The 60,948-nt window shown below is 41.5% G+C and overlaps 1 protein-coding gene across 1 annotated transcript; it reads left to right on the top strand.

The window, feature by feature from the left end:
* Window positions 1-279: 279 nt before the first annotated feature.
* On the top strand, window positions 280-42,162 carry LOC148163282 (uncharacterized). The gene is given in 5 exon segments (XM_088027021.1): window positions 280-414; window positions 4,845-4,971; window positions 5,465-5,560; window positions 17,383-20,097; window positions 42,098-42,162. Coding segments are annotated over 5 exon segments (3,138 nt in total).
* The last annotated feature ends 18,786 nt before the right edge of the window (window positions 42,163-60,948 follow it).

Here is a 60,948-nt window from a genome sequence, read left to right as displayed (position 1 = left end):
ATTGTTTTCTCTTGTGAAACTGTCTTACATCATTTTAATTGTTAGACTGGCCGAAGAATTGAGAATGGAGTGAGGAAAACATGGGTTCCTCTCCTAACATTCATTCTGTTGTATAAACTGACCTCCCTACTTCAGATCCAGAATTGAACGTGAAGACACAGTTGGGGATAAAGAGGAACAATAGTTTTATTGCTTTGTCACCAAAGGAGGCTGCAGCAGGTCAGGGTCTTCGGAAACTGCAAGCCCACCCAGAGGAAGGGGCTGGGGTTTTGTAGGGAAATGCAGGATCTAGCCGGTTTCCACAGGAACTGTGTCGCTGCCAGCCCTGTTCATCACGTTGTCAGGGTGGAACCAGGTTCCCGAAACAAAGAGCTGAGAAGTGAGGAGAAGAGGTTTGTGGAGGAGAAGAGAAAGGTTACTTATTTTGAAACGGGGTCTTGCTGAAGCATTAACCTAGCCGCTTTTTTCTTTGTTAAACTTGGTGCTTTTAAGTGGTTTTCATTTCAGTCATCAGGACAACTGTTGTAAGAAGACATCATATTTTACGGGGAGAAACCACTCAATGTTTTCTAGAATGGGTGAAATAAAGAGAAAGGGTGATACCAAATTTTCCTGAGAATATTGAGAATTAGAATTCTCATATATCGCTGATGGGAAGGTAAAAAGTACATTCACTTTGGAAAACTGTGTGGCAGTTACTTATGAAGATAAACATTTACATACTGAAAGGGAGCATTGTGTCACCCTAAAATATGTTTCTTTGACCTAAGCATTATCTTAGGCTAGTTATTTTATTTTTTATTTTTTTAAAGATATTATTTATTTATTTGACAGAGACACAGTGAGAGAGGGAACACAAGCAGGGGGAGTGGGAGAGGGAGAAGCAGGCTTCCCGCGGAGCGGGGAGCCCGATGCGGGGCTCGATCCCAGGACCCTGGGATCATGACCTGAGCCGAAGGCAGACGCTTAACAACTGAGCCACCCAGGAGCCCCTAGGCTGGTTTATTTTAAATAAAAGGCAGATAAAGGAAAAGCTCTGAAATCCTGTGTTTACTTTTTGAAGGGGACATTTGCATTTATAAGGGAAAGCTCCATTTGTAAGGTGTCTCCCTCTGTGTAGCAGAAAGAGGGAGAATGTGTTAATCTCCAGAAACTCTGATCAGTGGAGAAGGCATGGATCTAAATCTGGTCACAACCACAGCCTTGGTTACCGTGCTTTGCATGGTCACCTCCCCAGTTACTTCCCAGTAGGATCATGTGTGGAGTTTCAGAAAGGATCATATCTGGTGGCTTACCCCCTAAGATTCTGTCCATTGATTTGGGTGGAAACAACAGTGTTGTGTTAATTAAGGGCTCCGGGTGATTTTCAGTGAAGCCAGGGGTAAGCACGAAGGCTTCAGGTTATTTTATGAGAGTTGAGAGCAGGCTTTGGCTCAAGGAGAGGTCACAGGGTCTCTGCTACGTGAGTCTGGGAGGCACAGGCCCATGCAGCACGGGTTTCCTAGGCTGTAGCTGAATTTGTGGGTGGCTGTGGGAGGAGATTCTCCCTCCCCACCCCGCCCCCGGAAAGCCGTTAAGGAAAATCAGGGATTGGTCTCGAAGTAGGAGCTCAGATTTTCTGAATAGCTCCTGATGCAAAGAACTAGGAAATTGGGCCTTTTCTGCATTTCAAAGTCTTGCCTGCAGGTTAGCAGTTTCAGATGAGGAAGCTCTGTTGGTGATTTTAAGGGGATTTTTCTCCTAATGCGGCTGTGATTTCTCCACGGACATCTTGTGAGAAAGAAAACTAGAGGTCGAGGTGAAAGAAGAAATGACCAGTTCTCAGGTAAGCCTGGCGTCCCAGGAGAGGCTGTGTCATCTTTTTCTCCTTAGATTCCTTGCATTTAAAATCGCAATTGTTGGTTTCTCTAGTTTGATGTTTCTCCCTTATGTTTTCACCTATTTTTAAGATCTTTTCAGAAGTGATACTCAAGGTTAGGTCTTTAGAATACTCTATATCCCAGAGCCTTCTCTCCTGTGTCTCCAACCTGGCTTCCAGGAGGGCATCAACAGTTGTCACCTTGGATTAAAGTCCTGCGAGTATTGAAAATATTCCCTTGGTGGCAGACCCAGAGGGGACGGCTTTGAGTCCAAGATTCCCGTTGTTGATGAGGTCTGGTCCTGGGCTATCAGGGAGGGAAAACGTTTCTCATTTAGGTCCCGTCTGGATGCTTGATCAGCTCTCTGTAGCCCAGCAATAAGAAAATGCACCAATATACCATACCAGATGGGTATGAGGTCCAGAATAACTTGGAAAGTTCTCATTCTAAAAAAGGGGGTGGGAGAGTCTTGGTCTTGAGAATGTGAAAAAGGTATTCTGTTCAAATGCACTAGAGGTTCCCCCGCTGTCTCAGTTGGCTAAGCTTGGACTGTTGATTTCAGCTCAGGTCGGGATCGCAGGGTCCTAGAACGGTATCCCGCTTCTGGCGCTGTGCTCAGAGGGGAGTCCGCTTGAGATTCTTTCTCCCTCTCCTGCCCCTCCCCATCTCCTCTAAAATAGAAAGAAAGTCTTGGGCCCCAGGGTGGCTCGATCGCTTAAGAGTCCGCCTTCTGCCTTGAGCTCAGGTCATGATCCCAGGATTCTGGGATCGAGCCCCACATCGGCTCCCCGATGGGTGGGGAGCCTGCTTCTCCCTCTCCTTCCGCCTGCCGCTCTGCCTCCTTGTGTTTTCTCTCTCTTTCACATAAAAAAAAAAATACAATCTTTTTTTTTTAATTTCTTTGTCAGAAAAAGAGTGAGAGCGAGCACCAGCAGGGGGAACTGCAGGCAGAGGGAGAAGCAGGCTTCCCGCTGAGCAAGGATTTCCCCATGCAGGATGTGATCCCAGGACATTGGGGTTATGGCCTGAGCCAAAGGCTGATGCCCAACTAACTGAGTCACCCAGGCGTTCCAATTAATACAATCTTTAAAAAGAATAAAATATAAATAAATCTTTAAAAATTAAAATAAAAAAATGAAATAAACTAGCTATTACAGCACATGGACTCTGTGGTGTCTCAATGTGGTGTCTCAGTCAGTCAGATGGGAGCCCCAAACGTGGGTCAATGGGTGGAAGCCAGTCAGGTGGGCACTGAAAAAAATTCACCTGAGGCCGAACAAAGGATATAGAAGTTTATTGAATACACTGCAAAAGAGCACCAGGCAGGAGAGCAGAGGATAGGCTGTCTGCAAGGAGCAGTGGGTGGGGGGTTTTCTTAAAGGGGGAAGGTGAGGAGTTATGGCGACATTTGGAACTTTCCCTTTTTTGGTCTATGTCCCCAGTTGTCTGAAGCCCATTGGTTAGTTAGGGCCTGTGGCTGTTGTGAGGTGGGTCCCCTGTTGGGCCCGTCTGGACTCAGCCAAGGGGTCGCTGTGGGCCCTTTCTCCATTCCTTTGCTCAAGCCCGCTTGCCTAAAAGCAGCCTGTACAGAAACTATAGGTGATTGGATTGTGTGTGTGTGTATATATATATCTCCATTATATTTTCATAATTAGATTGATATTCTGAATTACTGTTTTCAGACCACAGGAAAATACCAGTGATGGTGTGTCCTTGATGTGCCTTAGGGACCGATACCAATTTCTTTCCATGCAGCTGCTGTTAACTTCTTTTACTGGCTTGGTGGTCTCTGCCAGATTCCTCCCCTGTAATGTTCATAATTTCCCTCTTGTCATTTGTAAGGAGCATAATATACTGAGCAATATGCAGAAACTATCACATTTCAGATGTAAACTTCTTTCTTCTGAGTTTCTCGCTAGAAAACATTTTCATATTTGAGAGAGCGAGAGAGCACATGGATGAGGAAAGGGGGAAGAGGGAGAAGCAGATTCCGCACTGAGTGGGGAGCCGAACTCAGGGCTCAATCCCAGGAGCCTGGGATCATGACCCGAGCTGAAGAGAGACCCTTAGTCAGCTGAGCCGTCCAGGTGCCCCTTCCTTGTAGTTTCTGATGAGGAGAACAAAGTCAAAAGAAGTGTGGACAAAATTAAATTTCCTTCAACTTCCAATCCGTTGATAAATACCAGAGATAGGCAGAGGATGACATTTCTCAGGAATTCACAACTGCCTCGATGTTAATGTTTTGTTGGAAGCAAAAAACAGCCTTAGCTTGACAATAGCCAGACCTCCAGGATCCTGTCATTTCTCTTTAACATAGGAAAATCCCTTTGGAAATGTCCTCCATCTTTACCACCAAATAGATGTTGGCCATCATCCTTCAAGCATATGGCCCACTGAAAAGTATCTGAAGGGTCTCATGACTAAAGTGTTACTAGACAGTAGGTGACCTCCTCATAACACCAGCTAGGCCCTCATGGTCCTGGAGACTTGCTTCCAAATTCCTGAGAGCCTTGGGCTATCCCTCACCCCCTCTGCACTTGAAAGCATATAATCAGTCACTGCTCACAACTTCAGTTCAGCTCTTTCTACCCACAGGTTCTCTCCCCGAACTTTAAGACTACGTTTTTTGCACCACAGCTATCTCAACAATTCTTTCTTCATCATTCATTCCTGAACCCCAACATTTCCATCAGAAACATCTCAAGAATTCTTTCTTCACCTTTGGCTCCGTTCCCACATCCCAACAGTTTGCACTGACGAGGAGGGCGCTCACCTCTGTGTAGTTGATACAGTTGACTTCTGGGAGCGAAACTTTCCAATCAGTCAGCCCTCCATCCCACAGGTTTTTCTTTTACTCCGCACTCACGTCACAGAGCAGGAAAGGTCAGGTCTGGTTCTAGGTGGTGACACTAACTCCCTCTTTCATCTTAGGGACCATTGTGAACCCTACCAATGGGCACTCGGTCACTGTGGTATTTATTGCAGGCACTGCTGACATTCAGGGATGTGGCCATAGAGTTCTCCCAGGAGGAGTGGAGATGCCTGAACCACACTCAGCGGCAACTGTACAGGGATGTGATGTTAGAGAACTACGGACACCTCCTCTTCCTGGGTGAGGATGACTCCTTCCAGATTTCCCAAACCACACTCAGGGTTTTGTTCCTTCCTTTGAAGACTGTCTCTTGGATGATTCCTCTTTGAATGACTGGAATTCAGATCGAGGCAGAAAGGGAAATAAGTAGGGGTTTATAGATGTAGAGAAACACCTTCACGATGTGTCCTTTTCAGTCTTAGCTTCCCCTTCCTCAAGGTAACATCATCACTTCTGTAGATGAGTGGCAGTTCTAAACACTTAGTGGCATAGAATGATACTGCTCACATCTTAAACTGACATTTCCAGTTATTATGATGTCTGCTACTTGGAAATGGAGGTCAGGATGTGAACATTGGAAATGCCTCCTGTGTGTTCTAAAGGGCCTGTTGGGCAACAGCTTTTGGGAAACCATTTTCTAGAATTCTACAGCGTCCTCTCTTCTGTACTGAACACAGTCTGATGGAAAGTTAGAATCTACAGCAATACTCACTTTCCTTTTTCATATAAACAGGTCTCATTCTGTCAAAGCCAGACCTGATCATGTTTTTGGAGCAAGAGAAGCAGCTCTGGGACGTGAGGAGAAAGGAGACAGTAGCCTTTCATCCAGGTAGGTGGGAATGAATGAGGCCGATGACAAGGGGGAGGTCCAAGTCCGAAGGAGGAAGGTAGACCTTAAGCTATGGTTCGAGTAGCTGTCCTTGAATGAAAATCAATTGGAGACGCCCAGTTTTATTTCTCTCTCTCTCACAAAGAGATATCTGCTAGCCAACATTCTCAAGCTCTTACATTCTCTAGGGATTCTCCTTCCGCTCCAGTGATGGTCCGTCACATCCGCAGGGAGGGCCAGGGGACTCTCCTAGGAGTGGGAGGGCCTCCATAGTCTGCGAGCTTCTCCACAGCTGTGAGGGCCCTGGGAAAATCATCCTATTTCTGAGAACTCTATGCTAAGCCCTTGGTAAACTCTATTTTTCCTCATGGGAGGAGTAAGCCAGGGTAGTTGTATGCACATTGGGGTTTGGTGGAGAAATTCCTGGAACACTGGAGACAGATTTCTAATGTTTTCTGGTTTATGCTTTCCAAGGTTACGGAGGCTTTATTTATTTTTTTTAAAGATTTTATTTATTTATTTGAGAGAGAGAGAATGAGAAGTAGAGAGCACGAGAGGGAAGAGCGTCAGAGGGAGAAGCAGACTCCCCGCGGAGCAGGGAGCCCGATGTGGGACTCGATCCTGGGACTCCAGGATCATGACGTGAGCCACCCAGGCGCCCCGTTACGGAGGCTTTAATCTTAATCTTGTAAAATTGAGACCCAGTAACTTCATCAGATAACAAAGCACCTCCCTAAATTGAGAAAATGTACTCTTCTACTTTCCTTCAAAAGTTCATTCTTGGGGCGCCTGGGTGGCTCAGTCGTTAAGCGTCTGCCTTCGGCTCAGGTCATGGTCCCAGGGTCCTGGGATCGAGCCCCGCATCGGGCTCCCTGCTCGGCGGGAAGCCTGCTTATCCCTTTCCCACTCCCCCTGCTTGTGTTCCCTCTCTCGCTGTCTCTCTCTCTCTCTGTCAAATAAATAAGTAAAATTAAAAAAAAAATTCATCCTTTTTCTTTTTTTTTTAAAGATTTTATTTATTTATTTGAGAGAGAGAGTGAGAGAGAGAGCGAGCACATGAGAGAGGGGAGGGTCAAAGGGAGAAGCGGAGCCCGATGTGGGACTCGATCTCGAGACTCCAAGATTATGACCTGAGCCGAAGGCAGTTGCTTAACCAACTGAGCCACCCAGGCGCCCAAAATTCATTCTTTTTCATATTAACTAATACAGAAGTTTCCACTCTATGAGTTCCATTCCTCAATGGTGAAATACTGTAATGTCTCTATTTGTTTCCTAGAATTCCTACATAAATAATGCTATTGGGGAACTAGCACATTTAGACCTCAGAACTTGTAGCCTTTAATAAAGTTTCAATGATTACCTTATTTTTTAATAATCACATCATTTTATAATTCTTATATGAAGTTCTGGTGACTTTGTCGTGTGTGTTTTCACTTTCTAATTAGTTAATATGAGATTTTAAAGATTTTATTTCTGTGAGACAGAGAGAGAGAGAGAAAGAGAGAGAATGAGCAGGGGAAGGGCAAAAGGAGAGGGAGAAGCAGACTCCCTGCGGAGCAGGGAGCCCGATGTGCAGCTGGATCCCAGGACCCTGAGTTCCTGACCTGAGCTGAAGGCAGACGCTTATCTGACTGAGCCACCCAGGCACCCCAAGCCCCCGTATTTCAAAAATCCTTTTGTTCAGTAATGTAATTTTACTTCACAGGAAATTAATGATTAGGTTTTTCTTCTACTTTCCTCAGAATGTATCAGAATTTAATCCCAAGTATTAATTTCATATATAGTGTCAGCGTATCTTACAACTTTCATCATGTTTGTTTATTTGGAAATGAAGATGCTGTTTGTGTCCTCTGTCTTAGAGTGGATTATAGCCTTACGTTCTGTGTAGGAGGAGGAATATATTAATAACGAAATACATTTCTTTCAAGTTTTTTAAGTGTTCATAAAATTTTCATTTATACCTTTTTATGATTGATTTTAATGAATATTCTTTACAATTTTATGGTCAGTGAAGACATGCCAGTCAAATGCTTGTTTTTCATGGGTATATGAACACAGTTTAAAATTATAGTTATATAGAAGTTTTCCTTTTATGTAATACATCAATTTTTTATTTAGAATTTCTTGGGTTAAATTTTATCTTTTCTGGTTCAGTAATTCCATAATAATGTGCTGCTTTTGTCTGGGACTTTTGACAACATTAGTTAGGTGTGGATTGGGTTACCCATCTGTTTTCTTTTCTTCCTCCCTGAGCATCTTTATGATGGTAATTTGAATTCTTTGTCGGAGAAAAAATATATATATTTTTGGCAATGTATGTTTCTTTATTAACTTGGGGCAGTTTTGGAGATTGATTTTGTTCCTCTGATTGGAACATATTTTCCTGTTTCTTTGTATGCCTTCTAGTCTTTGGGAATTTAAAAAACAGCCTGTGGGCCCAGGATTATGGACTTGTATTCTTTAGGAGTACACAAATAATAGTAATTCTGGGTTGTGTCACCCGTGTTCTGGGCATTTGTCATGTCTGCATTTGTGTAATTTCCCAGGTTAAAGTGGAGTTACTACCTTAGAACGCGTGATACCTTCCTCTCTCTTTGCCTTCAGCTCTGTAGTCTCTTCATTGCTGAGCAAGTGCTTAACCTTTTGTCTGAGCAGCCAGCACACTGCATCCAGAGGGTGCTCTCATTCCCTCTGTTTTCCATGTCAGGCAGGTGAAAAGGACCTGGCTAGGTCACTGAAGCTACAGGTCACTCATTTGTTTCTCTCCTGAGGAGAGGTAGGACTTTTCTCCGTGTTGCTGTGGAGTGTCAGAGAGGGTGAACAGGGTTGTGGACAAGTGTCACAAACTTTCCTTGTCTCTTCGATGTCTCTTGTTCATTTGTACTTACCTGGGGGTCCTGTGTTCTCCTAACTGGCTTCTGGAGCCAACTAAAAGGTAATTTGGTCCATTTTTGTCTCCATGGGGGTGCAAAGTACTGGGGGTTCTTCTCCATTCTATTGCTGTCCCAGGATGGATATAAATTTGGTATGTGTGTGAGTATAGAAAGTGGGATGCCTTATTTTACATCTTTTAGTTTCTTTTTTTTTTTAAGATTTTATTTATTTGACAGAGAGAGAGAGACAGCGAGAGAGGGAACAAAGCCGGGAGAGTGGGAGAGGGAGAAGCAGGCTTCCTGCCCAGCAGGAAGCCCGATGTGGGGCTTGAACCCAGGACCCCGGGATCATGACCTGAGCCGAAGGCAGCCACTCAACCAAATGAGCCACCCAGGCGCCCCTAGGTTTTTGTTTTTAAAGTAAAGTCACATGTGCATATCAGAAGTGAACAACCGAATGGAATTTCACAAAGTGTTCACATCTCTCGAAGCCAATGAGATCACAAAACAGTATCGCCCTCTAAGTTTCCCTTTGAGTTCCTCAGTAACTTTCCCCAAACTCAGCACTCTTTTAACTTGTAAGACAAGAGGTTGCTGTGCTCACTTTTGTACTTTACATACATGTAGTCAGGCAATGGGGACTCTTGTATTTGGCTTTTTTCCTTTCTATTTGTGAATAGATCTGTATTCCGTCATGTTACTGTGCATCATTCATTAGAATGGATCAATCCATGGCTGCCTGCGTGGCTCAATCAGTTAAGTGTCTGCCTTCAGCTCAGGTTGTGATCCCAGGGTCCTGGGATGGAGTCTTGGTTGGACTCCTTGCTCAGCGGGGAGCCTGCTTCTCCTTCTGCCTACTCTGCCTGCCCTACCCCTAACTGTGTGCACCCTCTCTCTGACAAATTAACAGATAAAATCCTAAAACACAAACAAAAAGAATCCATTGACCCGATTCCATTGTGTGGATACCAAGCGATTGCATCATTCTACTGTTAGTGGGAGGGGGGATAGTTCTCAGTGCGAGACTGGCATATAAAATCTATAATTTGTCTTTTAGTGGAACATGCCCACACATCTGCCGGCTATTTACATGGGACCGAATTGTTGGCTAATATGGTTAGATATGTTCAGCTTTAATAGATACTACCAAATTCTTCCCCAAACACTTGTGCCCATTTTCACATCCAACAGCAGTGCATGGGATTTGGGGCTTATCCACAGACTTTCCAAATTTTGGTAGCTTACGTGATTTTGATGTTGGACTCCTGGTTCGTACATGATATTACCGAGTCCTGGTTTTATTTGCTTTATTGCTGGTGTTGTTTCTCTCTGTCACTATGGAATTGGGCACTAACCGTTGGATTTTCTCTTTCTCAGAGTGTCTAGTGAGTTCTTGTGCCCCTTTTTTCTGTTGTGATACCTCTTCAATCTTGGTAGTTTTGTATATATTATGAGAATGAGTCCTTTGTCTCCTCTCTCACTACCTCGATCTCTATCTCTTGAGCTTGTGATACAGAGTTCTTTATTTTACTGTAATCTAATTCTTCATTTCACCCTTCATGGTTAGTTTTTTTTTTCCCCTTGGTCTTATAAATATTTTCTTATAGCATACCACAGAGATAGAATCCTTTGTTTTTCTCTAAACACATCATTACCTTTAAAATTTCAGTCAGAAATGTATTATAAATATATTTGTGACTCTGTAGTTTTTGTAGTGACAGACGTTTTCTATTTTTTTCCCCAACGTGCCTAACAAAATGAAATGTATTCTGAAAATGTTGTATTATGCTTTCTTTTCATTTGCTTACACGAATCATTTTTTTTTTTAAGATTTTATTTATTTATTTGAGAGACAGAGCAAGCGAGCAAGAGAGAAGAGAGAGAGAGAATGAACACAAGCTCAGGGGAAGGCCAGAGGTAGAGTGACAAGCAGACTCCCTGCTAAGCAGGGAACCGCAGACAGGGCTCTATCCCAGGACCCTGGATCAGGACCCAGGTCATAGGCAGAAGCTTAACTGACTGAGCCACCCAGACATCCCTACACAAGTCATTTCTTGATATGGATTCACATCACCAAGATCTTGGAGTGGACTTCTCCTTTGATTTATCTCTATGTTTTCCTGCCTCTAGTGACGTTTAGTAATCTCCCAGGAACACGGACTCAATGTCAGTTTTGATGTCATAAACCTTCCATGGGCCTCTGTGCTCAGGTGAATGCTTATTCCTCTATTCCCATAACAGGCTTGCCTCCAGGGGCTTGGCAATAGCAATAATCTTTGTGTTACAGGCTTTACCTGGAATTGTGGCAACCTGGTAGATATTTTACCATTGTCTCTCTTTTATCGCTGGAGGCAGATTGAGTTCTACAGATTTTATTGCCAAACACAGGAGTATAAGCAACTCATTAGACATTGTCTCTAAAGGAGTCCCACCCACACTGACAGCTTTTAGGGAATGATTTCTTTTTCTTTTTTTTTTAATATTTTTTTATTTGACAGAGACACAGAGAGAGAGGGAACACAAGCAGGGGGAGTGGGAGACGGAGAGGCAGGCTTCCCGTGAAGCAGGGAGCCTGATGCGAAACTCAATCCCAGGGCCCTGGGATCACTACCTGAGCCGAAGGCAGATGCCTAATGACTGAGCCACCCAGGAGCTGCTGGGTGAAAGATTTCTGCCATGATTTTGGATGCACACTTCTTTGTTAGGTTTACAGAGTGGCCAGGGATGTTTCTGTGGTGGTACAATGTGCATCTTGGGTGTCTTCCAGACCTTTACAACTGGCTCTGTGGCCAATGGTTGGAAGGATCTTAAAGTCAAACCTTCCAGGTACATTGAGTTTTCATTTACACTGCATGTAACTGCATATCACTGCCGAATGAGTAGCAAAAGATCATGAAGGGAAATGTGTTGGTTACTGTTGTGGATATCTAAACCAAATCATAAATGTGCTTTATACAGTATTATTATTCCTTGAAATCATGCGGTGACCTCATGATCTGCACTAGCATTTCCTTGACTGACATTTTACTTATAATTGTCATTCCACTCATGTTTATGTATAAAAACGCTTGGGAATATAGTGATAGCATCTTGCTCTTGGGTAGAGGACAGATGTGTTTATTGTACAGGAAAACAGATGTCTCTTTCCATGGTAAAGGTTTGGGCAGATATGCTAGATACTCCTTGAAGATACTGGGGTTTCCTATGCTCAGAGTCTCACAGATATGACACAAACCCACTGCATGTGCAGCATTTACCTGTATCAGTTGGGTGTGGGCAGTTGGCAAGTGAAATTAGTGTGATGAAGGAATTTCTGATGTTTGCTGTGTCAGGAGTCATAAGATGCTTGGACTTTGACCTGGGAACCTCCTATCTACTGCCAGGATTGGAAAAATGTTACAGGACAACAGATCACATTGTAGAATTGTGTAATGTTGGAATTTTTATTGTTCTTGAGATTATCGATGGACTTTATGCAAAACAAAATAGATATTCATGGGTCTCTTCTCTTGTTTGTTCATTTACTTTGTTGTTTTGACTATACACATAAGTGAATATGTATGGTATTTGTCTTTCTCTGTCTGACTTATTTCACATAGCATAATACCTTCTGGGTCAAACCACGTTGTCACAAATGACAAGACACAATGAAAAAAGCAGAAACAGACCTATAAATACAATGAATAATCTGATTGTTACCAGTGTGGAATGGAGAAGGATGATGGGCAAGAAGAGGAAGTGGGAATGGGCAGTGCAGGCTTCCAGTGGTGGAATAGTAAGTCATGGGGATGAAAGAATATAGGGAACATGTTTAATGGTATTATGATAATATTTTATGGTGCCAGATGGTAGCTACTTGTGGTGAGCACAGTAGAACCTATAGAGTTATGAAATCCCCATGTTGTACACCTGAACTAATGTAACATTGTCTGTCAAGTATACTTTAATAGAAAAGAAAGAAAGATAGGTACCGATAAGCATATCTCTATGTACGTTAAAACTAGTTTCTTTTTTTTTTTTTAATATTTTATTTTATTTCTTCATGAGAGAGAGAGAGAGAAGCAGAGGGAGAAGCAGGCTCCCAAGGAGCAGGGAGCCCGATGCGGAACTCGATCCCAGGACCCTGGGATCATGACCTGAGCCAAAGGCAGATGCTTAATGACTGAGCCACCCAGGCGCCCCTATGAGTGGCTTCTTCTGGGAATACCACAAAGTGCAACCAAGTGTTATATCTGTGCTCATTTTAGGCAAAGTCAGTTTTGGGGAGGAAGCCTAAGTTGAAACACAAGCGATCCTGTAGCCTGAAGCCATGGGAATTAGTAAAAATGTAGGGAAAACTTAATATTTATAAAGGCCACGGAATCAGTGGGGTCCAAGCTAAGAAATCCAGCCTTGCAACCAGAGACAGATTGCACCTGCATTACTTGTCAAAGAGGGAGCTCTTTCCATGAATATGTTGGCATGGTGATTTGAAGAAAGATAAATAAAAGGAGGTCCAGAGAAGAGTGACTGGTCAAGTTTGTTATGCAGGGGTGGAGTTGGCTTGAAAGAAGGGTGAAGGGAGGGAAGTCCTCGAGGCTCACCTCTATCTTCTTCCCCCTGAGTAGGAACCTTGTGAAACCCTTCATCTGTGATTCAGGCCTGGAATTCTGTTTGGAGCATACAGTGTTAACGTTTGACATCAATTGCACACGTGTGAAATGTGGAAACTCAGACCCCACCCAAATATCCACGTCAGAATATGAATTTTACCAAGATCTTCAGTTCGTTGTCATACACATTAACATTGACGTACACCTGTAGCTCACCTACACTTTTCCATTATTCTACTCCTGTCTTCATGTGTATAGAACATTATTTTGATAACTGTGCCTTGTTGTATGCCTTAAATCAGGAAATGTGCTCTTCATTTCCCAGATTATTTTGGGTATGGTTTATCCCATGACATCCATGTAAAATTAGGGTGGATTTTGATCTTTCTTCAAAAATGGCATTGGAATTTTGGTAGAGATTTCATTATTCTGTAGATCTCGGCAAGTTTATTGTGTTTCAGGTATTCCAGTGAAAGAACTTGGATGTGTTTCCAACTTATTCCTTCTTTGGATTCCTGCACAATATTTTATACTTTTCATCATTTCAGGTTTGACTTCTACCATTATGTTTAATCGGAAGCATTTTTTTGGGGGGGGGTGATGTTGCTCTAAATGGATGATGTCTCTGTTTTGGGAATTGTTCTTTGTTGTATAGAAACAGAACTAATTTTTATGTGTTGGGTTTGTGTACCAACTTTGTAAAATCCATATGAGTTTTAACAGGATTGTAACAATAAGGATTCCCCAGGAGAAGAAATGGCAGTGGAGGAGGAGGATTCTAGACTCACCACATACCCTGACCACCACGAGATAACTATCAGATCATCCTAAATACCCCAGAAATTGGGCTGAAGACTGACAGGACAAACTCCCCGAGAAAAGGAAAGAGGCAACATTGAAGATGGCAGATAGTTTGGAGACGTGGTTTAGGGAGTAAGGTGTATAGCACTGTGGAGGGCAGGGAATTGTGGTTGGAGAGAAAGTAGCATGACAGAGGAGCTCCCAGGGGAACACATAAGGAGAAGGTTTCCCCAAAGCCATTGGCTTGGAAAGGGAGAGGGGATGAATTTCACGAGTTCTTGGAACTCGCATGTCTTAAAGCCTGAAGTTTTAACGGTCAGCAGGTTTGGATGAGATAGAGTCAAGAGGTCACTGTGCTCCTGGAGAGAAGGCAGGCAAACAACCTGGAGGCAGACAACGTGGAAACAGCCATCCAAAGAACACCTGGGGCACACGGTTGGGAGAATATTCAGTAGTCTAGGAGCACTTTCCTGAGAGGAAACATTTAGTGAGATGTGTCTCGAAGAACACGGGAGTTGGATGGCACCATTCCCTCTCCTGCCCTGTAGGATAAACACAGAGCCCCACTCAGTGAGGACACTGGCTGTCTGCCTTGCTTGCAGCAAGCCTCACCCCCCTGTGATCTGATGGGACCACCCATCTCAGTGAGGCTTGCCCCAGGCTCAGCAACGTGGGCCCCTGCCCACGTCCCATCTCCTGAGCAGGGAGTTCTGTCGGGCCTGAGCTCTGGTAGGGTTGATGTCAGGTGTCCTTGCACAAGCAGGCCAGAGCTCACCAAGTTAAAACTGGCCACATTCAGGCCAGGCACCAAACACTGCCCATAGCAGGACACATCACTGGCTTTTCTAACACAGAGAGGAAGGTAGAGACTTAGACAAAATGCCAAGATGAAAGAATTTATCCCAAACAAAAAAGCAGATAAGGCCAAGGCCCGAGGTATAATGGAAACAGACGGGAGTAACGTGCTTGATGGAGAATTAAGGCAACAATCATAAGGATACTCAAAGGGTTGAGAAAAGAATCTTTACCACAGAGATAAGAGTTAAAAAATAGTTGGGGTGCTTGGGTGACTCACTCGGTTAAGCCCCTGACTCTTGGTTTCTGCTCAGGTCTTGATCTCAGGGTCCTGCGATCCGCCTCCAGTCAGGCTCTGCACTCCGCGTGATGACTGCTTGCGATTCCCTTCTCCCTCTCCCTCCGCAGATCCATTCGTACTCTTGAGATCTTTCTCTCTCTCAAATATATAAATCTTTTTAAAAAATCAAACAGATGAACGATGCAATAAGTGAGAATAGAAACAGGCTTGATGTAAAGAGTAGGGTGGAAAAAGCAGAAGAATGACTTTGTCATATAGAAGGTGAAATAAAGGAAAATACTGAGTCTGAACAAGAGAGGGAGGGAGAAGAATCATACAACACAGGACTTGATTTAGGAACTCATTGGCTCCCTCAAAGGTGGTACGATTCCTAGGTCTTGGGCTTTTCTATGTTAGGAGAGTGTTGATTCCAAATTCAACGTTCATTCTTGTTATTGGTCTAAGGAGATTTCCCATTTCTTTGGTTCAAGGTTCGTAATTCAGTCTTCATAACTTGTCTATTTTTAGGAATTATCTGGTTTTTTTTCTAAATTACCTTATTTGTTAGTATGTAATGGTAAACCATCGCCAGTTTCATTTGTTTTGTTGGTTAAAATGGACATTACTTTCAATGTTCTGTTCGTGTTAATCTGGTATCTATTTTGTTTATTTCAGATTTTTCTTTGTTATTTCATTCCTCTACTAAATTTCATCTAAGTTTCTTCCTTTTCTAGTTCTTCTGGTGGAAGTTGTTTATGCCAATATTTATCTTTATACTGTATAATATAAAAAAATTGAAAATGGGAAGTCTAGTAGGGAAAAACGTGCAGAAATAAACAATACAAACAATGACAAAAAAACAGTAAAAAAATTAAAATTAGTTTTCTTAGGGATTTCTATAATCATGTCATCTGTGAACAGAGATAATTTTACTGTTTCTTTTTCAATTTGGATTCTTTTTATGTATTTTTGGATGCATAATTGTTCTGTCTAGAATATCCAGTACTGTATTCAAAGGCAGTGGTGCGGTCACTTCTTTATCTTGTTTCTGATCATAGAGGAGAAGCTTGCAGTCTTTTACTATTGAATAGGTTAGATTGCAGCTTTTCCTACATCTATGGCATTCATTAGGTTGAAGGGGTTTCCTTCTCTCTCTACCCATTGTGATTTTAACATGACATGTTGTCCAGTGTGCCCATATTTGTATTCTGTCTCACTTAACATGATCATGTCATTTTTAATCTTCAGTCTGTTAATGTGGAGTCTTCAAAAAATGGTTTTCCATATGTTGGAACACCCTTAATTCCAGGATGATTTCCTACTTGATTATCTTATAAAATGGAAAAATGTGCTTTTGATTCAGTTTGCTCTATTTTATTGTGGACTTTGAGTGAATATTCCTCACAGGTAGTAATTTGTAAACTTCTTGTATTCTTCTGGCTTGGATGACCTGGTAATGCTGGTAACCCAGAGAGAGTGTTTTGCTGATTTTTCTTATCTTCACTCCTTGGAAATGTTTGAGGAGATTTGAAGTACTTTCTCCTTAAGTGTCTGTTTGAATATCCAATTAATTCATCTGGCACACGATTTTTTTTTAATAAAGTTTTTATTTATTTGACAGAGAGACACAGTGAGAGAGGGAACACAAGCAGGGGGAGTGGGAGAGGGAGAAGCAGGCTTCCCGCTGAGCAGGGAGCCCAATGCGGGGCTCGATCCCAGGGCCCTGGGATCGTGACCTGAGCCCAAGGCAGACGCTTAATGACTGAGCCACCCAGGCGCCCCAAGACTTTTCTTTGTTGGGAGTTTTTGTTTGTTTGTTTTCGTTTTTATTCCTCTTTCATTCTGCTTCATGGTTGTAGATCATTAGTGATCTTTTTTATATTTCTGAATGATGGAGTCTAAATGGGTTATACCTTTTTTTGAAATTTATACTCCTTTTGGTATCAGTTTGTGGGCACTGATTATCCATCATCGCCTTATAATTACTTTTATTCCTATGGTCAGTTATACTGTGTCTGCTTTCACTTCTTCACCTCTCATTTTAGTTGGTCTTTTCTCTTTTATTCTTAATTTAGTTATGGGCTGTCAATATTGTTGATCTTTTCCTGACAAACAACTCTTCCTATGTTTGATATATTCCTATTTTTACTATATCCTATTTGGTTCATTTCACTTTTCTGTTTAAATATCCATCCTTCTACTAATTTTGTGCTCATGTGACACTGTTCCTGATTATTAGAGATATAGGAAAGTGATTTGTGCTACACCATGACAATAACACAGAATTATCTGTTAAGATATGTGGTTAGTATGTTGTATGCAGTGTTATGTGTCCATGGAGGGATAAAGTCCTGATGATTCCTTCTCAGCCATCTTTCTGACATTGTCTGATTGACATGAAGCTTCTATCTTAGAAGTCCTTAGTATATTCATCTGAAAGTAGTAAGTGCAATGGTTTTACTTTTATTTGATATCTTTCAGCTTCATCATCACATGACATCCAGAGTTTCCTGCTAAAGCCGAGCATAGAAGGTTCTTTCCAAAAAGTATCAATGCATAGATATCAAAATAGTGCTGTTGAGATTTTACACTTAAGTACAGACTGGGACAATGATGGGGAGAGTGAAGGGCATCAAAGATTTCCTGGAGGCTATACCCAAACCAAGGCAATTGCCCTTAATAAGAATCTCACTGCCCCAAATGGTGAAGGATATAAAACATTGTGGAAAACCTCCCTTTTTAAGTCAACTGTTTCTGCAAAGCAGTGTGTTTCTGTAAGCAAAAGCTCCAATCAAATATTCAAACATACATCTTTGTGGACAGACCATTTGGAAAATCTGGAAAGTTATCTAGTCCATGCTGAAAATAATGATTTGAACCATTTTGAAGATAGGATTGGCTTGACCTTTCAGTCAAATATTTCTGATGATCAGAGATTTAGAAATGAAGAACAAAGTGCTAAGTCAGATTCATATGAGAGGTGCGTCACTGAGGAGTCGACCCTACAGAATTACCAGAGCCTTTTCAATGGAGACAGAATTGGTCAATGCAGTGAATCTGAGAAAACATTTAACCAGGGTTCCAGTGTTCATAGATGTGTGAGGACTTGGTCTCCAGAGAACCATTATGAATGTCATAAATGTGGGGAAGGCTTTAATCAGAGCTCTAACCATATTATACATAAGAGTCTCCCTTTGGGAGATAATCCTCATAAGTATAATGAATGTGGGAAAGCTCTTAACCAGTCCTCCAGTATTGGTGATCCTCAGAGAATTCATGAAGGAAAAAACCCATTCAGACGCAATAAACCAGAGACCATGTTTAGTCAGTCATCAAGGCTAAATATAAATAAGATAATCCCTGGGGGAGAGAAAACTTACATTTTTAAGGAATATGGTAAATCCTTTGACTGCCACTCAACACTATCTCAAAATCAGCAAATGCATACTGGAGAAAAAATATACAAATGCGAAGAATGTGATAAAACCTTTAAGGACTGTTCATCAATAAATGTACATAGGCAAATCCATACTGGAGAGAAACTTTACAAATGTCAAGAATGTGGCAAGGCCTTTAAGTGGCCCTCGAAACTTATTCGACATCACAGAATTCATACTGGAGAGAAACCCTACAAATGTCAAGATTGTGGAAAGGCCTTTAACCGGCACTCACACCTCACTAAACATCACAGATTTCATACTGGACAGAAACCTTACAAATGTAAAGAATGTGCCAAAGCCTTTAAATCATGCTCAACCCTGACTGAACATCACCGAATGCATACTGGTGAGAAACCTTATCTATGTAAAGAATGTGGAAAGACCTTTAACAGGCTCTCAACCCTTACTCAACATCACAGAATTCATACAGGAGAGAAACCTTACAAATGTCAAGAATGTGGCAAGGCCTTTAAGTGGCCCTCAAACCTTACTGAACATCACAGAATTCATAGTGGAGAGAAACCTTACAAATGTCAGGAGTGTGGAAAGGCCTTTAACCGGCACTCACATCTCACTCGACATCACAGACTTCATACTGGAGAGAAACCTTACAAATGTAAGGAATGTTCCAAAGCCTTTAAATCATGCTCAACCCTGACCGAACATCTCCGAATACATACTGGAGAGAAACTTTACAAATGTCAAGAATGTGGAAAGCCCTTTAACAGACTCTCAACCCTTACTCAGCATCACAGAATTCATACAGGAGAGAAACCTTACAAATGTCAGGAATGTGGCAAGGCCTTTAAGTGGCCCTCAAAACTTACTCAACATCACAGAATTCATACTGGAGAGAAACCTTACAAATGTCAAGAATGTGGTAAGGCCTTTAAGTGGCCCTCAAAACTTACTCGACATCACAGAATTCATACTGGAGAAAAACCTTACAAATGTCAAGAATGTGGTAAGGCCTTTATGTGGCCCTCAAACCTTACTGGACATCAGAGAATTCATACTGGAGAGAAACCTTACAAATGTCAAGAATGTGGCAAGGCCTTTAAGTGGCCCTCGAAACTTACTCAACATCACAAAATTCATACTGGAGAGAAACCTTACAAATGTCAAGATTGTGGAAAGGCCTTTAATCGGCAGTCACACCTCACTCAACATCACAGACTTCATACTGGACAGAAACCTTACAAATGTAAAGAATGTGCCAAAGCCTTTATATCATGCTCAACCCTGACTAAACATCACCGAATGCATACTGGAGAGAAACCTTACAAATGTCAAGAATGTGGCAACGCCTTTAACAAGCCCTCAGACCTCACTCAACATCACAGAATTCATATTGGAGAGAAATCTTACCAATGTCAGGAATGTGGCAAGACCTTTAACTGGCCCTTGGACCTTACTGAACATCACAGAATTCATACTGGAGAGAAACCTTACAAATGTCAAGATTGTGGAAAGGCCTTCAATGGGCACTCATACCTCACTCAACATCACAGATTTCATACTGGAGAGAAACCTTACAAATGTCCAGAATGTGGCAAGCCCTTTTACAGGCACTCAATCCTTATTAAACATCATAAAATTCATACTAGATAGAAACCTTACCAATGTAAAGAATGTGAGAAAATGGTTGAGGAGTGCTCACCCCTTACTGCACATCAGAGAATTCATATTGGACAGTAACCTTACAGATACAACAAATGTGGCAAGGCCATTGACCAGCACGCACACCTTACTAAACATAGAATTCCACTGGAAAGAAACCTGACAAATTAATAGAATGTGCCAAAGCCTTTAGCAGGCAAACAACCCTTACTGGACATCACAGAATTCATACTGTAGAGAAACCTACAAATGTAAGGAATGTGAGAAAACACTTAAGGACTGCTCTGTCCTTACTCCATATCAGAGATTTCATATAGGAGAGTACCTACACAAATATTAAAGAATGTGTCCACCCTCTCACTGGATCTCCCAATAGTTATCATATAGGAGCAAAACTGTAAAATGTAAAGAAAATGGACAAGCCTTTTCTGGAATTCAATCCTTACTCAGTATCACAAAATGCATCCTAGACTCAATCCCTTGGAACATAAGGAATGTAGAAAGACCTTCAGAAAGCCCTAAGCCTAACATTCACCCTGAACCACAACCTCAACTCCCAGGCCCGGGGGGCTCGCCAAGGCATCACAGGTTGGCTTGGAGCATACCCCAAAGAGTGCATTAAAGAAAGTAAATTGAAAGATGTCAATGTTTAGAAGACTATTTAGTTGAACATCAAATGCCAATAAATGTCACAGAAATCAAGTAAAAGGAATACATTAGTCACTCTATTCAGACATCACTCTGTATGAAAATAGTTATAAGGAATAATCACACTTAAACATTTAGAAAATGTGTATGCTATTGTGTTTCAACAGATTTAGTGGATGGACTTTTACATATGTATAATTAATATGTGTTTTTTATTTTTTCATCAACCCTATTCGGGATTTGTGACTAACAATATTAATGTATTTTACTGTGAAATCACTTCAGAAAATTCTTTATTCCATTGGGTGTAGGGCCATGTGGGAGATTGTTGCTAAATCAAAGATATTAGATGCCCTGCTGCATTAGGTGGGACTCATGCATACCTAATTTTCCATGGAAGATGGACAGTATAATATACAACATATGAAGTATATCTCAATGGAGATGCTGCTTACGGTTATAACATTGACGTAAGATACCATGAAATAGGTGTTCAGAGCACATGCTTCTCCATATATTAAAACTAAAGAACTTCCTCAATATTAGAAATACAAGGTTTTACTAATTGTTCTTTAAGGAAAAAGAGGTGTCAGTCCAGTAAACTACCAATGTATATTCATAAGTGCAATCATTAGAGAGTATGAGCTGATGTGGTTGAAATGAAGAAATCCTGACGGAAACCCAAAGAGGAGAGTTAACTCTTCCCTACAATGCCAAACTGTTGTACGTAGAGCTTCTTAAGAATTTACCTCAGTCTTGAAATTTTTGGAATTCAGTACTCCCACATCCTTCTAACAGCACTCGAATGCTTTCTCACATGTGTATTCTGTATTTTAAATGGTGATAATAGAGTGGATTTGAAATGCATAAATTAGTCTATGTGTGAAATTAATATATTTTCATTAAGAAAATATAATGGTTTTTAACGTATTGACATGGATGTGTAATGAATGATGTGTTATCCTACCTCCAGTGTTAACCTGTCTCATTGAGGGTTATAGGTGACGGATGGAATCAATCACCTATTTGGTAATGGAGTAGAATAATATACCTAGGAATCCATTTCCTTGGTGGTCTGAACGTTTAAATGATGTGTGATTATTTTTCCCCTAGTCCATCATACGATTTTCTCCTCTTCGTGAATACTATGCTATTATTATGGGTATATTACAGAGGTATGTAACATAAGAGGTATTGTTGATGTTCTAGCTCACATACTCCATGATACTGCTACTTGGCATCCATTTTGTGTAGCCAGTAGTTTTGCAGGGGCCTTGCACTGACAGGAGCCCTTCTGACTAGTGCATTCCCGAGACAACACGCTGCAGAGTCACGAGTTAATGGAACTTCTGGTATCACATCGGCAATCTGTCCTTGTGAGCCACCGTCTCTCCTTTCTCCCAATGCTTTCCCTCTGTGTCCCTTAGAGAAGACTCCCACAGAACTTCCCTAAACCTGTTTTAGCTGGAATGGTATATTCTGGACTTAGCCTTGGGACTCTAAAGCATTGCACCGTGGCCCCAAATTAAAGTATGTGCCCCACTTTATTCATTGAATTGTTTCGCTGTGTCTATGAAGTACACATGTGCATATGACCATGCTACGTGTGTAATAGATAGCCCGTAAGAAAGAGAAATCTATCCCAATAGGAGTGATATGGTAGCCCAGGTAAGAGATAGAAAATATTTAAGATGAAGAATTAGCACGTGGAGGAGGACAACTGTCCTGAGTTGCCCAACTGACTCCCTGGATATAGAAAAATAACTTCTCCTTGTTTTATTTCCTAGTTCTCTCCAGATCTCCAGTTATATTTTTCCTCGTTTTTGTTTCCAGCTACATAGGCACTACAACCATTCTTTTTTCGCCTGTGTTGTGGAGAGAGTGTCCTCAGTAAACGCTTAATTGAGACTAGAGAGATGGAGGGCCAATGGGTATTAATTCAGACCTTTAGCACGGGGATGTGGGATGTGAATCTTAAGTAAAATTTGATGAAGGCACCATCCTTAGAAAGATAAGACCTATTATTAGGAAATGTAAAGAAGTTTTTTCAGTGTGGGGAGGGACCCAGAGGGCTCCCTTTAGTCACGGCAAAGGCACAGGCAGCTCTTGGTGATGTTATCTAATAAATACATGTAATGGGGAAAAGGAATTGGCAAATGTGGGTTTCTCAGGAGTTAGGGAATTCCTGCTTTATCTTGATGATTTGATTGATCTCCTGTGTCTTACTGAGGACTAATGCTGTTGGATGTCAACGATTACTGTATTTTCCCAGGCCTAGATCAGTGACAAGGGATGGTGGAGGGTATTGGATGATGCAATCATTTGGGCATAGTTTTAAAATGTCACATGGTAGAATAGATGTTGGAGATGAAGAAGCCTTCTGGACAGTGGAATAGGCCAGATCAGCAAGTCATGTTCCATGGTTGCACCCAAGCACTTGTTTCCCCGGTAGATAACCCCAGTCAAGGTAAGAGCCACTGTAGTTGGGTGATCTTTCAGGGAAGCTGCTTCACTGCTGTGTGGAAACTTCCTCCCTTTCCTCAGCGCCATAGTGAGTATAGTTCCATGCTCTGGCTCTTTGCATGGCAAGGATTTGTTGGAGGCACAGTTCAACAGTGAGAGTCAGTGAGTCTTTTTGCTTCAAACAGTCCAGCTAAAGTGTTCATTGACTCTTCAATGAATAAAGAAGATTATATATATATATATTATATATATAGAAGGGAATATTTATCACCCTAAAAGGAATGACATCTTGTCATTTGCCACAACATCGATGGAGCTAGAGAGTATTCTGCCAAGTGAAATAAGTCCGAGAAAGACAAGTATCGTATGATTTCACTCATATTTTTTTTAATTTTTTTTTTTTAAGATTTTATTTACTTGACAGAGACAGCGAGAGCAGGAACACAAGCAGGGGGAGGGGGAGAGGGAGAAGTAGGCTTCCCGCCGAGCAGGGAGCCCGATGCGGAGCTTGATCCCAGGACCCTGGGACCATGACCTGAGCTGAAGGCAGACGCTTAACGACTGAGCCACCCAGGCGCCCCTGATTTCACTCATATTTGTAATTCAAAAAAGAAAACAAGTGAGCAATGGGAAAGAAAAAAGAAATGGAGAAGCAAACCAAGAAACAGACTCTTAAGAGAACAACCTGATGGTTGCCAGAATGGATGTGAGTAGGTGGATGCATTAAATAAGTGAAGGGGATTAAGGACTGCCCCTGTGATGACCATGAAATGTTATATGGAATTGTACAATCACTATTGTACACCTAAAATGTTACTTTGTATGTTAACTAAGTAGAATGTAAAGAAAAAAACCTTAAAAAGTATTTTGTGTTTTACAGATTTAAGAAACTTTGTTTTAGATCACCTGACTTGCAGCACTTGCACAAAATATACCTTTGCAAACAAATGGAAATATTTGTTTTCTCCTGTCCTGATTCCCCCCAAATTCAGAAACTCTCAATGACTAATCTTAATTTTTATGTCATCATATGTTTTAGCTATGATTGAATGTGCTAATTAGAGTCATCTTTCTCCTTCAGGTGTCACCCTGGAGATGGTGGATTGTATTTTGGGTCTTGGTGTTCTCTGGAGTTAGCCTGACTAAATTGAAAGTGCTCGGCATGCTAAGGGGCTGATTCTTCTGTGTTTCCCCTGATGCAGCACCCGAATTATTTGTATCATGAGTGGGAATCCCTGTGAGATGGCTGCTGGGTGCTGAAGTTGACTCTGCCACCCGCTAGTGAGAGGAGCTAATGTCCTTTTTGTGTTTGGATTCATTCAGAGTCTCATCTGCAGAATGCATCAAGCATTTAAATGGGCCACACTGAAGAATTTTAAATTTCTTTTTTTTTTTTTTTAAAGATTTTACTTATTTATTTGACAGAGAGAGAGACAGCGAGAGAGGGAACACAAGCAGGGGGAGTGGGAGAGGGAGAAGCAGGCTTCCCGCGGAGCAGGGAGCCCGATGATGCGGGGCTCGATCCCAGGACCCTGGGATCATGACCTGAGCCAAAGGCAGACGCCCAACGACCGAGCCACCCAGGGCGCCCTGAATTTTAAATTTCTAGGAGACAGATGCATCTGTGCCACAGACCTGCAATCTGTGCTTCTGACACTAAAGTGAATTGTGGCCATGCAGTATTCCAAAAGAAAATCATTTTCCTATTAGTAGAGTCATAACTGAATGCCAAGTGATTCTTTTAACTTGCAGCCTATTGGGCTGCAAGTTGGGATGCAGCTCAGAAACAGTGACTTCCATTGCTGGCCAAAAAACAACTTCAACTACACAAGAACTTAAGCAGAACCACAAACCCTCTCAGATTCTATGACTTATTACAACCAGAAGAGGACTCGTCCTCACCAGAATGAGGTTATGAGGAAACTCAAACCAAGTAACAAATTTCTCTGGGTCTTCACCTGCCAAGTTATTTAACAACAGAGGTCTTCCCAATCAGATGCCTTATTTCTCCCACTGTAGACTGAAAGCACCATACTCAGGAAGCTTTGCACTTTTTTCTTCATAGTCTTTTAATGCGTTTTGATATGCACAGTCCCTGTAACTTTTTAATTAATTTTTTTCCTTTTTGGTTCATGACAGTTTAATTCTACATTTTATTTTATACTGTTAAAAGAATTTTTAAAAAGCAATTGTTTTATTTTATGAGAAAGAAAGCACACCTGTGACTGGTGGTGTTTGGGGAGGGGAATGGCAAAGCGAGAGGGAGAGAATCTAAAGCAGACTCCACCCAGGGCGCAGAGGGTAACCTGGGGCTCCATCTCATGACCCTGTGATCTTGACCTCAGTCCGATCAAGAGTCAGCCAACTAACCAACTGAGCCACCCGGGGTCTCTGACTTTATAATACTTTGTTTTAATTCTAGTTAGTTAACATAAAGTTTTCTTAGTTTCAGGTGTACAGTATAGTGATTTGACAGTTCTATACCTCACCCCTTACTCATCAGGACAGATGCGCTCCTTAATCCCCAAACCCTCTTTAACCCTTCCCCTCACCCACTTTCCCCTGGTAACCATGAGTTCTGTTCTGTGCCGTTAAGCATCCGTTTCTTTATTTCTCTCTCTCTCTACTTTGTCAGTTACTGATTGTTTAAATTCCCGGTGGGTAGGTGGACTATGGTCATCCCAATGGGGCTTCTCATGCCTTTTCTGATTTTTCATTGTATTATTAATTCTAACATGTTCTCTCTTGTGCTTTGTTCCCTCCTGTTGAGATATATCTAAGCAGGTCCTGTTCCTTCACCCAGCCAACAGCTGATGCTTACTACTCAAAACAAATTCATCCCAATATCCCCTCTGGACTCTATGACAATGGCCTTCTATAATAGTTACATGTAGGCACAGAGAGTAACCAATTTCAATCCTTAGGTAGGGAAATGTCTACGACTCCTGTCACCATAAAGAAGTTACACAGGTGACCCCTTCATCCTTCAACATCCTTAAAGACTGAAGGACAAATATATACACTGATATATTACTCAGCTATAAAAAATAATGAAATCTTGCCATTTGCAATGATGTGAATGGAGCTTGTGTATTATGCTAATGACATAAGTCAGAGAAGGAAATACCTGATGAGTTCACTCATGTGGATTTTAAGAAATGAAACACATAGGGGAAAGAAGAGCTAGGGAAACCACAAAACAGACTCTTTAGAGAACACACTAAGGGTTGGCGGATAGTGAGTGGGTTGGGGGGGTGGATGAAATGGGTGAGAGGATGGGGCGCCTGGGTGGCTCAGTTGTTGAGCGTCTGCCTTCGGCTCAGGTCATGATCCCAGGGTCCGGGGATCGAGCCCCGCATCGGGCTCCCTGCTCCGCGGGAAGCCTGCTCCTCCCTCTCCCACTCCCTCTGCTTGTGTTCCCTCTCTCGCTGTGTCTCTCTCTGTCAAATAAATAAAATCTTAAAAAAAAATAGGGTGCCTGGGTGGCTCAGTCGTTGAGCGTCTGCCTTCGGTTCAGGTCATGATCCCAGGGTCCTGGGATCGAGCCCCGCATCGGGCTCCCTGCTCGGCGGGAAGCCTGCTTCTCCCTCTCCCACTCCCCCTGCTTGTGTTCCCTCTCTTGCTGTGTCTCTCTCTGTCAAATAAAATCTTAAAAATAAAAAAAAAAAGATGGGTGATAGGTTAAGTAGGACACTTGTGATGAGCACTGGGTGTTGTACATAAGTGAAGAATACTAAATTCTGAAACTACTAGTACACTATGTGTTAACAAACGAATTTAAGTAAAACTGGAATTCGTAGTAAAACTATAAAATTAATTTAAGGACAGAAAATTGTTCCTTGGTGAGAAGATGAGACATAGAAACAGAAAAATGTTCCCTTTTAGTCCAGAAGGCCGACTTTCAGCATGCGTAGTTATGATAATGATCTAATAAGTGCTGGTTGGGTACATTCTTTTTTTTTTTTTTTTTTTTTAGGATTTAGTTTATTTATTTGACAGAGCACCAGCAGGGGGAGTGACAGGCAGAGGGAGAGGGAGAAGCAGGCTCCCCGCAGAGCAGGGGGGACCCGATGTGGGACTGCATCCCAGGACCCCGGGATCATGACCTGAGCCGAAGGCAGTCGCTCAACCAACTGAGCTACCCAGGCGCCCCGGTTGCTTCATTATTAAAGGGTCTCATGACTTCCTGTACATCCACCAATAATCAATATGAAACCTGATGGGGTTTTGGAATATGGGTAAGTTTCAGTGGGCTGGAGTCCGTAGCCGATGACCAAGAAAGAATTCTTGAGGTGCCTTTGGTGTAAAATGGTGGTTTATTAAAGCCCGGGGACAGGGCCCATGGGCAGGAGCTGCTGCCCTGAGGTTGTGAGGGGTGGCTGATTATATACTACGGGGTTGGGGGAGGTAAGGAAAAGGGAGGTTTCTAGAAAGATCTTTCATATGTTAAGATTCACAGATGGGGCGCCTGGGTGGCTCAGTTGGTTAAGCGACTGCCTTCGGCTCAGGTCATGATCCCGGGGTCCTGGGATCGAGCCCCGCGTCGGGCTCCCTGCTCAGCGGGGAGTCTGCTTCTCCCTCTGCCACTCCCCCTGCTTGTGTTCCCTCTCTCGCTGTCTCTCTCTCTGTCAAATAAATAAATAAAGTCTTTAAAAAAAAAAAAAGATTTACAGGATAGTGGGGGCCTTGCTATTGTCAAGTGAAGGTTATTTTGCCTCTAGCAATGCATTAACATGAAGATAGTTGGGAACTTCCCAGAGGAGCATTACACTCAGGCTGCCTCAGGTATCTGTCAAGGGGCTGCAGGTTATAAGGACATTTAATTGTATCTGCATTTCCTTCTGGAAGCTAGGCCATTGGTAGAAATGCTTTGTTTTTGTAAATTGCTAAGACATTTGTAAACTGAGACAGACTCAGGTCTTGCAGGATTGTGATCTCTACAAATTAACTATTTTTCCTTTCCTTGGCTTTAGGGCAGCCAGGAGTGCTGGCTCCCTATGGCGGGATGCGTTGTGGGGCATCAGCTTCTGCTTTGTCCTCAGCTTGCCTTCTGTTCTCCCAACAGAACTGAATGAAAAGCACCATAGACATTTTTCAAAAGTAGTTTTAGGAGTAGAAATTTGAGGAGGGGCACCTGGGTGGCTCAGTTGGTTAAGCCCCTGGCTTAATGATTTTTGGCTCAGGTTATGATATCAGGTCATGGGATCGAGCCCTGTAGAGCTCGTCTACCAGCTTAGTGCACAGTAGACTTGAGATGGTCTCTCCCTGTCCCTCTGCCCCAACCTCCACTCACTCTCTCTCTCTCTCTCAAATATAGTAATCTTAAAAAAAAAAAAAAAAAAAGGAAAGGAGATTTGTGGAAACATTTATGATCTAATGCTCCCTATAGGAGCCCACCCCTTTGAGCGCTAAGCATGTAACCACCAGCTTCAAACATTACAAGTGTAGCTCTTTTCATCCCTCAGTGGCTCAGTCAGTTAAGTGTCTGACTTTGGTGGGTCAGGATCTCAGGTTCCTGGGATAAAGCCCTGGGGTGGGCACCTTGCTCAGCGGGGCGTCTGCTTCTTCCTCTCCCTCTGCCCCTCCATCTGATGGAGTTTTGGAATATGAAAGCGGTTCTGTGGTGTGAGATCCGGAGCCAACGATCAAGAAAGAATTCTTAAGATGTCTCTGGTGCAAAAAGATGATTTTATTAAAGCATGGGACAGGGCCTGTGGGCAGAAAGAGCTGCTCTGGGTTTGTGAGGTGTGGCTGATTATATACTTGGGAGCTGGGGAGGTGAGGTCAAAGGGGGTGTCCAGAAGGACTGTCATATGCTAAAGAAGACTCTCAGGATAATGGAGACCTGGTTATTGTTGAGCCAACGCTGTTTTTCCCTCTAATGAGGCACTAACATGAAGACAGTTGGGAGTTTCCTGGAGGGATGTTATATTCCTCCTATAACATGTCCTTGTCACCGAGCTTCAGGTTTAGAAGAAATTCAATTTTATGTACATTTCCTTCTGCCTCAGCCTCCCTCAATTTTATGGAGCGGGGGATGATGTTAGGGCTTCAAGAAACTGAGTTATGGGTCCCTGGAAGTTAGGCTATTGATGAGAAAGCTTCTTCCTTGGAAATCACTAGGACGTTTGTAAACTGAAGGAGCCTCCTGTCCTGCAGGACTGTGATCTCCAGTTAACCATTTCTGTTTCCTTTAGGGTGGCCAGGAGTGCCTGAGGAATGTCACATGTATGGGGGGGGGGAGCAGTGTAGGGTGTCAGCTTCTGCTTTGTCCTCAGCTAGCCTTCTGCTCCCTCATCACTCCCAACTCATGGCTGTGCACGTGCTCTCTGTCTCTCTCACATAAATAAAATCTTTAAAAAACAAAAGTGTAGTAGCTCTTTCTCTGTCCCCGTGCTACTTCAATAAACTTACCAAGTTGCTGGGCGCCTGGGTGGCTCAGTTGGTTGGGCGACTGCCTTCGGCTCAGGTCATGATCCCGGAGTCCTGGGATCGAGTCCCGCAACGGGCTCCCTGCTTGGCGAGGAGCCTGCTTCTCCCTCTGGCCCTCCCCCCTCTCATGTGCTCTCTCTCTCTCATTCTCGCTGTCTCAAATAAATAAATAAATCTTTAAAAAAAAAAAAAACTTACCAAGTTGCTGGGCACCTGGGTGGCTCAGATCGTTAAGCGTCTGCCTTCGGCTCAGGTCATGATCCCAGGGTCCTGGGATCGAGTCCCGCAACGGCCTCCCTGCTTCTTGGGAGCCTGCTTCTCCCTCTGCCTCTCTCTCTGTCTCTCATGAATAGATAAATCAAAACCAAAAAAAAAAAAAAAAAAAAGTAAACTTACCAAGTTGCACCATAAAACATGGCGAGAGGGCCACCTGGTGGCTCAGTCTCCTAGAATTCTATAATGACCTCTCTTCTCTACCGAGCACAATAGTGATTGAAAAAATCTCCAGCAATACTCATTTTCCTTTTTTCTAATAAGTCTCATTGTATCAAAGCCAGTCTTGGTCTCCTTTTTGGAACAAAAGAAGGAGCTCTGGGATGTGATGAGAGAGGAGACTGTAGCCTTTCATCCAGGTCGGTGGGAATGACTGAAGCAGATGACAGAGGGGAGGACCAAATGTGAAGGAGGAAGACAGACCTTAAACTTTGGTTCAAGTAGCTCTCCTCGAATGGAAATTAGTGTGAAAAGCCTAGTGTTGGGGCGCCCGGGTGGCTCAGTTGTTAAGCTTCTGCCTTCCGCTCAGGTCATGGTCCCAGGGTGCTGGGATCAAGCCCCGCATCGGGCTCCCTGCTCAGCGGGGAGCCTGCTTCTCCCTCTCCCACTCCTCCTGCTTGTGTTCCCTCTCTCGCTGTCAAATAAACAAAATAAAAATAAAATCTTTAAAAAGAAAGAAAGAAAAGCCTAGTGGTGTTGGTCCTCCCTCTCACAGAGGGACACCTGCTATCCAACATTATCAAGCTCTTACATTCTCTAAGGATTCTGCTTCAGCTCCCGTGGTGGTCCATCACATCCACAGGGAGGGCCAGGAGATTCTCCTTGGAGTGGGAGGGCCTCCATAATCTGAGAGCTTCTCCATTGCTTTGAGGGCTCAGGGGAAATCTCCTTATTTTGAGGATCTTAATGTTAAGCCCTTTGTAAGTTCTCTTTTGCCTTGTGTGAGATATATGTCAGGGTAGTGGTGGGCATATGGGGTTTGGTGCAGAAATTCTGGGAACACTAGAGGCAGACATTCCATGTTTTCTGGTTAATGTTTCCAATGTCATGGAGGCTTTAATCTTAACTGTAAAAAATTGCGATTCAGTAACTTCATCAGATCACAAAGTAGCTCCCTAAAATGAGAAAATCTAATCCTATATTTCTCTTCAAAAGTTCAATTTACTTCCTATGAACTAATATTAGAAATTTTCACTCTATGTGTTCCATTCCTCAATGGTGAAATAATATAATGTACCTATTTGCTTCCTAGAATTCCTACCTAAATAATGCCATAGTGGAGCGAGAACATTTAGAATTAGAAATCTGTAGCCTTTAATATAGTCTCAGTTGTTACTTTATTTATTAATAATTGCATCATTTTATAGTTTCATCTTATATGAAGTTCTTATGACTGTGCCATGTGTGTTTTCACTTTCTAATTAGTTGTAGATTAGATCCATTTCTGATTTTTTAGATCCAGAGTTCTGATAGGACATGAGCATGTGCTTTAAAAGAAGTGAAGTTGATAATTAATACAATCCACATACTTAAGAAAAACTTTTGTTTATAAATGTAATTTTACTTCAGGGAAAATTAGTCATTAGATTTTTCTTCTACTTTCCTCAGAATGTACCTGAATTCATCCAAATACTTTTTTATAAAGTATTGTCAATATATTTTACACGTTAGCAGTATTTGTTTATATAGAAATGAAACAATTTTGTTTTCTTGGTTCGACAGAATGAATTATAGCTTTACATTCTGCATAAAAGAGGACTATATAACATGATACATTTTTAATGTCTTTTAAGTGCTTATTCATAAAATTTTTCTTTAGCCTTTTTTATGGTTGATTTTAGTGAGTACTTTTTACAATTTGACTGTCAGTGAAGACATGCCAACAATTTCAATGCTTGTTTTTCATGGGGTCACAATCACAGCTTCAAAATACAGTTACATAGTGGTTTCCCTGTTAAATAATTTATCTATATTTTATGTAGGCTTTTTTTTTTAAGATTTTATTTATTTATTTGATAGAGAAAGAGACAGTGAGAGGGGAAATACAAGCAGGGGGAGAGGGAGAACCAGGCTTCCCGCTGAGCAGGGAGCCTGATGCAGGGCTAGATCCCAGGACCCTGGGATCATGACCTGAGCCGGAGGTAGACGCTTAATGACTGAGCCACCCAGGCGCCCCAGTGTAGACTTTTTTGGATTAAATTTTGTCTTACTCGGGTTTTGCAATTCCATAATCATGTGCTTCCTATTGTCTGGGACTTCCCACAACATTAAGTAGTTGTGGTTTCCGTTTACCTGTGTATTTTATTATTATAGGATGACAATTTTTACCTCAGTAGATTTTAAGACAACATGAATTTACCTCAAATATGTATCAACCTGATGCCCTTTGCCAGTAAAATTATGTATGTATTTGTCTGTATCAGTATTACCCATACATACTTTGTGACTCATCTTGTGTATTTCTTTCCTTGGTTAGTGGTCAGTATATGTTGTATCATACCTACGTGAGTTGTCATAGTAATAGAATCAATTTCATCATCTATCTATTAGTGAATATATATTCTCCTTGCGTAAGAGAAACACTTTTTGAATTGAAAGTAATTTTGAAGCATTTCCTACCTCCGTATCAAGTTTAGGTACTATATTTTATCCTTAATTGTGCTGTGGTATTAACTTTCGTGTGTTCCATATGTGTTTTCATTGTGCTTTCACACAGATAACTTAAAACAACTGAATGTTTCAAAAACCATTTTAAACTGAGATTCTCAATTGTATACAAAATTATTCTACTTATGTCCATTCCTGCACGTACCTTGTTTCTGATATCACAAATTCTATCTTTTATGTTTACTTTATTATCTACATTTATGATTATTATGCTTTGATTTAAAAACATTTTGTAACAGAAATAAAAACAGCGGGCGCCTGGGTGGCTCAGTTGGTTGAGCGACTGCCTTCGGCTCAGGTCATGATCCTGGAGTCCCGGGATCGAGTCCTGCATCGGGCTCCCTGCTCAGCAGGGAGTCTGCTTCTCCCTCTGACCCTCTTCCCTCTTGTGCTCTCTATCTCTCATTCTCTCTCTCTCAAATAAATAAATAAAATCTTGAAAAAAAAAGAAATAAAAGCAGCTTGTGCTACCTCATTATAACACTACCGGTTTCTATAATTTTGAAAATATTTATAATTAGCAGGAAGCTTTATGTTGTCACAAAGTTACCGTCTTTTAATTTATACTAGAAGGACTTCCTTTAACATCTTTTTTTAAAGATTTTATTTATTTGCTTGAGAGAGAGAATGAGAGAGAGAGAGCACATGAGAGGGGGGAGGGTCAGAGGGAGAAACAGACTCCCCGCTGAGCAGGGAGCCTGATGCGGGACCCGATGCTGGGACTCCAGGATCATGACCTGAGCCGAAGGCAGTCGCTTAACCAACTGAGCCACCCAGGTGCCCTTCCTTTAACATTTCTTGTAGGACAGGTCTACTGGTAAACTTACAGCAGTTCCTATGTGGGAAAGTCTTCATTTCTACCTTCATGGAAAACAGTTTTCCCAGATAGAGTACTCTTGGTGGATATTTTGATCTTTCAGTACTTGAATACACTGTCCCATGCAGTTCTTCCTATCAGTCTGCTGAGAATCCCAATTATAATCTTGTAGGAGCTCTCTTGTACAAGATGAGTTGCTTTTGTCATGCTGTTTCAAAATTCTCTTTTCACTTGTGACTTTTTTCATAGGTTAATTATAATGAATCCCCGTGTTCATGTCTTGACACTTATCCTACTCTGAATTTCCTGAGCCTCTTGACTTTATCTCCTTTTTCCACATATGTGGAAAGTACAAGCCCTTAGATCTTCATTTAAACCCTCTGGCCCCTTTCACTCTCTCCTTTTGGGGTCCCATTAATGTATATATGGGACCACTTGTTGGTGTCCCATGCGTCCCTAGACGCTGGCCTTTTCCACATTTTTCTTTGGTCCTCTCAGCAGATAATTTCAAACCAGGGGTCATTAGGTTGTCTGATTCTTTCTTCTGCTTGATCAAGTCTGTGGGTGACTCCTTGGTGTGTTTTTAACTTCAGTAATTGTACTCTTCAGCTCCCAATTTCTCGTTGATTGTCTCTCATATTTTCTGTGTCTTTGGGTTTACATTTTGGTTATGTATCATTTTCCTGATAACATTTAGTTATCTATTTTTCTTCTTCCTCCATGAGCACTTTTATGATTGGTATTTGAATTCTTTGTCAGGCAGTAAGTAGTTCTTTATTAATTCAGGGCCAGTTTTGGAGACTAATTTAATTCCTCTGATTGAAACAGTTTCCTGATTCTTTGTCTACCTTATTATCTTTTGTTGACATTTGTGATTTAAAAAAAAAAAAAGAATCCTCTGGGCCCAGGATTATGGTCTTGCATTGTACAGAGGAACACAAATAAGGTAATTCTGGGGCCTGTCACACATGTTCTGGGCATTTGTCACGTCTGAGTTGTTGTAATTTCCCAGTTTTCAAAGTGTGGTTACTTTTAGAACCCATGATACCTTCCTCTCTCTGTCTTCAGCTCTGTAGCCTCTCCATTGGTTGAACAAATGCTCACCTTTGGTCTGAGCAGCTACTAGAATGCATCCAGAGGGTGGTCTCATTCCTTCCACCTTCCATGTCAGGCATGACCGAAACATGTCCCTCGGGCAGCAGCCAAGAAGCCAGATCACTGAAAATACAGGTCACTCATTTGTGACTTTCCTGAGGAGACGTAAGAGTTTTCTCACAGTGTTGCCATGGAGTGTCAGGGAGGGTGAGGAGCTGTTGTGGGCAAGTGTCACAAACTTTCCTTTACTTCTGATACGGTTCTTCATTTGTACTTGCCTGGGGGTGCTTGTTTTCCTAACTGGCTTCTGGAGCACTCTAAAAAGTAATTTGATCCATTTTTGTCTCCATGGAAGAGGAAAGTCCTGGTGCTTCCTATTGCTTACTTCCACCGAGGTGCTATGATGGGCATTTATTTTGCACATGAGCATTTTAACACATATGCATGTCAGTGTAGTAAGTGTGATAACTTATTTTTTTCTTTATTTGTGTCTTTCTATGACACCCAAGGCCTGTTGGCAAAGACAGGCAAAGATGATTCATTTCTTAGAGTGATATGGGAGGATGTGGAAGCAGTAGCCCTGAGTATTTATACTTAAGAATGTCTGGAAAGGTGACAGGGGTGGGGGGAAGGGGGGAGTAGTGAGGATGTATCTTGGTCTGAGAATGTCCCCATGCAAATAATGTCCTGTGTACCTGGGTATTACTTGTGCAGGATCTACTCTGCTTTTCTTATTCCAGTGCTCATAAATTCATGCTTCCCTACCTTGCTCATTGTGTGAAGGTCAAGTGATTGCATCATTCTCCTGTTAATGGGAGGGGGTTGGTCCTCATTGTAGGACTGTCATGTAAAATCTGTAATTTGTCTTTTAGTGGAACATGCACACATAACCTCTGGCTATTTATGTGGGAATGAATTTTTGGTAAATATGTTTAGATAAGTTCAATTTTTTTAAAAAAAGATTTTATTTATTCATTTGACAGAAATAGATACAGCGAGAGAGGGAACACGAGCAGGGGGAGTGGGAGAGGGAGAAGCAGGCTTCCCACAGAGCGCGAAATTTTCATCATTCCAGATTTTATCTCTATCATTATGTTAAATTGTAAGCATTTTATTTGGGGGGATGTCACTGTAAATGTATTGTATTGTATTGTATTATATTATATTCCCACCTGAGCCACCCAGGTGCCCCTAGATATGTTCAACTTTAATAGATACTACCAAACCCTTCCCCAAACACCTCTACCAATGTTCACATTCACCAGCAGTGCATGGGATTTCTGGCTTATCTACATACTTTCCAAAACTTGGTAGCTTATGTGATTTTGATGTTGGGCTCCTGGTTGGTATGTGACATTACCAAGTCATGGACTTACTGGCTTTTTTGTTGGTGGTGTTACTCTCTGTTACTATGGAGTTGGGCATTAACATTTGGATAATCTCTTTGTCAAACTGTCTAGTTAGTTACTGTGCCCATTTTTTCTGCTGTGATATCTTTTCCTTGAGTCTTTGTACTTCTGTATATATTATGAGAATGAGTCCTTTGTCTCCTCTCTCGCTCTACCTCTATTTCTATCTCTTGAGATTGTGATACAGAGAAGTTCTTAATTTTCTTTTAATCAATTTTGTCATTTCAACCTTCATGGTTAGTGTTTTTTATTGTTTTTAGAAAACTTTCTTCTACCAAGACCATAGAGATAGAATGCTTTGTGTTTCTCTAAACACATCATTATTTTTAAAATTTGAATTAGAAATGTATTAAAAATCAATGTGTTGTGGGGTGCCTGAGTGGCTCAGTCGTTAAGCATCTGCCTTCGGCTCAGGTCATGGTCCCAGGGTCGTGGGATCGAGTCCCACATCGGGCTCCCTGCTCAGCGGGAAACCTGCTTCTCCCTCTCCCACTCCCCCTGCTTGTGTTCCCTTTCTCACTGTGTCTCTCTCTGTCAAATAAATAAATAAAATCTTTAAAAAAATCAATTTGTTGTATGATTTCTGTTCTTTCTTTTTTTCTTTTTTAAAAGATTTGCCCAGGGACTCCTGGGTGGCTCAGTCTGTTAAGTATCTGCCTTCGACTCAGGTCATGGTCCCAGGGTCCTGGGATTGAATCCCACATGGGGCTCCTTGCTAAGCAGGAAGCCTGCTTCTCCCTCTGCCTATTGCTCCCCCTGTGAGCTCTCTCTCTCTCTGACAAATAAACAAAATCTTAAAAAAAAATTTATCCGTTCACTTTAGAGAGACAGAAAGAGTGGAGGGGTAGAGGCAGAGGAAGAGGGAGAGAAAAACTCTTACAGACTCTATGCTGAGTGGGCAGCCTGACGCAGGGCTCCATCCCACCAACCCAAGATCAGACCCAAGTGAAAACCAAGAGTTGGATGCTTAACTGACTGTGCCACCCAGGTGCCCCTATTGTGTGATTTCTGTAGTGACTAGTGTTTTATATTGTTTTTTCTCCCCAACATGGCTAACAAATGTATTATGAAAATATTGTATTGTGCTTTCTTTTCATTTGCTCGCACAAGTCATTTCTTGATATGGATTCACATCACCATGATCTTGGAGTAGACTTTTTCTGTGATTTGTCTCCTTCTTTTCCTGTCTCTAGTGATGCACAGAGTCCATCATGGAGCTCAGTCCCAGGACCCTGAGATCATGACCTGAGCTGAATTCAGATGCTTAACCGACTGAGCTACCTAGGCACTCCATCCATGATTTATTTTATTTATTTATTTTTTATTTTTGGAATTTGTAAGTGTGGCTCTGAAATCAAAAGATGTTGACATCAGTTGCACACTTGTGAGAAACTCAGAGCCCACCCAGAAATCCAATTCAGAATATGAATTTTAACAATTTCTCAGTTCATTGTCGTACACATTAATATTGGAGAAGTACATGTCTAGTTCACCTTCACTCTTCCATTATTCTATGCCTGTTTTTATGTCTGTAGTACATTATTTTCATAACTGTGGATTTGTAGTGTGCCTTAAATCAGGAAGTGTGCTGTTCATTTTCCAGATTCTTCTGGGTATGTGTTATCCTGTGACAAACCATGTAAAGTTAGGGTGGATTTTGATCTTTCTGCAAAAATGGCATTGGGAATTTCATAGAGACTGCATTAAATCTGTAGACCACTTTAAGTTTTATTGACACATCAGTAGTTTTAAGTATTCCAGTGCAAGAACATGGATGTGTTTCCGCTTATTTCTTCTTTCAAATCCTGAACAATGTTTTATAGTTTTCATCATTCCAGATTTTATCTCTCCTATTATGTTAAATTGTAAGCATTTTATTTGGGGGGATGTTACTGTAAATGTATTATATCTCTATTTTTGGAGTTGTTCTTTTTTTATGTAGAAACAACAAATTTTTATGTGTTGGGTTTGTATTCTCCAACATTGTAAAATTTGAGTTTTCACAGCTTTATACCAACAAGGATTCCCACGAGAGGAAAACGGCCTTGGAATAGGAGGACCCGAGACTCATCACACGTCAGGCACACAACTAGGTAACTACGAAGTCATCCTCAATACCCCAGAAATGGACTTGAAGACTGACAGAACATACTCCCCAAGTAAAAGGAGAAAAGAGGCCACATCAAGGATGGCAGAAAGATTGGAGACATGGTTTAGAAAGAGAAGAGTGAGAGTGCTATGGAAGACAGGGAGCTGTGGCTGTAGGGAAAGTGGCATGACAAAGGAGCACTCAGGGGAACACATAAGGAGAAGGTTTCCCCAAAGCCATTGGCTTGGACAACAAGAGAGGTTGACTCTCATGAGTTCTTGGAACTAGTATGTCTTAAAGCCTGGAGTTTTAATGGTCAGCCTGCTTGGCTGGGTTAGAGCAAAGAGGGCGCTGTGCTCTTCTGGACTAAAGGTGGGTAAACAGCCTCAGGACAGACAACCTAGAAACACTTATCTGAAGAATTCCAGGGGCACACACTGGGGAGATTATTCAGTAGTCTAGGAGTGTTTCCCTGAGAGGAAACATTCAGTTAGATGTGTTTCCAAGAACACGGGAGTTGGATGGCACCATTTCCCTCTCCTGCCCTGTAGCATAAACACAGAGCCCCACTCACTGAGGACATTGACTGTCTGCCTTGCTTACACCAAGCCCCACCCCCCCGTGCTCTGGTAGAACTGCCCTTCTCAGGGCAGCTTGCCTCAGGTCCAGCAGGGTGGGCCCTGCCCCCATCACATCTCCTGAGCAGAGACTTCTGCAGGGCCTCAGTTCTGGTGGGGTTGATGTCAGGTTTCATTTCACAAGCAGACCAGAGCACACCTAGTTAAAACTCCCCGTATTTAGTCCAGGGAGCAAACATTGCCCAGAGTAGGAAAGGAGAGCCTCTGCAGACCACTGGTATGAAGGATAAAGCAGGACACCTCACTGACATTTCTAACATACAGAGGAAGGCAGACTTAGACCAAATGCCAAGACAGAAGAATTCATCCCAAATGAAACGAGATATAGCCATGGCCAGAGATCTAAGGGAAATAGTTATCAGTAACATGCCTGATGGAGAATTTAAGGCCAAAATTGTAAGGATACTCTCAGGGTTGAGAAAAGGATAGTGAAAACCTTACCACGGAGAGAAAGTAGTTAAAAAAATAAATCAAGCAGATTAACAATGCAATACAGGGGATTGGAAAGAGGCTTGCAGTGAACAGCAGGCTGGAAGAAACAGAGGACTGACTTTGTGACCTTGAAGACAAAATAAAGGACAATACTTAATCTGAACAAAAGAGAGAGAAGAATCATGCAGCACAGGATTTGATTTAGGGAACTCAGTGAGTCCATTAAATGTAGTAACATTCTAGGTCTTGGGCTTTTCTGTGCTTGGAGAGCTTTGATTCCAAACTCAACTTTCATTCTTGTTACTGGTCTAAGAAGATTTCCCATTTCTTTGGTTCAAGGTTTATAATTCAGTCTTAGTAACTTGTACATTTTTAGGAATTATTTGTGGGGTTTTTATCTTAGTTATCTGATATGTTAGTATATAATTGTTTATGCAGTCAAAGCATTGCCAGTTGTGTTTATTATTTTAGTAAAACTGGGCATTACTTTCAGTATTATTTATTCTGCTCTCTATTTTATTTATTTCAGATTTTTCTTTGCTATTTCCTTCCACTGTATTCTGTTGTGGACTTTGCATGAATATTCCTAACTGGTAGTAGTTTGTAGCTGCCTTTACTTGTAGTGTCTTCCCTTGCCTTTGATAACATGTTAATGCTGGTACCACAGAGACAGTATTTTGATAATTTCTCTTATCTTCACTCCTTGGAAATGTTTGAGGAGATTTGAGGTCCTTTCTCCTTAAGTGTCATTTGGAATTATCCAGTGAATTCATCTGGCACAAGACATTTCCTTTTTGGGAGTTTCTTCATTACTCTTTCAATCTACTCAGCAGTTATAGATGGTGTGATTTTTTTTATATTTCTTCATGATGGAATCCAAATGAGTTATACATTTTCTGAAATTTATTGTTGTCTTTTGGTATCAATTTGTGGGCATATAATTATCTATTTTTTCCTCTTATAGTTACTTTTATTTCTATGGTATCAGTTCTATTGTGTCTGCTTTCACTTCTTCATTTCTCATTTCAGTTGGTCTTTTTCATTCTTACTTGATTTAATTTAAAGGGCTGTCAATTTTGTTGATCTTTTCTGACAGCCATCTCTTCGTATTGTTGATATGTTCCTATTTCCAGAAGATCCTGTTGTGTTCATTCCAGTTTTACGTTTCAAATTCCTTCTTTCTGGGACACCTGGGTTGCTCAGTTGGTTAAGCATCTGTCTTTGGCTCAGTTCATGATCCTGGATCTAGCCCCATGTGTGGCTCCCCACTCAGTGGGGAGTCTGCTTCTCCCTCTACCCCTCCTACCCCCCGTGCTATCACTCTCTCTCTCTCTCTCTCAAATAAAGGAATAAAGTCTTTTTTTTTAAGATTTTATTTATTTATTTGACAGAGAGAGACACAGCGAGAGCAGGAACACAAGCCGGGGGAGTGGGAGAGGGAGAAGCAGGCTTCCTGCGGAGCAGGGAGCCCGATGTGGGACTCGATCCCAGGACCCTGGGATCATGACCTGAGCCGAAGGCAGACACTTAAAAACTGAGCCACCCAGGTGCCCAGGAATAAAGTGTTTAAAAACATAAAATTCCTTCTTTCTAAATATTTTGTGCTCATGTGGTACTTGTCCTGATTCTTTGAAGTACAGGAAAGTGATTTGTTCTACAACATGACAATACCACAGAATTATCTATTAGGATACATGGTCAGTACATTGTGTGCAAAGGTACATATCCATGGAGGAATGAAGTCCTGATGATTCCTTCTCAGCCATCTTTCTGACTTTCTCTGATTGATTTGAAGCCTGTATATTAGAAGTCATCATATCATCTGAAAGTGTAAGTGGAATGAGTTTGCTTTTTCCTTTTTGGTGTCTTTCAGCCATGTCTTCACATGACACCCAGAGCTTCCTGCCAAATCCAAGTATAGAAGGTTCTTTCCAAAAAGAATCAGTGGGTAGATTAAAAATAGTGCTATTAAGAAGTTACACTTACGGGCACCTGGGTGGCTCAGTTGGTTAAGCAACTGCCTTCGGCTCAGGTCATGATCCTGGAGTCCTGGGATCGAGTCCCGCATCGGGCTTCCTGCTCAGCAGGGAGTCTGCTTCTCCCTCTGACCCTCTTCCCTCTCGTGCTATCTCTCATTCTCTCTCTCAAATAAATAAATAAATAAATAAATAAATAAATAAATAAATAAATAAAAGTCTTTAAAAAAAAAAAGAAGTTACACTTACTGACAGAATGGGACAATGATGGGGAGAGTGAAGGGCATCAGAGACATCAGGAAAGACATATCCAAATTGAGACAACTGCCTTTAATAAGAATCTCACTGCCAGAAGTGAAGGATATACAACATTTTGGAAAACCACCCTTTTTTAGTCAGCTGCATCTACAAAGCATGTTTCTGTAAGCAAAACCTCCAACCAAGTATTCAAACATAACTCTTTGTGGAAAGACAGTTTGAAGAATCTGGATAGTTACCTAGTCCTTGCTAAAAATAATGATTTGGACCAATTTCAAAATAGGATTGGATTGACCTTTCAGTCAAATATTTCTGATAATCAGAGATTTAAAAATGAAGAACCAAATGCTAAGTGGAATCCATTTGAGAAGTCCTTCACAGAGGACTCAACCCTACAAAATTACCAGAGCATTTTCAATGGAGACAGAATTGCTAAATGCAGTGAATCAGAGAAGACGTTTAACCAGGGCCTCCATGTTAATAGATGTGTGAGGATTCAGTTTCCAGAGAACCATTATGAATCTAGTAAAGGTGGGGATGTGTTTTATCAAAGCTCTAACCTTATTATACATGAGAATATCCATTTGGGAGAGAATCTTTTTTTTTAAAAAAAATTATTTATTTGACAGAGAGAGAGAGACAGTGAGAGAGGGAAAACAAGCAGGGGGAGTGGGAGAGGGAGAAGCAGGCTTCCCGCGGAGCAGGGAGCCCGATGCGGGGCTCGATCCCAGGACCCTGGGATCATGACCTGAGCCGAAGGCAGATGCTTAACAACTGAGCCACCCAGGCGCCCCTGGGAGAGGATCCTTATGAGTATAATCAATAGGAGAGTGCACTCAAGCAGTCCTCCAATGTTGGTGATCGTCAGAGAATTCTTGAGGGGAAACGTTCAGATGCATTGAACCTGGGACCATGTTTAGTTATCAAGACTATACATAAATAAGACAGTCCATACTGAAGAGAAACCTTACAAATATAAAGAATGTGGGAAGGCCTTTAACTGACAACATCACAGAATTCATACTGGAGAGAAACCCTACATGTGTAAAGATTGTAGCTCAGTTTTTATATTGCGCTCAACTCTTACTGGATGTCACAGAATTCATCCTGGAGAGAAACCTTACAGATGTAAAGAATGTGAGAAAATGTTTAAGGACTGCTCACTTCCGGGTGCCTGAGTGGCTCAGTCAGTTGAGCATCTACCTTAGGCTCAGGTCATGATCCCAGGGTCCTGGGTTCCGGTCCCACATCGGGCTGAGTTGTTTGGTAACAATGAGAGGGATTATAGAGAAAAATATGTTTCAGTAATACATCTTTGTAGATAAAAGATTTTAATACTATTCATTATAAAGCGGATTAAATCCTGAGTTTTTTCTAGTGTCGTCCAATGCCTTGGCCCCCAATCCGCAAATTCACATTTTGATTTTTCTCCCATGTTTCTCACTTGGAATCATTTGAGAATGAAAATTGCCTTTTTTCCTGAAGCTCTGGAAACTTAATAGAAATGACTTGATGTAACACAATCATCCTAATAGGTCATGTATAGACAATCTTAGGGCTGTGGTTTGATAGGTCACTAAAAATATTACCAGGTGCCTTTGAACTATAAACCAGGAAGATATGTTAAGTGGTTACTACCTGTCCTCACTCTATCTGAAATTACTTCAAGTCTGACATCTAGATGTCTGTTCAACTGGCTGCCCTTAGGAGTCAGAATCTGGCTTAACATTTGATCTAATCATTAAGCATAGTTGTTCTTCTGTTTTTATATAAATGCCTCATCAATTACATTACTTGTGCCACAGGGCTAACTTTGAAAATACACCTGCATCATTGCCTCCTGATACAAGTTTGACTCAACTGACCTATTGTCAAAATGCTGGATCAATGATAAGAAACAGTTTATCAGGTGACCTTTTAATATGTGAAACTCCTAAGGAAGTTTCAGCTAGGGGACTTAAGGGGTTCAGGACAGCCTCTCCATCCCCCCAATCCCTGAATGTGCCCCTTTGTCCTGTGGACAACTTGAGTTGAAGGTACTTGAGAACCTGCAGCTCAAGAGAATCTTTTCCCCCTCCCTTAACCACACAGTAGAATCTAAATTGGGGGGTCTTTCCCCAAATAAGGGTTATTAACAGAGACAAAGTTTATCTCAGTGACCCATCTGTAAGGTAGGACAAATATCCTATTACCAAATATGTGCTCTTCTTAACACCCTGTGAAGTATTTTCCTTTCCTCAGAAGCTCCAGGCCCTGACCCCTTTTGCCTCAGTTCAGGGTGATATTTGTACCTTATCTTGCTTGACAGTCTTTGGAATTTTCACGTCTCTGCAGATTCCCTGTATGTACACCAATTTAATTTAATTGTTTCTTGTTAATCTGCTCAAGTCAATTTGATTCTTAGTCCAGCTAGAAGGATCTTTGAGGGGGCAAGAATTCTTGTTTTCTGACAGAGGGTTTTATTTTAATGCATCATTTCCTGACATCCTATTTAAAGTATATAAAGAAAGTGGAATAATAGGAAGTACTTCTACAGGAGTTGAGATTTTTGACCTCAGTTGTCATTATTTCAGAAGGACCCTTAGTTGTTTCCTGTGTGGTTACTGTCTTGTCAGTGGTTCCTTTAAATGCTTCTAATAACAGTCAAAATATGTATCCCACTTTGTTTAGTTTAATCGTTGTCTCTCTCACAGTGGGTGCTTATTATACAAATTACGTATTTCAAAGTTTCCTCATTTATGCTACTTGAGCATTAAAATTGTCCTTAGTATCATTTTCATTTTATTTAGATACTTGCAAATAGGTCATCCATGTGTATTAAACATGACTCCTACCAAATTGTTGAATGGTGGTTCTCCATCACTTTTTTCCCATTGTGATGGCAATTTTCCATCCTAGTGGGTTGAAATGCTCAGCACTACCTCAGAGGATTTAGCTGTGAATGAATGTGCTAATTTGAGTGATCTTGCTCCTTCAGGTGTCACGCTGGAGATGGTGGATGGTATTTCCTGTCTTGGTTTTCTCTGGATTTAGCCTGGCTAAATTCAAGTGCTCAGCATGCTAAGTGGCTGATTCTTCTATGCTTCCCCTGACGGAGCACCTAAATTATTTGTATTGTGAACGGGAATCTCTGTGGGATGGCTGCTGGGTGCTGAAGTTGACTCTGCCAGGCTCTACCGAGAGGAGCTAATGTCCTTTGTGTTTGGATTCATTCAGAATCTCATCTACGGAATGCATCAAGCATTTAAATGGGCCACATTGTGAAGAATTTTAAATTTCTAAGAGGCAGATGCATCTGTGCCACAGATCTGCAATCTATGCTTCTGACTCTAAAGTGTATTTTGGTCATGTAGTATTACAGAAGAAAATCATCTTCCTTTTAGTCAAGTCATAACTGAACTGCAACCAATTTTGTAACTTGCAGCCTATTGGGCTGTAAGTGGGGAGCTAGATCAGAAACGCTGTTTCTTGTGGAAAGAGCCAAGATGTCCATCGACAGAGGAATGGATAAAGAAGATGTGGTGTATATACACAATGGAATATTATGCAGCCATCAAAAGGAATGAGATCTTGCCATTTGCAATGACGTGGATGCAACTGGAGGGTGTTATGCTGAGTGAAATAAGTCAATCAGAGAAAGACATGTATCATATGACCTCACTGATATGAGGAATTCTTAATCTCAGGAAACAAACTGAGGGTTGCTGGAGTGGTGGGGGGTGGGAGGGATGGGGTGGCTGGGTGATAGACATTGGGGAGGGTATGTGCTACGGTGAGCACTGTGAATTGTGCAAGACTGTTGAATCACAGATCTGTACTTCTGAAATAAATAATGCAACGTATGTTAAGAAAAAAGAAAAAAGAAGAAGATAGCAGGAGGGGAAGAGTGAAGGCGAGTAGGTCAGAGGGGGAGACGAACCATGAGAGACGATGGACTCTGAAAAACAAACTGAGGGTTCTAGAGGGGAGGGGGGTGGGGGATGGGTTAGCCTGGTGATGGGTATTAAAGAGGACACGTTCTGCGTGGAGCACTGGGTGTTATGCACAAACAATGAATCATGGAACACTACATCAAAAACTCATGATGGGCGCCTGGGTGGCTCAGATGGTTAAGCGTCTGCCTTCGGCTCAGGTCATGATCCCGGGGTCCTGGGATCGAGTCCCGCGTCGGGCTCCCCGCTCAGCGGGAAGCCTGCTTCTCCCTCTGCCTCTCTCTCTCTCTCTCTCTCTCTCTGTCTCTGCCTCTCATGAATAAATAAATAAATAAATCTTAAAAAAAAAACTCATGATGTAATGTATGGTGATTAACATAACAATAAAAAATTTTAAAAAGAGAGAGAAATGCTTTTTCTCATTGCTAGCCAAAAAGCAGTTTAAACAGGGACTCCTGGGTGGCTTGTCATGCTTTCCGGGTCCTGGGATTGACCCCTGGTGGAGCTCCATGCTGGGCGTGGAGCCTGCTTAAGTTTCTCTCTCTCCCTCTCCCCCCACTCCATCCCACCATCTGTCTCTTTCTGTGTCTGTCGTTCTCTCTCTTAAACGCACGTGCGTGAGCGCACATACACACATCACCACCACCACCACCACCACCACCACCACCACCACAACAAGCCTCTCAGATTCCATAACCTATTATAACTAGTAGAGGACCACTTCTCACCAAAATGAGTTTATGATGAAACTCCAACCACACAAAAAGAAATCTCTCTGTTGTCATCACATGCTAAGTTATTTACCAAGAGAGATCTTCCCAGAAGCCTTATTTCTCTCATTGCAAAATGAAAGCACCATACTCAGGAGTCATTTCACATTTTCCTTCACAGTCTTCTTAAAGTTAAGTTTTTGATATGCACAGTCCTTTTAAACCTTTCTGTTGTTGTTCATAATAGTTTAGTTCTAAATGGGTTTTTTTGTACCTTTAAAATAGAACAAATGCTTTTAATGTTATTTTTGCTTGCATATATATTTGTAGGTTGAGACCCAAAATCTTGGGCAGGTGACATTTGTGATGTGTCTATATCAGAACAAATGTAAAAATGCCACAAATATTAGAATCCTAAAAAGTTCCTTGCTTTAAAATGCATTAGTTCTGGGATGCCTGGGTGGATCAGTCATTAAGTGTCTGCCTTCGGCTCAGGTCATGATCCCAGGGTCCTGGGATCGAGCCCCACATCAGGCTCCCTGCTCAGCGGGAAGCCTGCTTCTCCCTCTCTCTCTCCCTCTCCCTCTCCCCCTGCTTGTGTTCCCTCTCTCACTGTCTCTCTGTAAAATAAAGAAATAAAACTAAAAAAAAAAAAATGCATTAGTTCTGGTGCTTTATATAATGGGATATATTAAACTAACAATTTGTATATATAGTATGTCAGCATTTCCTAGTAACTTCTCTTGAATCCATTTTTAATAACAAATATTGTACAGGTTGGGCAGTTATACTCTTCAGGCTGATACACTCCAGATCTGTAATCTTTTAAAAGAAATTTGAAAAGTCATCATTCTTCTATTTTCAAGACCAAAGCACATCAGTGCTATTGTAGGGCTCAGAGGCAAATATATATATTTCTACTGAATATTTGAGAAAGTGTGAATTCCTTTCAAGAAAATCTAAGAAACAAAATAATCCTAGCCTACTGGCACTGAAGAAAAAATACCTCATTCACTCTTTCATGTTGTGATTTTCTGGTCCCTACTGATTTCCAAATTGGATCACTGTAGTAAGTTTTCTATGCTGGTATCTCTCAGAGTAAGCCCTGGGATCCATATTTGTTTTGCGCTCTTAAATCAGCAAGAATAATAAATTTGATGGTGTGTGAAATTGGAAGTGTCAAGGGCTTTTTTTTTTTTTTTAAGATTTTCTTTATTTGAGAGAGCAAGCAAGAAAGAGAAAGCATGAGCAGTGGAGAGGAACAGAGGGAGAGGGGAGAAATAGGCTCCCCACTGAGCAGGGAGCCTGATGTGGGGCTCGGTCCCAGGACCCTGGGATCATGACCTGAGCCAAAGGCAGACACTTAACTGACTGAGCCACCTAGGCCTCAAGGGCTTTCTTTGAGCAAAATTATGACTCCACTTCAATTTATTGTGACCCATTTTTCACTATATGTGCTTTGTACATGTAATATTTATTTCACTATAGATTAAATTCTTGTTCCTTTGTATTGTTATGTATCTAATATTTTATTGATGTGAAAATCAAATTGTGTCATAAAAACCTCTCTGGATTTAAGCAGATTTGAAAATGTTGTATTACAAAAAAACATTTACATGTAGAATTCAGCCTTCCATTGCACTTCATTGCATTATTAGGCTAAGAATCAAATTGAAATGAGATTAACAGAAGATCAAATTAAATTTCATAAGTATGCAGACCCCTCACAGACATGGAAATCCCAAAGACAATCAGGCTAAATGAGGTGTATATGTCATCCTGCAGTGAGGAGTCTAGGAGCTGGTTCTTTGGTACTTTGAAACGAGGTGCAGGTTCTTTGGTACTTTGAAACAAGGAGCTGGTTCTTTGAAAGAATTAATAAGATGGATAAACCCCTGGCCAGACTTAGGAAAAAGAAAAGAGATAGGACCCCAATAAATAAAATCATGAATGAAAGAGGAGAGATCAAAACCAATAGCAAAGAAATACAAACAATTATAAGAACATGTTATGAGCAACTATATGCCAGTAAATCAGACAATCTGGAAGAAATGGATGCATCCCTAGAGACATATAAACTATCAAAACTGAATCAGGAAGAAATAAAAAACCTGAACAGATCCACCACCAGCAAGGAAATTGAAGCGGTAATAAAAAATCTCCCAACAAGGGCGCCTGGGTGGCTCAGTTGGTTAAGCAACTGCCTTCGGCTCAGGTCATGATCCTGGAGTCCCGGGATCGAGTCCCGCATCGGGCTCCCTGCTCAGCAAGGAGTCTGCTTCTCCCTCTGACCCTCCCCCCTCTCATGTGCTCTCTCTCTCTCTCATTCTCTCTCTCTCAAATAAATAAATAAAATCTTTAAAAAAAAAAAAAATCTCCCAACAAATAAGAGCCCAGGGCCAGATGGCTTCCCAGGGGAGTTCTACCAAACATTCAAAGAAGAATTAATACCTATTCTTCTGAAACTGTTCCGGAAATAGAAATGGAAGAAAAACTTCCAAACTCATTTTATGAGGCCAGCATTACCTTGATCCCCAAAACCAGACAAAGACCCCACCAAAAAGGAGAATTACAGACCAATATCCCCAATGAACATGGATGCAAAAATTCTCACCAAAATACTAGCAGTACATTCAAAGTATTATTCACCATGACCAAGTGGGATTTATTCCTGGGCTGCAAAGTTGGTTCAACATCCCCAAATCAATGTGATACACTATGTTAATAAAAGAAAGGACGAGAACCATATGATCCTCGCAATTGATGCAGGAAAAGCATTGGACAAAGAACTGCATCCTTTCTTGATTAAAACTCTTCAGTGTAGGGATATAGGGTACATACCTCAATATCATAAAAACCATGTATGAAAAGCCCACAGCAAATATTCTCAATGGGAAAAAACTGAGAGATTTTCCCCTAAGATCAGGAACATGACAGCAATGTCCATTCTCACCACTGTTGTTCAACATAGTACTAGAAGTCCTAGCCTCAACAGTCAGACAACAAAAAGGAATAAAAGTCATCCAAATTGGCAAAGAAGTCAAACTCTCTCTTTACAGATGACATGATACTCTATGTGGAAAACCCAAAAGACTCCACCCCAAAATTGCTAGAACTCATATAAGAATTCAGCAAAGTGGCAGGATATAAAATCAATGCACAGAAATCACTTGCATTTCTATACATCAACAATGAGACAGAAGAAAGAGAAATTAAGGAGAACATCCCATTTATACCTGACCCCCAAACCATAAGATACCTAGAAATAAACCCAAACAAAGAGGCAGTTGTCATGCCTCCAGCTTTGGTTTTCTTTTTCAACATTACTTAGTCTATTCAGGGTCTTTTCCGCTTCCACACAGATTTTAGGATTGTTTTTTCCTGTTACACGCTGAAATAAAGTTCTCAGATACCAATCTGAGTGGCCATGCAGGCTGCCTTTGCAAGGGAGAGTAGCAGAGCTGAATTCTGCACATAGCTTTCATTTTTTATTATTTTTATCAGAAAAGCAAGGACAGATGTATCAATGCATGGGAAAGGAGTACAAAGATGTCAAACAGGCCTGAAGCCTCCCCTGTATGCAAGCGGGCAGGGAGGAAGTTATGAGATAAAAGAGGAGAGGGACGTTTGTGCATCCAATTGCCAGGTGCAGGAGGGCGGGTTGAGGGTTACTTTTCTTCATAGCTTTTAATCTATGCCCTGCCCCAGGGGATCATGGGATCCTGTTCCTACCGGGCCATTGTGTTCAGTAGCCTGAGAACAGGAACTCTTGATATTTCAGCTGTTTCCACAGTCACCCCTTAGGGCTTACAATACATTTTCTAAGAATAACTCCACATATTCCAGCTCTATGAAAAATGCTTATGGTATTTTGATAGGGATTGCACTGAATGTGTAGAATGCTTTGGGTAGCATAGACATTTTAACAATATTTGTTCTTCCAATCCATAAACATGGAATGTTTTTCCATTTCTTTGTCTTCCTCAATTTCTTCCATAAGTCATCTGTAGTTTTCAGAGTACAGATCCTTTACCTCTATTGTCTGGTTTATTCCCAGGTATCTTATGTTTTTTGGTGCAGTTGTAAATGGGATTGATTCTTTGATTTCTCTCCTGCCTCAATGTTAGTGTATATAAATGCAACTGACTTATGTGCATTGATTTTATATCCTGCAACTTTGCTGAATTCCTGTTATCAATTCTGGCATTTTTTTTCTGGAATCTTTGGGTTTTCTACATAAAGTATCATGTCGTCTGCGAAGAGTGCGAGTTTCACTTCTTTGCTGATTTGGATGCCTTTTATTTCTTTTTGTTGTCCGATTGTTGAGTCTAGGACTTCCAGTACTATATTGAACAATATATTGGTGAGAATGGACATCCCTGTTGTGTTCCTGACCTTAGGGGAAAAGCTCTCAGTTTTTCCCCATCGAGGATGATATTTGCTGTGGGTTTTTCATAGATGGCTTTTATGATATTGAGGTATGTTTCTTTTATCCCTACACTGCAGAGAGTTTTTCTCAGGAAAGGTGTTGGATTTTGTCGAATGCTTTTTCTGCATCTATTGAGAGGATTATATGGTTCTTGTCCTTTATTTTATTAATATAGTGTATCATGTTGATTGATTTGCTGATGTTGAACCACCCTTGTAGTCCAGGAATAACTCCCACTTCGTTGTGAATAATCCTTTTTTTTTTTTTTAAGATTTTATTTATTTATTTGACAGAGACACAGTGAGAGAGGGAACACAAGCAGGGGGAGTGGGAGAAGGGGAAGCAGGCTTCCCGCTGGCAGGGAGCCCGATGTGGGGCTCGATCCCAGGACCCTGGGACCACGACCTGAGCCGAAGGCAGACGCTTAATGACTAAGTCACCCAGGCGCCCCAATAATCGTTTTAATATACTTTTGGATCCTACTGGCTAGTATTTTGGTGCCTGTAATTCTCCTTTTTAGTGGGGGTCTTTACCCGATTTTGGGATCAAGGTAATGCTGGCCTCATAAAATGAGTTTGGAAGTTTTCCTTCCATTCCTATTTTTTGAAACAACTTAAGAAGAGTAGATATTAATTCTTCTTGAAATGTTTTGTAGAATTCTGCTGGGAGGCCACCTGACCCTGGACTCTTTGTTTGTTGGGAGATTATTGACTACTGCTTCAATTTCTTTGCTGGTTTTGGGTCTGTTCAGGTTTTCTGTGTCTTCCTGTTTCAGTTTTGGTAGTTTATATCTTTCTAGGAAGGCATCCATTTCTTCCAGATTGTCTAATTTGCTGGCGTATAGTTGCTCATAATATTCTCTTTCAGTTGTTTGTATTTCTTTGGTGTTGGTTGTGATCTCTCCTCTTTCATTCATGATTTTATTTATTTGGGTCCTTTCTCTTTTCTATTTGATCAGCCTGGCTAGGGGTTTATTGAACTTATTAATTCTTTCAAAGAGCCAGTTCCTTGTTTTGTTGATCTGTTCTACTATTATTTTTATTTGTATTTCATTGATTTCTGCTCTAATCTTTATTTTTTCTCTGCTCCTGCTACACCTAGGCTTTATTTGCTATTCTTTTTCCAGCTCCTTTAGGTGTATTTGAGACTTTTCTTGTTTTTTGAGAAAGGCTTGTAATGCTATATACTTCCCTCTTTGGAGTGCCTTTGCTGCATCGCAAGGTTCTGAACCGTTGTGTTCTCATTTTCATTTACTTCCATATATATATTTTTAAATTCTTTAATTCCCGGTTGGCCCAATCATTCTTTAGTAGGATGCTCTTTAACTTCCAAGTATTTGTGTTCCTAATTTCCTCTTGTGAGTGCATTCAAATTTTAAACATTTCGGTCTGAAAATATGGTAGAATCTTAAGTCTTTTTGTACCACTTGAGACCTCATTTGTGACCCAGTATGTGATCTATTCTGGAGAATGCTCCATGTGCACTCAAGAAGAATGTGTATTCTGCTTTAGAATGAAATGCTCTAAATATATCTGTGAAGTCCATCTGGTCCAGTGTGTCATTCAAAGCCCTTGTTTCCTTGTTGATCTTCTGCTTAGATGATCTGTCCATTGCTGTGAGTGGGGTTTTAAAGTCCCCCACTATTATTGTATTGTTATCAATGTTTCTTTAATTTTGTTATTAATTGTTTTATACAATTGGCTGCTCCCAAGTTAGAGGCATAAATATTTATAGTTGTTAGATTTTCTTGTTGGATAGACCCTTTTATTATGATATAATGTCCTTCTTCATCTCTTATCACAGTCTTTGGTTTAAAATCTAGTTTGTCTGATAAAAAGATTGCTACTCCAGCTTTCTTGATATCCATTGGCATGATAAATGGTTCCCCACCCCCTCACTTTCAATCTGGAGGTGTCTTTGACTCTAACATGAGTCTCTTATAAGCAGCATATCAATGGGTCCTGGTTTTTTTTTATCCAATCTGATACCCTATGCCTTTTGATTGGAGCATTTATTCCATTCACATTCAGAGTAACTATTGAAAGATATGAATTTAGTGCCATTGTATTACCTGTAAAGTCAATGTTTCTGTAGATTATCTTTGTTCCTTTCTGGTCTTTATTACTTTTGGGCTCTGTCTTCACTCAAAGGATCCCCTTTGATATTTCTTTCTTCCTTTATTTTTTCTTATTTGTCCTGGAAACTCTTCATCTTTCCTTCTATTCTGAATGACCACCTTGCTGGATAAAGTATTCTCGTCTGCATATTTTTCCCATTTAGCACATTGACTATATCATGCCAGTCCTTTCTGGTCTGCCAGGTCTCTGTGGGCATGTCTGCTGCCAGCCTTATTTTTCTACCCTTGTAGGTTAAAGACCTCTTGTCCTGAGCTGCTTGCAGGATTTTCTCTTTATCTCTTCAAGTTGAAAGTTTCACTATTATATGTCGAGGTGTTGACCTATTTTTATTGATTTTGAGGGGACTTCTCTGCACCTCCTGGACTTGAATGCCTGTTTCCTTCCCCAGATTACGGAGATTCTTAGCTATAACTTGTTCAAATAAACCTACCTTCTCTTCGTCTTCTGGGACCCCTGTTATCCAGATATTATTTTGCTTTATTGAACTGCTGATTTCTCAAAGTCTCTCTTTGTGATATAGTAGTTGTCTTTCTTATTTTCACCTTCTTTATTTTCCATCATTTTGTCTTCTATATCACTGACTCTTCTGCTTCATTTATCTTCACTGTTAGAGACTCCATTTTTTACTGTATCTCAGTAATAGCATTTTAAGTTTCAGCATGATTGGATTTTACTTCTTTTATTTCTATAGTAGGGGATTCTCTAGTATCTCCTGTGCTTTTCTCAGGACCAGCTATTATCTTTATAATCATTGTTTTAAATTCTAGTTCAGACATCTTACTTATATTCATATTGATTAAATCTGTGGCAGTGAGTACTACCTCCTATTCTTACTTTTATGGTGAATTTCTCTATCTCATCATTATGTCCAGAAAACAATAGAAGAAAGAGGGAGAAAAGACAACAATACTAACAACAACAGGAAAAACAAAAACAAAAACAGAAGAAAACAAAACAAAATAAGAAAAAAATCGAACCAGAAACAAAACAGAACAAAACAAAATTCTAGATCCCAAAAGAGGAAAGAAGGAAAAACATATATACATATATGTAAAAATAAGTTAAAATAAGATAAAATACAATGAGCGAAATCAGAAATTAAAAAATACATATATAAATATATTATCTTTAGGTTTTATTTATTTATTTGACAGAGAGAGAGAGCACAAGCAGGGAGAGCATCAGAGGGAGAGGGAGAAACAGTTTCCCTGATGAGCAGAGAGCCTGATGCAGGGCTCCATCCCAGGACCCTGAGATCACGACCTGAGCTCAAGGGAAACGCTTAACTGACTGAGCCACCCAGGCGCCCCTGTAACGTATATATATTTAAAAAAATTTAAAAAGGTAAAGAGAATTGAAAAAATAAGAAAATAACTTAAAAAAAACTGAAAGAATACAGAAGAATAAAAAAAACTGCTAGTGCTAAATACTATTTTCCCCAACAGCTGAAGTTTTGCAGTTGTCTTTGGTAAACTTAGTGCTAGCTATATGTTCCTGCTGATCTTCTGGGGGAGGAGCCTGTTGCACTGATTTTCAGAGGCCCTTGCCCCCGTGGATTTGCACCTCCCTTTCAGGGGTACAAGCTCCGTGTAAGTCACTCCAGACTCCACTATGTGACACTGTTTCGCTCCCTGAAGGCTTTCGGCAATGCTGGGGGGAATGAAAATGGTGACACCCTGCTCTCTAGCCCTGGAGCTGAAAGGCTGCACGCCCCACTCTTAAGTGAGCCCTCAGAAAAGCAGTCAATCACGTTTGTCTCCCTGGTTTCCATCTGAACTCTTTATTCACTCGGCCTGTGACCCAGTGTTTTTATCTCAGGCATGCGACTGAGTTTCAAGTCGCCAAATTTTACAGACTCCTGTGACGGGGACCTGTGCTGTTCCTCCTGGAGGAGGGAAGAAGGTCTCCCTGCACTTCTCCCTTTTGCTGGGCCCCTGACCAGAGAGCAGCAGTGCGACCGTGCAGCAGGTCCCAGTGTATGGCAACACCAAGAAGAAAAAAACAGCGCCTAGACTTGTTTCCGGCCAGCTTCCCCACGCTGACGCCTGTGAACTCGGCCTCACTCAGGCACCCCCCATTCTTCTTGTGGCCCCAGGGATCCTAAGACCCCACTGTCCCGCCTGGGATTCTGCCCTGCTCTGCCATCTGAGCACCTTTAAGCCGGGGACGTCCTCCACCGCAGCAGACCTTGAAAAGTTCTGATATTTTGCTTCTCTGCTTATAACACTTGCAGTAGTCTCCTTAAGCTGACGCCCTCCCCTTGCCCTATCCTCTGATATATCGCCCCTGATTCAAGTCTCTGCACCCCCTACCTTCCAAGAAGTTGTTGCTTTTCTATTTGTAGAACGGTAGCATTTCTTTTCTCAGATCTCCAATTGATTCTGCAGGTATTCAGAATGATAACTAGCTGAATTCCAGGGACTGACAAACTTAGGGTCCCCTACTCCTCTGCCATTTATTTCCTCCCTCTCTTTCCTTCGTTTTTGATAAATGATATCATCCAAGTTGTTCACATTACTGTGACAACTTAATCAAGTGAAAACATGGAGACTTCATGAATCATGGGTTGTTTTGGTATTTCTTTGAAGTGCAAAACATGGGACAGTGCAGAGTCTGTAATAGCTTTTCTTTACTTAGGAAGATAACAGTATTCCATTAGAAGTAATGTTATTGCCCCAGGTAAGAGATAGAAAAACATCCAGACTGGTGTATTGGCATGAATTCTGCATGTGGAGACAGGACACCTGTCCCAGGCTGTACTACTGACTCTGAACTTAGGAAGGTAAATTCTATTTGTTTTCTTTCCAAATCATCTTTAGTTCTTTTTTTTTTTAAGATTTTATTTATTTATTTGAGAGAGAAAATGAGAGAGAGAGAGCACATCAGAGGGGATAGGGTCAGAGAGAGAAGCAGACTCCCTGCCGAGCAGGGAGCCCGATGCGGGACTCGATCCCGGGACTCCAGGATCATGACCTGAGCCGAAGGCAGTCGCTTAACCAACTGAGCCACCCAGGCGCCCCCAAATCATCCTTAGTTCTATGTCTCCTCATCCACATTGCCAGCAACATATGCATCAAAGCTGCCCCAGTCCCACATCAGTCACTCGTGTAGGTTTTCATGAGGACTTTTTTGAGCAATGAGAAATGATCTTTAGGCAGATCATTGGAAGCCATATTCAAGATTTAAATACAACATTGTTATCACTTCATTGAGGTATGAGGAAATAGGGGCCAGTCGGCCACAGGTTTAATTCAGGCACTTGAAAATGACAGTTATGAAGGCAGATGAAACATGTTGATGGTATCCTTACAGAGGAAGATAAGACCTACTGAGAGCAAATACGGAAAACTCTTGAAATGTGGGGAAAGAAATGGCGGGGAGTGTCTTTTAGTCACTACAAGGGCTTAGGAAGCTACTGGTGATGAACAAATATGACAGAGATGGAGACTTGGGAAATGTGGTGGGTTTCAGAGAAGTCAGATCCTGTCTTCATGATTTCATAAATTCCTGTATAGTACTGAGGACAGATGCTGTTGGATGACCAAGATCACTGTAATTCCTCAGTCCAAAATCCATGGCAGGGAGTGGAGAGGGGTTGCTGGAAGATGCAAACATTGTGGGCACAGCTTCCAAATGTCACATGGCAGAGTAGATGTCCAGCCTTCTGGACACCGGCACAATCAGCAAGGTGTGTGCTGTGCATCCACAAAGCACTAGAATTTAGGTATATAACCCCAATGTTGGGTGACATTGCAGTGAAGCTGATCCACAGCTGGTAGGAAACTCGGTTCTGCTTGAGCCCCATGATGACTGTTACTCTTTGAGGTCTTTGCAAGGCACTGATTAGTTGGGGGGCAGTTCACCAGTTAGAGAGAGTGAACATTTCTGTCTCAAACAGTCCACCTAATTTTTTAAGGTAGATGTTCCTATGTTGACTCACAGCCCATGCTGCATTTTTACCCATCATCCTGTGGGAAACATGAAAAAGGATTTCCGTCAGTTATATAAACTGATACCATGAAGTTGGGTAACAGGTTATGCTCACATTTAACATTGGTACAAGTAAAGTATAATGGTGCATTTTGGGGTAGCTGTTATTTTGTGTTCAGCTGTACTATGAAAAGGCCGATGTGTCCTTATAGAAAAGAAGTTGTGTATTATGTCTATAGTGAGTAGGTAGATGCTCATGTCTGATAAAAGGGCTCATACACGCGATGGTACACTCTAGTTGTTCCGTTTCTTCCCTCTGCTATTGTCTACCAGCAGACATCGTGCTAATACTTCTTTCATGGCCAAAGATGCTTGCTCCACCTTCAGACATCAAACCATGTTCCATTCATCAGAGGCAGTGTAAATCTGATAGGACTCAGGGAATTTGTTTTAGAACCACTCCTTTTTCACTCAGGGAAGGCAACCTCTTCCAGGCGCTTCTCTCTTCATCTCACTAACCGGAACGCTTTTTTTTTTTTTTAAGATTTTATTTATTTATTTATTTGACAGAGACACAGCGAGAGAGGGAACACAAGCAGGGGGAGAGGGAGAAGGAGAAGCAGGCTTCCCGCAGAGCAGGAAGCCCGATGCGGGGGCTCGATTCCGGGACCCCGGGACCATGACCTGAGCCGAAGGCAGATGCTTAACGACTGAACCACCCAGGCGCCCCCAGAATGCTATCTTTTTTTTTTTTAAGATTTTATTTATTTATTTGAGAGAGAATGAGAGAGAGAGCATGAGAGGGGGGAGCGTCAGAGGGAGAAGCAGACTCCCCGCCGAGCAGGGAGCCCGATGCGGGACTCGATCCGGGGACTCCAGGATCATGACCCAAGCCGAAGGCAGACGCTTAACCAACTGAGCCACCCAGGCGCCCCTTGATGAAATATTTAAATAAATTCCAATTCACTTTACGTTGGATTATTTGGATGAAAGAATGTAAAGACAAGTGTATTTGTGGGTGATCCCAGGAAGCTGGAGGAGGGCATCGAGGGAAGTGAAACACAGAAGATGTGTAAACCAAAAGGGGATTATGTTAGTGTAGGATTTCTTTTGGAATAAAGACATGTATGGTTTGTGTGTGTGTCACACCAATAATATCACCACAAACATAGTGTATCTAAGAGTGACTATCTGTGTATAACTCAGGGATGACCTGTGGTTTAGTTACTGCAGAGGCTGTCAAATTTATCTCGCATCAGAACCACCTGAAGCACTTGTAAAAATCTCAGATTTCTAGGCCTCTTCCCATGTTACCATTTCAATAGTTCTGCGACGTAGTCCCCCAGTTTTCCATTCTCACAAGGTCTCAGGTGATGCCGATGGGGCCTGCTTTGGGAACCTGCTCTGAGAATAACAGTCTGGGGCATCCTTATAGTTGTCCTCTTCAGTAAAGATATTAGCCCATGAAGAATGCAGTCAGATACACAGATGACCATGAATTGTTTTAGATGGACTTTGGTCTTGGTTCTCTAGATGTGAATGGGGGCTCAGGTGTAGTCTAGGCTTCTGTGTTTAAGCCCTAGAAGTTGTCCCTGTGTACCTGGTCCTCAGAACTCAACTGAGTATCCACTCAGGCTATATGTGTGTGTCCAGGGCTGGAACTTAGATTCTCAAGTCTCAGACCGTGGAGGCTGTGCTGTGTAAAGACTTCTAGAGGCATTGATTGTCAAACAGAGGAGAAAAATCCAAGAATATGTGTTTCTCTGGAAGGGCATTTGAATGCCACCTGTTGCTGTAGGTACCCAGGTTCAAATGCTGATTCTACTGATATTTAGATCATTACTAAGCCTTTTTATTTTTTTATAAGATTTTTTATTTTTTATTTGACAGAGAGAGAGTACAAGCAGGGGGAGCGGCAGGCAGAGGCAGAGGGAGAGGGAGAAGCAGGCTCCCCTACTAAGCCTTTTTAAACTATTTTGTTCAGGGGCACCTGGGTGGCTCAGTCGGTTAAGCATCTGCCTTCGGCTCAGGTCATGATCCCAGGGTCCTGGGATCGAGCCCCGCATCGGGCTCCCTGCTCCGTGGGGACCCTGCTTCTCCCTCTCCCACTCCCCCTGCTTGTGTTCCCTCTCTCGCTGTGTCTCTCTCTGTCAAATAAATAAATAAAATCTTAAAAAAAAAAGATTCTTTAAAAAAATAAAAATAAACTATTTTGTTCAGTTGTAAAGAAAAATAAACCTATTGTTCCTTTTCTTTAAAGGGAAAAGCCCAGAAACTATGTTTCTGTCCTCTGTGTCACTCTTACTATATACACAGAGTGCTTTACTTCTGACACTTGTGGTCACAAATATGAGCAGGGGTGGTTCTTTCCCCACAACAACTAGGAAGTCTCCCAATGCCACCTGGATGTCCTGCAATGTAATTCAATTTGAACACTATTTACCCAGAGATATTGTCAGGTCCTACAGGTAAGGGCTCAGTCCCACCAGACTGCTCTCCTACACACACACACACATACTTTCAGACACTATTCACGAGCTCAGGTTATTGCCCATATTTGTGAATAACTGTATACATTAGAGGTTCCAACAATCTACTTGTTGGGTTCAATTAATTTGCTACTGTGCCTCGCAAAACTCAGGGAAACACTTGTTATTTCCAGCTTATGAAAGGATATGATAAAGGATACAGATAAGGAGCCAGATGAAAGGGTACATAGTGAGGTCTGGGAGGGTCCCAAGCGCAGGAGCTTTTGTCACTGTGGAGTTAGGGTATGTTACTCCCTGTGCGGATGTGTTCACCAGACTGGAAGCTCCCTAAACTCCATATTATTGGGATTTTATGGAGCCTCCTTCATGTAGGCATCACCAGTCATAACTCCATTTGCAGCCATTCTCTCTTCTCTGGAGTAAGGGGGGTGGGGAGATGAAGCTGAATGTTCCAACCCTCTGGTTATGGTTTGGTCTTTCTAGTGGCCGCCTCCCAACCAGGAGCCCACTGAAAGCCATTTCCCTAGAATAAGAGATACTCCTACTGCTGTGATCACTTAAGAATTTACACGTGTTAGGAGCTTTGTACCAAAACCAGGGGCAGAGACAAATATATATGTATCCCATTATGGCATCAGTAAAAAAAGAATAATATTAGTCCAAAAACGTAAATTCATAAACATTAAAAGCATTAGTAACATTTGACCATACATTGTAAACACTATATAATTTCTTAAACTTCGGTGAATATTGTAGATTAAATGTTTCATGGAAAAGGTGTACCACAATTCATGTTTCCATGCTGATTTCTCTGGTTTTAAATGTAAATATTGACCCCTGGAAAATGGCAGGTGGGTATTTGACACTGGGAAAGATTTTCCTGGTCCAAATTTTCCCTGGAAACATGCTGGAGTTCTACCTCTTATGTCATCATTTTCCTTTACCGGATTGGAACCAGAACAAGTTTGAGAGGTTTTTCTCAGTCATCTGAATGAAGGCAAGTGTTGGTCATTCCTTCTAGGGAAAACCCAGACACCTTGGTAGCTTTTGGTTTGAAACATTTTCTCCATTATTTTCTAGTTTCACAGAGTGTCCAGAGGTTGTTCACTGGCAACTCTGGCCCCTTGAATGTCTTCCAGGCCATCACTACCAGTCCAGGTAGGCAAAGCATTAAGGAACAGTTTCACATTCCATTGGCCACTCCAGTGTCCTCTGCTGGATCCTACCTCAGCTGGTCAATATCACAGTTGCATTGTATGTATGGGACAAGAAGATCAACAAATACGTCACAAACATTATAGACTTTGGAGCCTGTTCTACTATAACTTGTGAGGAACACATAGACTTACTCTATGCAGCATTCAGATGTACCTCAAATGTTTTGTGTGTAGGACTCATTATGGTTTTCATTCTGTGCATGCACAAGCTGAGGGGCCAACAACTTCGTAGGAAATATCACACCTAGATCCTCCCCTGAGATAACAGTTACCCAAACATTCTTGTCCTGGGGAGCACCTTTGTAACTTTATATTCTCTCTGCCATTATTGTAATTTCTCCCTTTTTTATTAGACCATGTGGAGGGAAATGAACAGCTGGGTCTTAATGCATGTTTCCAACCTGCCAGCCTTTTACTCTGCTGAGTGATGACCACTGTGCATCCAGGTCCTTCTCTGTATCCTGGAGAAATTATAAAACTTCCTCATCTCATGGGAAAAATGTAGTCTGTTTTCCTCGATGTAAGTCATTTCTATGTGCATGCCTCAAAGAGTGTTATATACAATTTCAAGCCAGTCACATTGTATGTAAAATTGTGAATGAGTTAATCTATCATAGTAACAAATAATAAATTATAGCCATAGAATGAATCCTTTTATAATTATTATACAATTATCCATACAGTTGTTATATTCATGGTCCCAGGGGATAAGGTCAGAGTCCAGTCAGTGATGAAGTAGTTTCTCCTGAAAGAATTCAGAGATACTCAAAATGTCTTTGAATGTGTATCTTTCAATGTGAGATGTTATATTTACCTAACATTTACCTGGATGTTGGGTTCTGAAGACAGTTCCACAAAGATGGTTAACACGTCTGATGGTCCTTCAAGAAATTGATGTTCCTGATGGTCAGAGCAGAATGTCTACATGGCAACAAGCATAGGCAT

This window comes from Eumetopias jubatus, unplaced genomic scaffold, assembly GCF_037043125.1.
Source record: "Eumetopias jubatus isolate StellerSeaLion01/CBP00866 unplaced genomic scaffold, mEumJub1_p1.0 scaffold_10, whole genome shotgun sequence".
NCBI lineage: Eukaryota > Metazoa > Chordata > Mammalia > Carnivora > Otariidae > Eumetopias > Eumetopias jubatus.
Note: the sequence above shows the minus strand (reverse complement) of the source record. Positions and strands in the feature narration are given on the sequence as shown.